Source organism: Musca autumnalis, unplaced genomic scaffold (assembly GCF_047663935.1).
Source record: "Musca autumnalis isolate F117 unplaced genomic scaffold, ASM4766393v1 scaffold_4, whole genome shotgun sequence".
Classification (NCBI taxonomy): Eukaryota; Metazoa; Arthropoda; class Insecta; order Diptera; family Muscidae; genus Musca; species Musca autumnalis.
This window is the reverse complement of record NW_027411977.1, coordinates 38,419,778-38,491,866: the sequence shown is the minus strand read 5'-3', so window position 1 is coordinate 38,491,866 and position 72,089 is coordinate 38,419,778. Positions and strand designations below refer to the sequence as shown.

General features: G+C 36.0%; 7 protein-coding genes across 7 annotated transcripts in view; 4 read left to right on the top strand and 3 right to left on the bottom strand.

The window, feature by feature from the left end:
* The window catches only part of LOC141401597 (lipase 3-like), a 1,468-nt gene extending 733 nt beyond the window's left edge, over positions 1–735 (bottom strand). Inside the window, exons 1-2 of the mRNA XM_073981914.1 lie at positions 577–735; positions 1–500 (exon numbers count right to left, since the gene is read on the bottom strand). The exon at positions 1–500 is cut by the window's left edge and continues 229 nt beyond it. Of these exons, the coding sequence (XP_073838015.1) occupies positions 1–500; positions 577–654 (578 nt within the window). The 5' untranslated portion in view covers positions 655–735. The remainder of the gene's footprint in view (positions 501–576) is intronic.
* Positions 736–38,385: 37,650 nt separating this feature from the next.
* LOC141402383 (uncharacterized) lies at positions 38,386–38,986 on the bottom strand. The gene is made up of 2 exons (XM_073983452.1): positions 38,921–38,986; positions 38,386–38,841 (listed from the first exon to the last, which is right to left on the bottom strand). Exons 1-2 carry the CDS (start codon positions 38,930–38,932, stop codon positions 38,458–38,460), a joined length of 396 nt encoding a protein of 131 aa, XP_073839553.1. The 5' UTR covers positions 38,933–38,986; the 3' UTR covers positions 38,386–38,457.
* A 730-nt stretch (positions 38,987–39,716) lies between these two features.
* Positions 39,717–40,233, top strand: LOC141402904 (uncharacterized). The gene is made up of 2 exons (XM_073985030.1): positions 39,717–39,822; positions 39,892–40,233. The coding sequence occupies exons 1-2, from the start codon at positions 39,811–39,813 to the stop codon at positions 40,231–40,233; spliced, it is 354 nt and encodes a 117-aa protein (XP_073841131.1). The 5' UTR covers positions 39,717–39,810.
* Positions 40,234–46,844: 6,611 nt separating this feature from the next.
* On the top strand, positions 46,845–54,027 carry LOC141402903 (uncharacterized). Its single transcript, XM_073985029.1, has 3 exons — positions 46,845–46,856; positions 46,929–47,243; positions 53,656–54,027. Exons 1-3 carry the CDS (start codon positions 46,845–46,847, stop codon positions 54,025–54,027), a joined length of 699 nt encoding a protein of 232 aa, XP_073841130.1.
* Positions 54,028–54,758: 731 nt separating this feature from the next.
* On the top strand, positions 54,759–58,591 carry LOC141402902 (uncharacterized). The gene is made up of 2 exons (XM_073985028.1): positions 54,759–54,764; positions 58,232–58,591. Exons 1-2 carry the CDS (start codon positions 54,759–54,761, stop codon positions 58,589–58,591), a joined length of 366 nt encoding a protein of 121 aa, XP_073841129.1.
* Positions 58,592–63,664: 5,073 nt separating this feature from the next.
* On the top strand, positions 63,665–64,190 carry LOC141402901 (uncharacterized). The gene is made up of 2 exons (XM_073985027.1): positions 63,665–63,676; positions 63,737–64,190. The coding sequence occupies exons 1-2, from the start codon at positions 63,665–63,667 to the stop codon at positions 64,106–64,108; spliced, it is 384 nt and encodes a 127-aa protein (XP_073841128.1). The 3' UTR covers positions 64,109–64,190.
* Positions 64,191–66,749: 2,559 nt separating this feature from the next.
* Positions 66,750–67,193, bottom strand: LOC141402900 (uncharacterized). Its single transcript, XM_073985025.1, has 2 exons — positions 67,182–67,193; positions 66,750–67,121 (listed from the first exon to the last, which is right to left on the bottom strand). The coding sequence occupies exons 1-2, from the start codon at positions 67,191–67,193 to the stop codon at positions 66,750–66,752; spliced, it is 384 nt and encodes a 127-aa protein (XP_073841126.1).
* Between the last annotated feature and the right edge of the window lie 4,896 nt (positions 67,194–72,089).

The window sequence follows — 72,089 nt, the reverse complement described above, 5'->3', positions numbered from 1 at the left end:
GCCAATAAATGGACAGATTTGGCTATTTCAGCATACGAAGGATTTGTGGAGAGTAAAATCATTATCACAGCAGCTCCTTGCGAATAGCCAATGTAATGGATTTTCGTACGATTTGTTGTCTTCAGTATATAATCCGTATTGGCTGGTACATCTATACGCCCGATTTCATCAAGCGAGAAATCCCAATATTCCACAGAAAATGGTGATAAAAACGTGTGCTCTTGCGAATAAATATTTCCACGTGCATTGGCCAGCCAAACATCAAAACCGGCGTTGGACAACAGAAATGGTAGGCCATCATTGGGTCCACTGACAACAAAAATATCCGATGTACATGCCAAACAATGTGTCACCAAAACGGGGAATTGCATTGTCGCATTCTGAGTGTCGTTACGATTTGGCGAAGACTTTGGTATACGAAATAGTGTCAAAACGTAACCATCACTAGTGGTCACTTTGTGCGTTTCACACGGATAACCATGTTGGAGAATTCTATCACACTAGAATGTATTTGAAATTAAACAATTTTCATTGTTTTTCATTTTGTTATTATTTTTCGTTTAATATAATACTTACGGTATCAATTGCTATTTTACCCTTTGCTTTTGCGAAAGTTCCTACAAATACCGCGATGAAAGCCAGTTGCACTTTCATTGCTAATCGTAACCCTTAATAACTAAATTGCAAACTGCAATCTGCCGGTCTGTGTTGTTAAGGAAGAAAACTTGACAGTCATGCTTCTTATGCGAGTAATTATTAGTCGCTTATAATTCTTCGATCAGTGGCTATTATTATTATTATTAACTTATCGTCTTTGTCAATGCATTTCGTGGAGGTGATAATCATTTTAAACACATATCAGAATATTAGTGTGTATCAACACAATGTACAGGGGAAAAGAAAAAAAAATTAAAGGGATAACTGCAGGGGGTACAAGTTGGCGTGGAGGAGGTAAAATTCGTATAAAAAAATATAAAACATGCAATAAAAAACATAAAATGTTAACTATAAAATATAAATTATACAATATAAAATATAGAAAATATTATATTTCATATATTCTACAATAAAATATAAAATACAAATATAAAATAAAAAATATAAAACAAAATACAAAATATATAATATGAAATGTGAAATATAAAATATAAACAAAATATAGAATATTAAATATGAAATGTAAAATATAAATTATAAAATATAAAATGTAAAATATAAAGTATAAAATATTAAATATAAAAAAACAAAATATGAAATGTGAAAAATAAATATAAATATAAAAATATATATAACACAATATATAAATATATAAAAGAGCTTAGTGATAAGTGAGTGATTGAGTGAGTGACTGACAGATCATCGCCCAGACGAAACGGCTTAAGCTAGAAACTCGAAATTTTGAGTGCGGGTTGTTCTTGGTATGTAGGCATGAGATAAGGCTTTGTTTTTGGAAATCCGAACTAGAAGGGTACGAAAAGTACTAAAAGGTACTAAATATGGTACCCTCTATTTTAGGCAAACGGGAAGAGCTAGAACTCTGAACTTTATTAGAGCTGTGTCGTACATGAATGAAGCGGCTCAAAGGAACGACTCAGTGAAAAGAACGAATGGATCCGTATCCAGCTCATTCGTTTATATCGTTCAGCAGAATCAAAACCACCACCATTAGTTTTGACACACACAAACAAGCAACACAAATGCATGGGAACCCAGCAAACCAATCGTACCGATATCGTAACGAAATCGGAACAAAATTCGGACGTTACGTCCGATATCTGATCCGAAATCGTAACGATATCCTAACGAAAATTGTATGAAGTGGTTGACATAATTTCGGAACGAAATGTCGGAGCGAAATCGGATCGATTTCGGTCAGAATTCGGAACGAAATCGGAAGAAAATCCTTGGGAAATTCGGAATGCGAATTTTTGTACAGATTTCTGAACGATTTCGGAATAATGTCGTATGAAAATCTGAGGTACTTTCCGAACTTTCGTAAAGATTTTGAACGATTTTGGAATAATTTCGTATGAGTATCGAATGAAAAAATTTTTCTCTGATGCCTCTTTTTTATTGATAAATTTTCTATGTGTTTTTTATTGGAAGATTATAATTTCAAAGCTATCAAATGATTTTCACTGTTTTTATCATTTTGTAGTTATGGTAGAACAATGTAAACTTTGTGTACGAATATGTTGAGCCTACCAGCACTAGCTTGAATTATTATATGTTGCATTTATATTTAAAATATTTAAAAAATGTATATGCGAATTTTATAACCAATTATTTTGTTTTTCGACAACAAACCAAAATGTTGCTTGTTAGATATATACAAAAGGTGGTTGTTGTGCGATGGGAAATTTGTTTCCGACATATCGATCCGAATTCGTAACGAAATCGGAAGAAAAACATTAACATATTCGAAGGTAAATTTACTTCCGACATTTTCTCCGAAATCGGAACGAAATCTGAACGAATTCATCTACGAAAAATCGTATAGAAATCGATACGAAATCTGAACGATTTTGCTTCCGAAATTGTTCCGATATGTCGGACATCCGACATTTGGTTTGCTGGGAATGCACACATAGGAACTTATGCTGTAGTGTTGGGTCGTTCATGAACGAATATTTTCAAAAGAACGATTTGGTGAAGAGTGAACGGAGCAATATGCACCACATTCGTTTATATCGTTCGTTTGAATTATTTTATTAAATGAAAAGAGGATATATAAAACATTTATTTTGTTTGTTTATTTTGATACAGAGAACGAACGATATTCACAAGAAAATGATAAACTGAAATTGTTTATTGAACGAAAAAGAGCCAACGAACGAAGTGAACCACCTGGATTTTTTTGTTGAATGACATTGCCCAACCCTAAAATTTATTGCTAGAATTTTTAAATTTGGTATGGGAATCAAGGTTGGAAGGTAGTGTTAATATGTGGAAATGGGTTTGGAGATTCATACTTATGTGTACGAGATGTACTAAATGGTACAAACTTTGGTACAATTTGGATTTGGGTGAATGGATATAGCTGGAAAACTGAAATTTTGAATTAACATTACTGTTGAAGTGGAATCATTCAATTTGGAACTAAGATTGCAGTGGTCTATAGGATTGAGGTAGTTTTGGAAATTGGTACTTATGGGTACGAAGAGTACTAAGTGGTACTAAATTTGGTACAAAAAGCATATGGGTGAACGGATACAACTGAAATTTGGAATTAAGTTTACTTTGCAGTGTAGGATTGAGGTAGTTTTGGGAATTCGTAATTATGGGTATGGAAAGTACTAAATGGTACTAAATTTGGTACACGTTGGATTTATGTGAACGGATAGAGCTGGAAACCAGAAATTGGAATTAAGATTACTGTTGGAGTGTTGGATTCGGGATGTCTTGGAAATTCGTACTTATGGGTACGAAAAGTACTAAATTTGGTACAATTTAGAGTTGGGTGAACAGATAGAGCCGGAATCCTGAAATTTGGAATTAAGATTATTTGGAGTGTAGGATTGATGTAGTTTAGGAAATTCGTACTTATGTGTAGATTTGGTGAACGCATCGAGCTAAAATCCTGATTCATACTTTCGTACGAAAAGCATTAAATGGTACTAAATTTGGTATATGAATAGAGGTAGAATTCTGAAAATTGGTATTTTGGTCGCTGTTAGTATGTATGGTTGAGATATGGATGGGATTGTGAATATAACGAAAATTACTAAATACCACAGAATTTGGTTCAAAATTTGTTTGTGTAAAGGGGTAGTGCAGAAATTGTGAAATTCATTATTAGGATAGCAGTTGGCGTTTAGAGTGGAAATTTGGAATATCGTACTTATGTATACGAAAAGTATTAAATGCTGCTATAACTGTTTTCGGGAGAACAGATAGAGCTGTAAATGAGTATCGCCGTTGGGATATAGGGATGAAACTTTTGAAATTTATACCTATCATAAGTACTAAATTTGGAATCTTTTCGATGTTGCATAAAGGGATATAGCTGAATTTTTGTATTAGAATCTATGTTGGAGTTTTTGAAATGCATACAAATTCTGAAATTAGGTATGGAGGTCATCCCTAGCGAATTTGAATTTTTGAGTTGGTGTTTTAAATACGAAAATTACAAAATGGTACTAAATTTGGTGTTGGGCGAAGCTGGGATTATATAATTAGTGCGCGAAAAGTACGAAAGTGCAATAATTGTGGTATTGGGCTAAGGAATAGAATTAGAATTCTGATTTATTATTTATTTGTTAGATTCACTGTTAGATGTGGTAGTACAATAAGTGCACTAGAATTACTAAATAATACAAAATATTGAAGCACTGGTACTGAGTGAATCGATTGTTGTTATGATGATCACTGTTGACATTGAATCAGAATGTTTATGGAAATCCGCCATTAAAATGTATGAAATGTTTCTACATGTAATACCGTAGATTTTAAACATTCTACTGAATAGTGTACAATTGCTTTCATGTTAACGCGAAGGCGGTTTCTATATAATGCACTGAAATCAAAAATTCAAAGGTATTTGTTTAAGAAAATGTTTTTTTTTTTTATTCTGCACTTTTTAGAAAGTACATTTGAAAACGTAGATCTGTGTGACTATTGTTTTACAAGAAGGTTTCTACCCCTGAGAACAAAAAGGTCTAAATTAAAATGTCTCCAAAAATTTAACTGTTAAATGGGGGCCATGTCAAAGCGTGACATTTTTTGAATAAAGGTTTTCTACATTTTGATATCACAAACTTCGAAATTGCAGTTACCCGTGTTGTTCTAATAAAACGTGGACTGAAATTTAAAATATGGGTCGCTGTTCATGTTTAGGGTGCGATGATTTTTTTTGTTAGAAATTCGAACTAAAGGTGTGCGAGCAGTACTTAAATTAAATAAATAGGTATTAGTACATCAAAATTGTCAGTGTCCACCATTTTCATATTACATATCGTTTATTTGTATATTATTCCATTTCCGCATACGAAGTAGCTGGCATTTTGCTAGTTAAATATAAACTATAATATACAGTTATTTAAAATTAATTTATTAAACTATTATTCGTAACACTTATTTTCCTTTATATTTGATGGCTGTTAACTTAAAGTGTATTTTTTCTCCTGAGTCAAATCCCCCCTAATATTATGAATGACTCTACTTGCAATTTCACAAACCTTTGAATTTAGAATACAGGAAAGTATGGAAGTAATTTACGTCATTTAAATTACTTATAAATCTTACAAGAATGACAATGAGTTATATCTAATTAACCATGTCGCATGGTATGTTATACAATGTACACACTGAAGGTTTCGATTATTTGGGCTCATAAAATTTTTTGTATTTTTTCAGCTCATGTTACTCCCAGTTTTTCAAAGAGCATTCAAACACACAGTTCAGCCCACATGAAAGTTTACACTGACGATAAAAAACCTTCAACATCCCAAAAAGTAAAATCATGGTAATAATTTCTTGAACAGCAACCAATAAGACAACAAGAGCTAAAGGGCTACGAAGTGAATAGTTTAATACCAGTTGACAGATTGTGACAAGGATTATACATCAGCTGATTAGGTCAATTTTGTAAGAGGAACGCCAACTTAATGAATGGAATCTTAGAATTATGACCTTGTACATGAGATATATGACTTTATGTTTAGCATTTGTCTATTCCTGATTGCAAAGAAAACATTATCCCCCACATTGTGTGAACCTATAAAGCCTTAGTTGATCGAAATACAAAGTTTCAGACAAGGCAACAATCTACTACATGAATTTACAATTTTTTCAGTCTCAAACGGATTTTTCTGCCTTCAAAAATGTTATCTCTTCTGCATTAACCTGTATAAATTTCCTTTTTTGCTATCAATCCTCTACACGAAAGCTTAGAAAAGCCTCAGCAAATATGCAAATAATATATACACACTTTAATTATAATTAAGCTTTACTTATTCTATTAAAAGTTTAAAAAGCTAAGACAATAATAATTACAGCCATCATTCAGGTGTTCAGTACAAAAGTGCTAGCCATACAAACTGGAGGCTGTTGACAGCTGCTGCATTAAGTAAACAACACGGTTTTTCAGTGTAAAACAAATAATAAAATAAACTCTATATTTCCACCACTTAACACAAAACAACAACAATGCCTCTGGCTAAATTACAATTAGCTAATAAGGGGCTTGTCAGTAGGCGCTTATTATCTGGCCGGAACATAGCATTGACAGCTTAACGATTTACCAGTAGCAAAATATCATTTTCGAACATTTTGCAAATATAACTGAATTTTGAATAATTATTGAAATATATTTATAATGACCGTTTGGCGAACAACAAAAACAAACAGATCGTGATGTTAATTGTTAATTGAAAGCCATTCACCACAAAATTGCCTCTAACACTTCACGATGATAATTGCATGCAAAATAAGCCTCATAATAACATGTGTGCATGAAGTTGAACAAAATAAGCGGTTTCAGTTTTTATTCAGTTACCACCGATTTGGAAGATATTATAGTTATTATTAATGTGTCACGAAATATTTTCAATAAAATTATTAAATAAAGCATTATAATGAACATTTATTTATTGATTTCTGATTATCGAAAAATGTTTGGTTTATAATTTCAATCCTTTTGTTAGCCTCGTAGAGTACGTTTACATATATAAAATCCAGTGGATTTCAACTGTCAATTCCATTGCGTATATGTGATATAAAATCCACTGGATTTGATATATACATCACAGATTCGACAGTGAAATCCACTAGATTTCGTAAGGGTAAACATGATTTTAGAGACCCAATGATTACATATTCTTGATTCAGTTTTGAGTTTTTTGGGTTTAGTGGAGAGAAACATGTACTGTTTTTAATATTATTTATATGTGTTTTTATTACAGGTAAAGCTCACAAATTGTTGCTTCAAATATTTGCACATATAAAAAACATGTTTAACAACGTTGGCTGGTGAGCCCAATAAGTTCGAAGATGGGCAAAATCGGTCCACTCCTTGGGTACCTCCCCCCCACCAACATTCAAAATTTCTCTTTAAAATAGTGTGAACAATAACTATCGAATGGAGCGATTTGTTCAAACTTTGTGCAACGTATGATTCTATCCAGATATAGATCGGGCTCTAATATGAATATTTTAATAGCTTCTTTCAGATCGTTTGGAATTTTTTCAGCAGGTTGTCCTTGCCGTCCCCGTTACGACGTAACAATGGGGGGCTAGTGTATTCTTCATGACTTAATGACCTAAAAGCTCCAAGAAACCATGACGACACCAACTAAAATGCCAAATCCGCAAGATAACTCTTCTGATTGGTCGAAACTTTGCTCATCGTATTATTTCATGCAGTCATGTATCAGGTTGGAAATTTTTATCATGTCGGTCCCGTCCTTTGGGTATCTCTCACACACAATTTGAGAAAACTGCAGTTTGAGGACTCGTCTCTGGTCTATTTGAAATTATAACAAGTAAAAAAGCGTTAAGTTCGCCCGGGGCGAAATTTTTATACCCTCCACCATAAAATATTCTGAAATAAAACGGAATAATTATTTTCTATCCTGTCTAGAATTTGAGGCGAAGATATTCTGTGACCACTGATGACTAAATAAGGTAAAAAATGCATATAGAAATGTCTTCAATCGGTTGACAACCATATATGGGGATAAATAAAAGTGTGGACCAATGTCGATAATTGTTGGTACAGAGGTTTTGTGACCACTGGGAACCTCAAATGTTGAATTGCAGATACTTCGGTCAAAAATTGTGGCTAAATCCTTAAAATACCGAAATCGCGAAGTACTGTTATATGGGGGCTATACCAAACCATGGACCTATGTTGACAATTTTTGGTGGAGAAGTTTTGTGACCAATGGGAACTTCAAACGTCAATTCACAGGTAGTTAGGTTAAAACTTGCACCTAAAATCCTCAAAATACTGAATATCCGGAGGTACCCTTATATAGGGGCTATACCAAAACATGGACCTATGTTGACAATTTTTTGTGGAAATATTTTGTACCCACTGGGAACCTCAACCGTCAAATTACAAGAAGTTCGGTTGAAAATTCTAGCTAAAATCTTCAAAATACCGAAAATCGAGATGTACCGTTATTTGGGTGGGTATACCAAAACATGGACCTATGCTGACAGTTTTCGGTGGAGATATTTTGTGACCACTGGGAACCTCAACCGTCAAATTACAGGTAGTTCGGTTATAAATCGGAAATTACCGTTATATGGGGGCTATACCAAAACATGGATCTATGTTGACGGTTTTTGGTGGAGATGTTTTGTGGCCACTTTGAACCCCAAACGTCAAATTAAAAATAGTTTGGACAATAAATGTAGCTAAAATTCCCAAAATACCGAAAATCGGTAGGTACCGTTATATGGGGGCTTATCATAAACGGTACCTCTATATTTAAATGGAATAAAAGTTATTATAGTCAATAATTTATTCGTGCAACAGGAAATTAAAATAAAACAAGTAAAAAAGTATCAGTCGGCTCTGCCGACAGAGATATACCCTCAGCCTGTGTATATTGAAAAAAATTGTTCCCAAAAAACGTATGTATTTACGGAGTTTTAAAAATGTTGGGCGTTTGAACCGACAAAAATGTTGATTAGGATTAAAGATCAAAAGTTTTGAGGAGGAGATACTAAAAGGAATGGATCGACATTGACCATTATGGAAGTGGATCTCCAGCCACTACATATGGTGACATAGGGGGTTTTTACACCCTTCGAGCGGTTTGCTCGAAAAGTATTGACTTGCCACTGAAAAAAACTTTTACCATCGTAATTGAGGAAGCGAATGTAAGTTGCTTCCACCAAAATCAAAGTGATTCGATATCAGGTCTTAAAGTGAAATTATCCGAAATTTTGTGTGAGAGGTACCGGATGGAGTGGACAAATATAGTCCATATTTGAACCTGATCTAAATCTGGTAGATACATTAGGATGTGTAAAGTATGGACCAATTAGGCCACTCCTTTCAATAGTTACCGTACGAAAAAATTTTCCGAACATTTTTGAACTTTTGTGGGGGAGGTTCCTGAAGGAGTGGACCGATATGGCTTATCTTCGAACTTAAACTATGTTTGGACAAAATATTTCTAAGGCCAAATTTTGGACCGAATCGGCAGATCCGTTCAAGAGTTGTCTTACGCTCCAAGCACCTCACACGGTGTTGTAGGGGTTTTTTGCAACTTTCATGCTTTTTTTAGGAAGTATGGACTTGCCCCTGATGAAACTTGTACCGTCGTATGTAGGGCATTGAATACAATTTGCTAAAACAAAAATCAAAGCGATTCGAGAGATGACCCTAAACTGAACTTTTCCGAAATTTTGTGTGGGAGGTACCCGAAGGAGTGGACCGATTGAGTCCATATTGAAACCTTATCTAAGTCTGGTACAAATTTCACGATGTGCAAAGTATGGACCAAATCGAATACTCCCTTCAAGAGTTATCGTGCGTACAAATTTTCCGAACATTTTCGAACTTTTGTGTGGGCGGTATATGATATATGTCTCGCAGAAATATTATGATTTGCAAAGTATGGACCTAATCCGTTACAGCCTTTAGGAATTATCGTGGGTAAAAATTTTCCGAATATTTTAGAACTTTTGTGGGAGAAGTACCTAAAAGAATGGACCAAAATGGCACACCTTTGGACTTAAACTAAGTTAAGACAAAATGTTACGTTGGCCAAATTTAGACCGAATTGGCAGATCCGTTCGAGAGTTACCGTGCGCTCCAACCACTACACATTGTGTCCTAGGTATATTTTTACAACTTTCTGGCTATTTTCTCAGGAAGTATGGATATGCCCCTGATGAAACTTGTACCTTCGTAGTGGTGGCAGCGAATACAAGTTCCTACAACAAAAATCAAAACGATCCGAGAGCAGGTCCTAAACTGAACTATTCCGAAATTTTGTGTAGGAGGTACCCGAAGGAGTGGACCAATTGAGTCCATATTGGAACCTCATCTATGTCTGGTAGAAATTTAATGATGTGCAAAGCATGGACCAAATCGCCTTCCCCCTTCAAGAGTTATCGTGCGCACAAATTTTCCGAACTTTTGTGGGGGAGGTACCGGAAGGAGTGGACCGATATAACCCATCTTCGAACTTAAATTAAGTTTGGACAAAATATTACGAAAGCCAAAATATGAACCGAATCGGTTCATCCGTTCGAGAGTTATCGTGCGCCCAAGCCAGCCAGACTGACGGACATTGCTCAATCGACTCCAAATTGTCTGAAACACATTTCGTCTAAACAAACTTGGGGTCTAAAACCATTATTTCGATGAGGCACATTTTGCCCGTATGAAAGTGTATATACCCTCGTTAGCATAAATGCTGAGGGTATAAAAATAGGACGCAGGGTATAACCAGCACCTCCGAAATTTAACAAAATTTATATCATTTTTCCACCAAGGACCATCCCTGTACATCATCTGAAAATTACATGGAAATTGGTTTAGAAGTTTTGAAGATATAACACATTTAAAAAAGTGGGCCTGGCCTAGTCCTAAAGCCACAAATAAGTCCTTCGGGTCACAGACACAACCACCATTGTCTATCGAATTAATTTTTAAACCACGCTCCAGGGTACATATGTATATGCAGCCTATTTTCACCAGGATTATCCCGGTACATTCCCAGAAATTTGTAGGAAAATCGGCTCAGAAGTTTCAGAGATAGAAATTGGGTGTGGTCGGGTCTTAAGGTTCCAAAATGAGTACCTAGGGTCGGAGAATCGAAGGGTGGAAGTTCGGAGGAGGGTGGTTCGTTGCAGAGTGGTTCGATATGTAGAAGTTCGGAGCGGGGTGGATGGGAGGGTGTGGTTCGGAGTGTGGAAATTCCGAGCGGGGTGGATCGGAGGGTGGAAGTTCAATGCGGGTTGGTTCCGAGGGTGGAAGTTCAAAACATGGTGAATCGGAGGGTGGAAGTCCGCAGCAGGGTGGTGGTTGAAGCAGGGTGGATCGGAAGGTGGAAGTTCGGAGCGGGGTTGTTCGAAGAGTGCAAGTCCGCAGCAGGGTGGTTCGGCACTCGTTTCATTTTTGCTAAAATATCGGTTTTATTAAATCAGACATAGTGGAGGTACCAAACCCCTCCTAAATTCAAAACAATGTATAGCCTATTTTAACCAAGGGTCCCTGTACATACACCGCCCTCTACGAAATTAAAAAAATATATATAGCCTATTTTCACCATAGATATAGCATTTTTAAAGATATAGGGTACAGGGGAAGTACCCCGCCCCTTCTGAAATTCAACAAAACTTTGACAATTTTAAAAGGGGGCATCCCTGTACACTCCCCGGCAATTTCAGGAATATCGGTTCAGTAGTTTTTGTAGAAATGAGTAAAATTGAAAAAAGTGGGCGTAAAAGTGGGCTTGGCCAAATTTGCATAAAAACCCAAGTCGGGTTATGGCGCACATTTTACAGAAAGAGTTATCGAAATCTGTCCAGCCGTTCTCAACTGATGCCATTTCCAACGAAAGACATTTGATTTTTATTTATATAGATTATATCATTTTTAAAGAAATAGGATATAGGGGAAGTACCCCGCCCTTTCTGAAATTCAACAAAATTTGTAGCCTATTTTAACCGAGGGCCATCCCTGTGCATTCCCTGGCAATTTCAGGAAAATCGGTACAGTAGTTTTTGTAGAAATGACAACAATTAAAAAAGTGGGCATAAAATTGGGTGTGGTCAAAATTTCTTTGCACAAAAACACAAGTCGGGTTATGGCTCACATTTTACAGAAAGAGTTATCGAAATCGGTTCAGCCGTTCTCAACTGATGCCATTACCAACGAACGAAATTTGATTTTTATTTATATAGATATAGCATTTTTAAAGAAATAGGGCATAGGGGAAGTACCCCACCCCTTCCGAAATACAACGAAATTTGTAGCATATTTTAACCGGGAACCATCCCTCTACATTCCCTGGCAATTTCAGAAATTGGTTCTGTAGTTTTTGTAGAAATGACAAAAATTTTAAATCGAAAAAAGGATGCGTAAAAGTGGGCGTGGTTAAAATTTCGTTGCATAAAACCCCAAGTCGGGTTATAGCGCACATTTTACAGAAAGAATTATCGAAATAGGTCCAGCCGTTCTCAACTGATGCCATTACCAACGAACGACATTTAATTTTTATTTATATAGATATCTAAATCATTATTGGAGTAAAAATTATCAATATAAGTGGGAGTTATCCTAAGAGTAATTTAATTGTATATGACTTGGAAAAAATAAGTCCCATATATAAAATAAATTACAACTATCCTCAAACTTGAGGTCCTCAAAACTGTTTCTATTCTTAATTTAATTCACTCAGGTAGATCTAAATCCATCTGTCGATATAAAGAGAAAATAATAGTGTAAGAGTATATAACCTACGTAGGAATACTTATAGTCGAAAAGGCTTTAGGTGTAGTGTTACCTCCTGAAACATACAAATATACTATAGTAGCTCCATAACAGTCCTGAATGGGTAGAGAACGCCTACATATTTTCTATATTTATACGTTAAAATATTAAAAAGTTGATACTAATTATATCATTCCATTATAACTATTTGATTTTAGTCGAGTAGCGAAGCGCAACGGGTTCAGTTAGTATTTTATAATTTATGCATAAAAGTGTGGTTTTTCGATATAAATGATTTATGGCCTATCGACATTCTGTTTTGATCATAAGCGATTAATTCCAATTAATTATATGTTAATTATAATAATTGCATGCATATACCAGTCAGATTGATAGATAAGAATAGCCAGACGTTGAAAGGTTGACAATAAACAATTAATTACAAGAAAATATGGATTTGTTTGTATATGAAAGGAACATTCAAATATCAATTTACTAAATATGTATAAACAAAGCACTCACAGTGGTTCTGCCCATTGACCGAATCGAAAACATGAGAAAGAAATTTTATTGTGAATAAAACAAATGACTCCTCCCTAAGCACATTTGCGTTTCCAGTGCGATTTTTCAAAACTAATCTGAAGAATTTATGGTCGGTGTATGGTGTATTTAACAGGTCAAATACATCAGTACAGCAAATACATACATACATGTTTTAAGTGGACTTTTTAAGATTTAAAAAGGAAAATGTACTTTTTAAATAGTAAATATAGCTGATTGTGCTGACAGTGATTTAAAGTCAAAAACATATTCAATGTTCCGTTTCTCACTTCTGTAAACAAAGTTTTTTTCAATGCTTTTTTGGTATGTTTCATATTGGACTATGGAAGTGTTTGGCGGATCCGATATTTATTTTACAATACAAGAAAAGGTCTCTTGTGTACGACAAAGACAACTCAACCTACACCCATCCGCTATCCGATAAGTTATTTCCATCATACCAAATGTCTAAAATGTAATATTAGTTAGGATAATTCCAAATACATATATGTATGTAAAAGGTTTCTAAAATCATAGCGATTCTTATGAAGTAACAAAATATTATTATTCAAAAACGTCTCCAGTCCTGAATTTAACAAATTATTATTGTTCTTCAATGTAAATATGATGTAAATATGAATAGAGACGTTAAAGTAAACATTTTATCAAAGTCAATTACACATTAATAATGTGACTCAATCAAAGTTAATTGAATAAACGTTAAATTAGCATAATATATTATGATACTCCAATGAAGCACTTCTATTGTACATATGAGTTGGTAGTAGATCCCTTGAACAACCTTTGTGGGATGCTGATGATAAGAGATACTAAGTAATTTTCAACACAGCAGGCAAAATACAAACAAAACTGTAATCATACAATCTTAGAAATAACAAGACAAATAGTGAAAGGTTTCCTTGGCAGCAGGTTAAACTTTGTCACCATAAAGACCACAACAAACAAACAGAAGCAGTAATCAACCTCTACACTGAAATAAAAACTGTTTTCAATTTAAACGAAACATACCAAGAAATGCTTCTATTTTCAGTTTTTACAAGGAAGGTATATCATTTACATTTGTTTCTCTTTTATCTTAAGTTGGAAGCTAAGTTTTAAAACCACCACACAAAACCTTTGCCCAAAAAAATTGGCTTTAACATAAATAAGTGTAGGCACAAAAAAACGTCGTGTCAATATTTACACAATAATGTTAATAATCGAACAATTTTATTTCCAAAACCTACATGAATCTACAAACTTTTACTACGATAACAATATTTCCTTTATGTTGTCGAAAAGAAATAGTAAAAAATAGTAAATTCTTGCAGTTCTGGAACAGACCAATAACAAACATTTTTTTGCTGTGTACCTTGTACTATTTATATTTGAATTTTCTTTCGTGATATTAAATTATGTTTACAGTATCTTGATATAATTATAGCAAGCTTTAAACGTCAGAATAAATTAAACATTACTCTTGCTCCAATATTTATGTATGTGTGTATGTAGTTTACGGCATAAGAATTTATTAGTTAATTTTATGCATTTTATCGTCGCCATCGTCTAGTTCTTTATTTGTTTTATAGTAGCGAGTTTTAATACATCATTTTGCCTTTAAAACATGTAGCCACAAATCGTTGACAGGATTTCATTTAAAAACAAATTTAATAAATCAATACAAATTCTTGGAAAAGCCTTGAGGCGACAAAGTAATTTTTGCTGGGCAAATTCGATGTTCATTCATACAAACAAATCATTGGTCATTTAGGTCGTTTTAAGGCAAGGAGGTTTGGGGTTTGTCCAGAATTTATCAGTTCGTTGGCCAATGTCCAGAATTTATATTGGATAACTGTGAATAACATAAATAATCAGCGGATCTGGCGAAAGTTTCGTAGAAATACCTTAGTGCCTGGAGTACCTAACCCGGACGTAAATAATACTTTTGAATACGAGGCCAGATCAAAAATCCAAAATAACCCGTATTACTTTACGTACAGTGTTGCTCAAAACATTTGCAACTCAGATGACTACATCAATATTACTATATTTCTCAGGACATTTCTGGATGGAAACGCCTATATTTTGGTATTCTGGATTGTTTTTTGGCCCCGTTTTCTAGATTTGAAAAATAAGTTCTAATTATAATATATCAACAATGTATTGAAATCTTACTCGTAAATATGAGAATAAACAGCCTATGCACAGTGCGAAATATGATCACTTTAGCGGAACTTTGCTAATAACTTTTAAAGCAAAGGGCGTAGATTCCTAAAATTTTTCAAACATGTCTCTTATATTAGTGGATAGTGTTTGGCTCAAATTGGGCCACATAGGCCCGCGGTTTCCCATAGCGTCCTGCTGCCGTTTTTACGTTTTACATTAATTTTTCAACCGATTTTGCTGCAAATTGGTATATTCAGTTTTCAGCGGATAGAAAGCTTATGTACAAAATATTATCAATATAGGTTCGCGTTTAGGTGTGGCCCCCATTGAACGGTACCGGTAGATGGGACCTATTTTAAATGTTACACATTTTCCAATGTATTTGGTTGTATTTTAGCATTTTATGTTCTTCGTAGATAGAAAACCACTGTGCGAAATATTAGCATCGTAGATACGCGTTTTTGGTATAGCCCCCATATGACGGGTTCCTTCATGTTAGGTATTTTAAATGTTGAAGACAAAAATTGCAATCGATTTTGATGCAAATGTGCATTTTAATATATTAGCGAATAAACATCCTCCTCACATAAAATCTGCACAACCCTACACATCTATTAAGGAGTAAAATGTCAATTTTTTGGTTTTCATTTGTATCTATAATGTTTATTGGTCCATTCAGCAGGTCTGTACCATTAATTTAGTTAATAATGTCTTTCAGATCAAGTTCAGGTCTGCACTGCATTACAATTTTAACGTATTTTGGTATTTGTACCGCAGCATCTAAAAATGTTGCACTATATGTAAATCACCAACATTTAGAGGTCAAAACTATCAAAAATTGCGAGAGGTTTCTTAATTTTACAGAAATTATCACTGTTAGAATTAGTGAGTCCATTTCTTCAAAACACAGTCAACAATGGCGTTCATTGTCGCGTTTACCTTCCACTTTTGGAAAATGCAACAGAATAAAATTCCCGAAGTCTTTTTAGAAAATCTTGAATATCTCCAAAGACCGCGCGATACCGCACCAGTTTTATAGCTTTGCGAACAGAGGAGAATCCAATCTTTAAGATTATATATATCTTAACACGTGAATGTACGTAATTCACTTTTGAAATCACTACGGAAAATAAAAAAATACAATTTTGAAAACTTCAAAAAATCATTTCTTTCCTAATAAAATTGCACGAAAACAATAAGGGTTTTTTGCATTTTTTTAAGTGTAAAATATCATAATTGTTTTCTAAAATATTAAGAAAAATTAATCATGGCATACTGAGTTACCATATGTCCGCGCCACGCTATTTTTTTAATGAATCCAAATTACATATATTTCTTAGAAAAACAATTATGAAACAAAAGTGCAACTTTAAGTGCATTTTTAAGTCGTTTCGCGGAGTAAATCGCAAAACTGAGTATGGATCATTTGCAGTGGAGTACTTAGCTTACGAATTCAATTAAAATTTAATTAATTTTATGTACTTCAAAATTCCTTAAAGTTCCACTAAACTTCCCATATTTCGCACTGTGCTATGTGGACGTTGTTTGAAATATGTTTTGTAGAAAGTATGATATGAAATTCCGCCTAAACAACCTGAAATAAGTTTTTTACAGTTTCAGAATGTTCTGAAGAATTTGATATGCACATAAATTTGGAATTTTTTTGGGAAAAGCTACTTGGCTCAACTCTCAATAGGTTGTCTGTTACTGACCATAATTCCAGAAATGATGTAAATTTCCTAAATTTTGTCAATTTTGATTCTTCCTAGTTCGTCTATTTGACACTTAAGTTCTACTACTTTAGGACTAAAATATTACTGAAGATCGCAAACCAGAATTCTTATTAGTTTCGCTAAAATCCCATAAAATAATTAATGTGTACTGCTAAAACTTCATCAAGAAATATGGTTGACCATCGTGAAAGCTTATTTGCTTACTGTGATAACTTATAAGGATAGGAAATTAAGGGTAATATTGAAATTACAATCATTCAAAAAATTTGGAAATTAAAAAGCGTATTATTCGCGAGATAGTTAAAATCAGTTGCTGCGCACCCGTTTATGACCTGCTCTCGAATTGGTTTGATTTTTGTTGTAGCAACTTGTATTCACTGCCCCCCTTACGACGGTACAAGTTGCATCAGGGGCAAGTCCATACTTCCTGAGAAAATAGCCTTAAAGGTGCAAAAAACCCCTATGACACCGTGTGTAATGTTTGGAGCGCAAGATGACTCTCGAACGGATCTACCGATTATGTCCAAAATGTGGCCTTCGTAATATTTGGTGCAAACATAGTATAATTTCGAAGATAAGCCATATCGGTCCACTCCTTCAGGTACCTCCCAAAAAAGGTCAAAAATGTTCGGAAAAATTGTGCGCACGATAACTCTGGATGGGAGTGGCCGATTTAGTCCTTCTATTACATATCCTAATATATTTACTAGGTATGGATCAGTTTCGAATATGGACTATATTTGTTTTGTTCACTCCTTCGGGTACCTCCCACACAAAATTTTGGATAAATTCACTTTAAGACCTGCTCTCGAATCACTTTGATTTTTGTTGAAGCATCTTTCATTCTCTGCCTCAATTACGACAGTAAATGTTTTTACAGAGGCAAGTCCATACTTATTAAGAAAACAGCCCGAAAGGCGTAAAAAAGCCCTGTGGCACCATATGTAGAGACTGTAGAGCTCGAACCGAATACTGCGTTCGTCCACACTTTGGATATCGTAATATTTCTTCGAATATTAGATGAAATTCGAAGGTAGTGCTTATAGGTCCACTGCTTCCTGTACCTCTCCTGCAAAAGTTCGAAAATATTCGCTAAAATGATAAACGCAATATCTCACGAACGTAGCAACCGATTTGGTCAAAATTTTCGATCACGAAATATTTTGTCCAAGCTTAGTTTATATTCAAAATTGGGCCCTATCGGTCCAATCCTTGGGTAGCATCCATACAAATTTTCAACATATTTGTGTTAGTTAGTGGCCCGATGTTATGCTTTTATGGTAGAAAAGCCCTATATATAACTACCCCCGCAAATTTTTGAGCTTTAGTCCAATCCATATTTCTGTCGCTTCATACGCACAACTTGACCAAAAATCATGAAAATTGAAAATGGTGTGTAGGGTTACGTAAAGCTTTTTTAAGGTTTAGCTGTTGATTTTATATGAAATATGGACACAAAGTATAAAAATTCAGTAGAGAAAGATCACAATATTTAGGATACAATTTTAACTTTTTACAGAGTATTAAATATAAGTTAAATATAAGATATTTAGAATTGAAATTGAAACCACGTTTGGTATAGTCGCCATATAAAAGTTGCGCCCCGTTTTCAGTATTTTGGACCTATATGATTAAAAATATAGGTCAACGTTATGGTATATCCCAGAGAATTGAATTATTTCTGCTATCGCAAGATTTTCCTTTTTGTGAAAGAGCCTCCATGCAGAAAGTGGTTAAAATATATCCACGTTTTAATCCAATCCCTACTTAACTATATTCGCGAGTAGGACGAATTGAGTTATACAGGAGTTATAGGGTATAGGGGTATAGTTCGACCCGAACATAACGCCTCATTTTTTTAATTACATATCGGAATACCCATACGACTTCTATAAAGAAGAATAACACGTATCTTCGAGCACAGATTGGACTTCTATACCTAGCTATTGTGTCGATAACCTAAAAATAAACTATTCTTTAATGCCATAAAAACGCCAAATTTGATTAATTAAAAACTTTAGAAATTTAAAAACGGACGATACAGATACGATTCATAGACTCCAAATCCTTTTCAGAGTACTGTTTGAGACTACAAAACTCATGTTTGGACTAAGCCACAGCATGGTCGATCAAATATCTCAGAAACCAATTGGCAAACTCTAGCTAAGTCGTGACAAAATAATATAAGTCGAAAATGTTCATGATTGTTGTTCCGGCTGCATTCTTTACTTTTGGTATAATGTTAAAGAACGACTTAACTAACTTTAATTGAAAGGTGCTTACACTTGGGAAGTTTTTGCAGTTTCGGAAACTACAATGTTCATAGATGAGAAAAATCCAAAAACAAGAAAAAAATCGCTGGATGGATTTTTAAATAAATCGCGGTCAAAGTTCACAAATTGCAAGTCCTATCGTAATGGGACTAAAAATGTTGTAGCTGTAAAAATTCTCTACACGATTGGCCTTTACTACGTTTTCCTAAGTTTTAAGATATAGAAGTTCAAATTGGGACAATGCACTGACTGTATCGCCTCCTTATACAACAATGTCATGTATGGAGTCCTTAACTAACTTTAGTTGAAAACGGCTTACACCTGGGAAAATAGATGGAGGGATTTTTAAATAAATCGCGGTCAAAGTTCACATTTTTAGGTTCATTTTAGATTTTCAGGATTTTGCTGGATGCGGGAAGTCCTATCGAAAGGCAACTAAGGAAAATGTTGTAGCAGTGAAAATCCTCTTTAACATTTTCTTTAGTCCCATTTCGATAGGACTTGTCGTTCCCACGCAAAATCGTGAAAACCTAAAATAACCCAAAAAATGTGAACTTTGATCGCGATTTATTTGAAAATTCCTCCGGCGATATTTTTTTTGTTTTTTTTTTTCATCTATGAATAGTTACTGCTCCCACAAGCCATTTTAGTTGGTCTCCTTAGAATTTACAGCTTTGAAGCATGGACTTTCCCCCTCAAAATTTGATATCGCAGTAAACAAGACTACAAATGTCAAAAAAGTCCAAAGGATCAGTCTTAAGCTGCACTTATGTTGAAATTTGAGAGGGACGTACCTAAAGATGTTGGCCACACATATTCTCTTGGAACTTGTTGTACATTTGGAAAAAAAATTTATTTGAAGAACTGGACCGATATAATCAATTTTGGGTTCGATATATTTCTGGAAGAAATACTGCGATGTGCAAAGTTCTGATCGAATCGATTACTACCATTTTAGCGAAATTTTTTTCTTTACGAGATCCAAAACTTTGACCAAATCGGTTGATCCGTTCGAAAGTTATCATGCGCTCCAGCCTTCCAGACAACTGAGATACAGACGGACGGTCTGTCCGTCCAAACATATCGCTCATTTACTCAAAGAGTGGCATAAATAAAAAAACGGGTTTTTTGATTTAGCAATTTCTATTTTTTCTACGACATTTATTTTATCTTGTGTCAAATTTTCATGTTGATATCTCTAAAAATCAACGAGTTACAGCTTGTTTTCTAGGAGTTTGGCATAAATCAACAAAAAGGTTTTTTTGAGGTTATAAAGAACTAAAACAATTCGAATCATGCTTGATCTTGCACAGAAATTTAGCACGAATATCTGGCAAAATCTCTACAAAAGATGATCCCAATAGTTATTTTATTTTTTGTGTATTAACCTTTTTAAGTTGGGAAGTCAAATTTCATTCCGCAACTTAAAACGCGTTGTTCTCGAAACTTGATTTTTTAAAATATAAATGAGCGATATGTGCAATTATAGGGAAAAATGCAAGTGAGTATGCTACATTTAGCAGATTTTAGCAGTTTTTGACGAACACAAATTCATTTTTCTTCATAATTTTCACCTCTTGTTTAGCAACAAGTAAAAATAATGTTGGTGAAGGCAGCGAAACAAATTTCTAATTGGCTTTCAATATATAGTCCAGGAAGAACGCTTCATACATTTTGTCCAATAGACATTTTTCATGCACTTCCATTCCCACAATACTGAATTATTTTGGATTCAGGATGAGTGTAAAGCCTCGAGACCTCAACATAGCTTGAATAAGACATAACAAATATGGAGCATATTCATTACGGAATTCGTATTTAATAGTGGAATGATGTGGCATGAAAACGTTATTCAGATTTCATTGGAAGTTTCTCCCAAAAGGAGTATACAAACAAAAAATTTGAAAAAAAATCTTACATAACTTGACTTGATGTACATTTTCTGTACAGAAACTTCATATATATAAGATAGATATATAAGTTTTCATTTGAAATCTCCTAACATAAAAAATGTTTATGACAAAGAAAAAATTTAATAATTGGTTACAGTTGCTTAATAAATTTTGTTCGACCAAACCATTTCGGGGGGGGGGGGGGGCCGGGCCCCCCGTGCCCCCCCCTGCGTACATCCCTGAGGCTGAGGGTATATCTCCGTCGGCAAAGCCGACTGATACTATTTTACTTGCTACACCTACAAAATAGACACCATAGACAAATAAAAGACACTTTATAAGGAAAATAATATACAATGTGTAATGAACATTTCTAAGTAGCAAAAATTGTGAGGTAACATGACAAAAAGGGTAATGTGGAAAAGAGGATTTGTGGCGCCAATTTTTGTATGAAAAGGTATTTTTCCTCAAAATATCAAATACCGTGAAAAAAGCGAAGGATATAGAAATGAATTTTAAACATCGTACGACCGCGTTGGGGTATCTCAAACTTCATGCAAAAAGTGATGCATTGTTTATCTCCTGGAATACAAATCGATCCTCGTAATATGTTCATTTCCCACCATTTTCATTGCAGAGAAAATTATTACAGGATAATTCGGACAGATTATGAAAGAGGACCGAAAAAAGAAGACACGTGTATCGGCGTTTTGAAAGTTTACGTCGGGAAGTAACCTAAATAGGCGTGGCAAGTTCCGCCCATTTCTACAGGCTTTGAAATATTCGACATCCTTGCATCCTTGCATTTTAGGTATAAAGTGTTTTTAGCAATATTACTGACAACAATGCGGGGTATCTTTTTATGGAAAAACGTAACCCTCATGCGAGTCACTAAACGGGTATTTTTGGTCCCTTTTTTCAAAAACTCCTTTAAAATATGATCGTATCAGATCAAAATGTTCCACAAAATTATTTGTCATAAAATTTTACTATAGGTCCCCGAATACACCAAAACTCTAAATCGTACCTAAACGCCAGGAATCTGCCAAAAGTAAAATCATGTTTTAGGGTTAATGTTGTACTTTATCTGAGTTTATTAAGTTTTGTCCCACAAAACTTCATTCTCGATAGAAGACGTCAAAGACAAAAATATTCTGCATCAAATTTCAATAAAAGTCGCCGAATAAATGAAATATGCATTTGCAATATACATATATCAAGAAAATATATACATCAATTTGCGAACAAAACACCCAAATATTTCTTGTACTTTTTTCGAATTGGTGCATGAAAGTAACATGCAATTTAGTTTTAGTCGAAAGGTGTTAAAAGAAGAAATATTGTACACAAAATTTCACTGTAAGCTTTAGAACAAACTAGATATCTAAGTAAAATACTTTGTTAAAAAAATTACGTTACAAAGTTAGATATCATAGGTAGAAATAATATGTTTAACTTTTAGATTCTTAATTAAAATTTATTCCATACTGAGTCAAAATCTTCTAAAATACTTCACATTTTGGGGATTTTTTTTAACACCTTTCGTGCATGTTACTTTCATGCATCAATTCGAAAAAAGTACAACACAAATTTATTCAAGAAATATTTGGGTGTTTTGTTCGCAAAACTGATGTACATATATATTTTCTTGATATATGTATATTGAAAATACTTATTTTTTATTCGGTGACTTATATTGAAATTTGATGGAGAATATTTTTGTCTTTGACGTCTTCTATCGATAATGAAGTTTTGTGGGACAAAACTTAATAAACTCAGATAAAGTACAACATTAACCCTAAAACGTGATTTTACTTTTGGCAGATTCCTGGCGTTTAGGTACGATTTAGAGTTTTAGTGTATTCGGGGACCTATAGTAAAATTTGATGACAAATAATTTTGTAGAATATTTTGATCTGATACGATCACATTTTAAAAGAGTTTTTAAACGTTCTTGAAAAAAGGACCAAAAAGACCCGTTTAGTGACTCGCATGAAGGTTAAAAAGATACCCCGCATTGTTGTCAGTAATATTGCTAAAGACACTTTATACCTAAAATGCAAGGATTCCAAGAAATCTGATGTCGAATATTTCAAAACCTGTAGAAATGGGCGGAACTTGCCACGCCTATTTATGTTACTTCCCGACGTAAACTTTCAACTTGCACCTCAATGAAAACGTTAAGAAAAGGTGTTACACTTTAATAATAGTCTGTTAAGATTTTCTTTATCTTTTTCCATTAAAATGTTGTTTCCCGAACCCTGCTAATCAAACTCTGTTGTCATTTATATAATGTCAATGAAACCAATAACTAAGGTATGGTACTTGTTTAATACACTTTGTTTGTGCATAAAATTTACATCTAATTAAAATAATTTCTTACGCAAAGGTGTCTTTTGTATTTATAATTGCAAATTAATATTTGTCTTTAATCGTTAACGGTGTAGCAAGGAAACCTGACAGTCTGTTCTACGGGCAAAAAATGAGGTCATGCTGCAATTTATTGACTTCAAATAAATGAAATATTAAGACAATAATTTATTATAGATAATAATTTCTGGAAACTAATAAACAACTTCATTATCATGACGAAGACTTTAAATTAATATTTTATTTTTAATATGTATACGAGTCAGATATCATCGCTACAAATTAGATGTCAAGTGATTTGCATTATTTAATAACTACCACATTTTTTAAGTATATGAAGTAACTAATTCAAGTTTCCTTAACAAATAACCACACCCATTTTAAGGGCAATAGAAACACTAACGTGTATTGACAACTTTTAACGCTTTACATGGCTCAAACGTCTGATGTAATAATCAATTCAGTTGTAACAAATTTTACACTGTCTTACAAAAAGTTCTGTTGATGGAAATCTTTTAATTCTATTATACAGATGGAAGATCTTTTAATTAATAATACTTTTGAAGGGTGTTGTGAGAGCAGAAGGCCCATAAAATACACATAGACGGCCCTTCATTGTTCACCTACAGTAAGAAGACCATTAAATGGTTTTCTGCAGATAGAGTATATTTTAAGAGTCTTCTACAGAAAGAAGACTTTTCATTGTTCTTCTGCTGTCAGAAAACCTATCAAGGGTCTGCTATGGACAGAATAACTTTCAGCAGTTTTATGTATATAGAAGACATTTCAAACAGAAGACCTTTCCATGGTGAAATCTCAATCGCATGTCAGTCAGGAATCCATAAAGAAGCACGCTTTATCTAAGTGGAGAATGCACTTTGACGACAAACACCAAGAGAGCTTTGACCGTAATCGTTCCCTGCAAAAAAAAAAATCCTTACTAAATAATGAGTTTTTATAGTACCAAAAGTTAAATACTTACAAAACCCCCTACTAACCCATTACTTTAACAATGGCATGTCGCACTGAGTTGCTAGTTATTCTATGAACACTAGAATAATATTTATTCTGTGGCCACTAGAAGCTGAAAAATAAACTAAAAAATGTTGTGGAATTTGTTTTCAATTTCAACACACTTCATGTTTTATACCACTATAGTATGGAGGGTATATTAAGTTTGTTTTCCGTTTGTAACGCATTGAAATAATCATTTGCGACCCTAAAAAGTATATATATATTCTTAATTAGGGTAAAATTCTGAGTCGATCTATACAATTCCGTCAGTCCCTCTGTCTCTGGTAATCACACTGGCATGTACAGAAATTGGGATATGAAGTTTTGGGAAGATGCGTCTTTTGTTTGCAGGCACGTCAAGTTCGATGATGGACTATATATTTCCACGTTTGGGTATAGCCCCCATTTAACGGTACGGCCCGTTCTCAGGTGTTTTGACATTTTATGTCACATTTTCATTTAACGGTACTTCCCGTTTTCAAATATTTTGACATTTGTAGTCACATTTTATAACCGACTTTGCTATAATTTGACATAAAGGGTCGATCAAAAAGTTATATTCTAAAAATTATGGGCATAGATCCATGTTTTGGTATAGCCCCCATGTAACGGTACCTCCCGATTTTCGGTATTCCGCGTTAACTCCCCTTTGCGATATTTAAAACCAGTAAGAAAAGGATCAAATTCGGGCGGGGCAGACTATCTGATACCCTACACAACTGTGAATATGTAAAATATAAATCGGAGATATATCCAGATCTTAACCGATTTCAATATAATTTGGCACATTTATTTCCAGACCGAAATTTTTGCTAGAGACCCAGGATTTATGATGATGACATGTCTTCAGTCAAATCGAATGAGGATTATTTTCGTAGAGCACTTCGACCTTCTAACTCGCTTCCTTCAAAGTCCTTTTCGTCCTTTATTTTAAGAGCCGCTCTAAAAGTACCACAAGATGACGTTTTTCAGTTTCTAAATGTTCTGCAAAAATGTCGCTCAGAAAATTTTAGCTACGGCTCTCATTGACAACCAATCGATTTTGTAGCGTTTCTGTGGTCGTTCGGGTTCATATAGTCGGGTCCGCCCGACTTTGATCTTTTACTTAGAGGTTTTTAAAAAAGGTATCAGTCGACGTTGATGACAGAGGTATAACCTCAGTATATGTGAATTGTAACTTTGGTATACAGATCGAATGTAGTTAGGCTCTTTTCTGAATTTTGTAGCCCTTTTAGGACACTTGAACTTCCCGACAAAAATGTGGATTAGGATCTAAGATCAAATTGTTACGGAGCAGGTACTTAAAGGAATGGACCGACATATTCAGTTATGGAAGTAGATCTTATTTCGGGAGTGATATCTTAGATATCGCGCCCACTAGACATTTCAGTGGGTCATATTTTGGACCAGTCTGCCAGGAAGCAACGAACAGTATCAGTACACATTTCCAAAGAATCATTGAGCAGATCCTAAACTGCACTTAGACACAAATGTTGAGCTTTTGTGGGGGAGGTACCCTAAGGAACGGACCGATATGGGCTATTTTAAAAGTTAAACTAAATTTGGAAAAAATACTAGGAGATACAAAGTTTGGACCAAACTGGTTGCCCCGTTCAAGCGTTATCGTGCATTTTAGGGTATTTTTTTAAATATTGGGAGGAAGTACCGGAATTGCCCATCTTCGAACTGAAACTAAGTTTGGACAAAATAGGACGAAGGTAAAATTTTGGAGCAAATCAGTTGATCAATTAGAGAGTTCCCGTGCTCTCCAGCCACGACATATGGTGTCGCAGGGGTTTTTTTACAACTTTCGGGCTGTTTTCTCAAGAAGACTTGCCCCTGGAAAAAGCTTTACCGTCGTAATTGAGGCAGCGGATGCCAGTTGCTTCAACAAAAATCAAAGTAATTCGAGAATATGCCTTAAAGTGAACTTATCCGGAAATTTGTGTGCGAGGTAACCGAGGAGTGGACAAATATAGTCCATATTCGAACCTGATCTATATCTGGTAGATATATTAGGATATGTAAAGTATGGACTAACTCGGTCACTCCCTTCAAGAATTATTGTTCCGAATATTTTTGAACTTTTTTGTGGGAGGTACCTGAAGTAGTGGACCGATATGGCTTATTTTCGAACATAAACTATGTTTGGACAAAATATTACGAAGACCAAATTTTGGACCGAATCGGCAAACCTGTTTGAGAGTTATCTTGAGCTCCAACCACTACAAACAGTGTCATTTTCTTTCTTCTTATACTGTTTTATGGGAGCAGTGAATACATGTTATTACAACAAAAATCAAAGCGATTAAGGAGCAGGTCCTAAAACAAATTTTCCACATTTTCGAAGCTTTTGGACAAAATTGCGAAGTTTTTGGACAAAATACTACGAAAGCCAAATTTTGGACCGGATCGATTGATCCATTCGGGAGTGCGCTCCTGCTAACCAGACCGGCAGAATCAATCCCAAGACAGGCTAAATCAACTCCAAATTTCGTCTTAGCATACTTAGGGTCTTACTTACTTACTTAGCTTGCCCATTACAGAACATTTGTTCCATAGACCGAACTAAGAAAAGATCTCCAATTCTCTCTGTTTAGTGCTTCGCTTTCTGGAATACCGCTCCTTGTAATATCTTCATCCAATTGTTTGCGCCATGTATTCTTTGGCCTGCCAATTCTCCATGCGGGTTCATCATCGCTTATTCTTATTATATGGCCTAGCCAACGCAATCGCTGCATCTCGATCATTTTAACTATATTGATGTCGTTGTATAGCAGATACAGTTCGTGGTTCATACGACGTCGATATTCACACTCAACGCAGATTGGTCCGTAGATCTCTCGAAGAATTTTTCTCTCAAACACGCCAAGCATTATCTGCTTGCCAAGTACCCATGCTTCGGACCCATACACCAGCACGGGTAGTATCAGTGCTTTGTAAAGTGTTATTTTTGTTTGACGAGTTGTGACTTTGTTTTTGAAGTGCCTGCATAAGCAAAGTAGCATCTGTTGGCCAATACAATTCTCCTTCTTATTTCACAAATGATATCGTTTGTTGTGTTCACGGCGGTGCCGTAGTATACAAAGCCTTTTAGTACCTCAAAATTATAGGAACCAACTTCAACAGTTAGTCCGATCTCAATGGACGCATTGCGCGTCGGCACCATCAGCTTGGTCTTCTCGCCGTTTACCTCCAGACCCACTTTAGCAGATTCTCCTTCGACCTTCATAAAGGTATCGGTTACTTCTTTTACCGACCGACCCATGATGCCAATGTCGTCGGCATAAGCCAGTAACATGTGGCTATTGGTGTAGATTGTGCCACTCCTTTTGACGGTTGCCTCTCGTATAACCTTTTCTCCTTGAATGAAACCTCTTTTGGTACAAAACTCTTTGGAGAGGTTCTTTCCTATTTTAACTGAAGATGTTGTCTCAGTTAGAGTCATTTTACAAAGCCGATTGAGCTTTGCGGGGATACCAAATTCAGACATGGCTTGGAATACCTCTGAACGTAGCGGGCTGTTGAAGGCTGCTTTATAACCGACAAAAAGCTGGTAGTTGTCGATCTGCATCTCTTGGGTCTTCTCCAGGATTTGCCGCAGGGTAAATATCTGGTTAATGGTGGACTTGCCAGGTCTAAAGCCGCATTGGTATGGCCCAATTATATCGTTGACCATGGATTTTAGTCGTTCGCACAATACCCCTGACACTATCTTGTAGGCGATAGGGAGAAGACGTATGCCCCTATAGTTGGAGCATAAAGTCTTATCTTCTTTCTTATGGACGGGACACAGGATGTTCAGGTTCCAATCGTCGGGTACGCGTTTTTCCTGCCAGATGGAGCTAACTAGCTGAGGCATACACCATATCAGCGTGTGGCCTCCGATTTTAAACAGCTCGACCATCAGCTCCTGCTGCCTTATTATACCCTACACCACTATGTGGGGAGGGTATTATAAGTTGGTTTTGGCCAAAAAGTTTGTAACGCATCGAAATAATGGTCGTAGATCCATACTTATATATACCAAAATGAATGTCTCGACGAGCTGAGTCGATCTGGCTATGTGTGTCCGTCCGTCAGTCCGTCCGTCCGTCCGTCTGTCCATCTAAACCTTGTAATCACGCTACAGGTCGCAATTTTGATCGGATCGTCACCAAACTTTGGATGTTGATGAGGGTGCCGGAGGGGAAGAAGCCTATTGATTTTGGTGATGGTCGGATAATATTTAGGGGTCGGAATGGGCAAAAAACTTATTTGCGGAAAAAGTCAACGTTTTATTTCAAAGCGAATATCTCCGTATCTATAAGGGGTAGGTTGTCGTAGGTGGTCAAACAACGAAGATATCGCAATTGTCGCTTATAGAACCCAACTTTTCATTTATTCGATTTTAATTCTAATGACGAATAACACAGCTTTTGTTGGATACTTTCCAAAAACAAAACCTGACTATGAAAATAGAAAATCCTGTCTTTACAATGACGCAAAGTAGGTTAGCGTAGGTGGCCAAATAACGGAGATATCACAATAGTCCATTTTTCCATTTCTTTTTAATCAAGCTGCAGGTCGCAATTTTGATCGGATCGTCACGAAATTTTGGGGGTTAATAGGAGTCCTATATAGGAAGAAGTCTATTGATTTTGGTGATGGTCGGATAATATTCAGGGGTCGGAATGGGCAAACAACTTATTTGGAGAAAAAGTCAACGTTTTATTTCAAAGCGAATATCTCCGCTTCTATAAGGGGTATATCAAAAGCAAAACCTGCTGATGAAAGAAGAAAATATTGCCTTTGCAACAATGTAACGTAGGTTGTCGTAGGTGGTAAAACAATGAAGATATCGCAATAGCCGCTATTAAAACACAACTTCTCATTTTTGCGATTTTAATAATAATGACGAATAGCACAGCATAGGTTGGGGACCTTCCAAAAGCAAAGTCCGACTATGAAAGTAGAAAATCCCATCTTTACAATGATGTAAAGCATGTTGACGTATGTGGCCAAATAACGGAGATATAGCAATAGTCGGTAAAACGTCCTATTTTTTAATTTTTTGTAATCACGCTACACGTCGTAATTTTGATTGGATCGTCACGAAATTTTGGGTGTTAATGGGGGTCCCACAGAGGAATAAACCTATTGATTTTGGTAATGGTCGGATATTATTCAGGGGTCGGAATGTGATGGTTGATAGTTGGCATACATCCCACTTTTCTATTTTTTATTTGAGTTATTCTGACGATGCACTTAAACGCGTTTCAATAAAATTGACCTTTATAAATGAAGACATTCAGAGCAAAGGCGCTAAGCTATCCCAATTTTAATATTTTGAATTTTAATAGTCAAAAGCTTATGCACAGGGGAAGTGGTGTAGGGTATCACATAGTCGGCCCCGACCCGACTATAGCCTTGGCTCACTTGTTATTCTTCAGTCGGTTTATTGCTGTCTTTACCTCATCTTGGCCGGGTGGTATACATTCAATACCATCTTCTGGGATTGGATCTGTGGTATCTTCGTCGACTTCGCTACTATCGGATACAAACAGTTTGGAAAAATTCTCTTTCCTTTATCTTATCAAACTACCTGTATCAGTTCCCAGATTACCTTGGTGGTCTCTATAGGAGGATGTGCAAGTTCCAAAGCCGACAATTCGATTTTTCACTCTTTGGTAGAATTTTCGGACTTCATTCTGTCTCCTGTACATCTCGATTTGTTCACACTACCGCTTTTCAATCTCTCTCTTTTTTTGCGGAAAAAACGTTTCTCCTCTCTCCTTTTCTCCCGATACCTCTCTCGTGCGCTACGCGTTGCTACTGATTGTAAAGTAGCCCTATATGCCGCATTTTTCTCTTCGGTAGCAGCACGACACACCTGGTCATACCATGGATTCCTTGGTGGAGGTCTCTGGTATCCAAGTACTGATTTTGCGGCTGTTTGCATGGAGTGGGCAATAATTTGCCATTGTGCTGATGTTGTGCTCATCGGGACGAGGAGTGCATTGATTAAACAATTGGGACAGTTGGGTGGAATATGCTGTGGCTATCTGTTGTGATTGCAGCTTACCTATGTCCAATTTCCGAGTTGTGTCTGTTCTTAACTTATTTGCTACGTTTAATCTGGTACGCACCTTTGCTGCAACAAGGTGGTGGTCTGAGTCTATGTTGGCTCCTCGGAACGATCACACATCCAACACGCTCCATGAATGTCTTCTATCTATAATAACGTGATCAACAATTTGATTTCTTGTTCTTTGATCTGGAGACAGCCATATTTTTTGCCGCTGCGAGGTCTATCAGCCTCATACTTTTGTTCGATGTTTTAATATAGAGACTGAATTTCCCGACTGTTGGGCCAAATATATTCACCTTTCAAATTTTGGCATTGAAATCGCCTAGAATAATTTTAACGTCATGGGCAGGACAACGGACATATGTTTCTTTTAAGCGCTCGTATAATATATCTTTGCTCTGTTCGTCCTTTTCTACAATGTTGAAGAATTTAGCTTTTATTCGAATTGCAGCAAGTCTTTCATTCACGGGTGTGAAGCTGGAGGCCAGATGTGTCATGGCAGCTATACAGTGTGTCACCTTTAGATGTTGTTGTGACGCCTTTCCCGTTCCATCGCATTTCCTGTATGGCAGTAATGTCGGCCTTGTACTTTTCAAGTACATCTGCCAATGCGTAAACTGCATCTTCTCTATAAAGATTGCGAACATTGCAGGTGCGGATTAGCAGATCATGGCCCTAAAAACGTTTTTTTTTTCTTTCGTTTTTTCATAGTAGGCTGTTTTTTTAGGGGTGGGTCACTAAACCGACGCCCAAACACAAGTTTTAAAGGTTCTTATGGGTGAACGCGCTGAACATGTTAGCTTCCTACCTTAAACGTGTGTTAAAGGCAATTCCCCAGGTGACACCACGGGGAGGTCAGTGTCCACTTGAGATGAAAGAGGGACCAAGATAAATCCTGGGCTTTGCCATGTTAAAGCCGGTCAGGACCGTTCCTTGGTATCTTCCACCCACTACGTCACTTTGGGTCTACAACCATTATTTCGATGAGGCACATTTTTCCCGGATGAAAGTGCATATACCCTCGTTAGCATAAATACTGAGGGTATAAAAACGACTATGGGTTTTTTTTTTGTTTGTGTGCTGTAGAGTGTGTTGATTTGATCTGTCGGTGGAATGATTGGTCCCACTACCTAAAAATGGACGCTGGAAATTTCCACACAATTTCCTGTTAATAAATATTGGTACTGCAATATACTGGAGGTATTTTGATATCGGCAAAGCCGCATGATACCTTTTTACCTTGCTTATCTATAAAATATGGTTCCTGGTAGATCTCGGATTTGTAAATGTCTCATAAATCTTAAATATTTTAAATTTTAATAAAGTTAAAACAAACTTTCTGTACTAAAACCTACACCAAACCACACTTCCCTTTTAAATTACAAATTTCTTTAAATTACATTAAAAATGCAATATTTGAAGTAATAAATTATCTACTGCAGTGCAGATATTCCGCTGGTTTTCGTTTCAATTAAACAAATCGCTCATAGTAACACAGATTATAAATATTTACTAGCTCGAGTGGTGGTAATTCGATACCACAATCAAGTGGTAGCGTTACAAAAATACACCAAGCAGAACAGAACATCGAACAGAACAAACAAATAGCTTGTCAAGTGCAACAGCGTATTATAATTTGTGAGGGGTGGGAGAGGGGCTGGGCGAATTACAGGCCATATTAGATTTATAAACAAAAGTTGCCGCTGAAGAATAGAAAAAAATAACTTATATTAGGTGCTGATGGTTGGGGCGTACAGAAAATGACAAAAGGGGAAAATATATTGGCACCAACAAGATTTCAGGTTCAAGTGCAACAACTGGAAATGATTGGGGCAAACCATATTAAATGACCACAAATCAAATTGTAACGCCAACAATTGTCACACAACAACGACGACGATTAGAGACACCCGACAAGTGAACACTGGTTTTGGCAGCGTCTTGGTAAGACTATAGCCCCGGAACATGTTATTGTCGATAATTAAAATGGAGATGTGACAGAGTTCCAAGGGGGTTTAAGTTAGCTAAAATGCAGCAATGGCTGATGCAACATGCAGTCATTGCTATGCTTATGGTAATGCAATGCATTGTAGGGTGCCCCCGCCACACACATATGGGTGTTTGCCGCGCTCTCTATGGTGTTCTGTATGTTAGCCATCAATATATAAACCGTGGCATAATTTCGAAATGGCATCAAACAGTTCTCAGCCCTTCTAGTGCAAACATAAGATTAGCAAACGCTTACTTAACAATTAAATAAAAACAAAATGTTCAAATACGTAAGTGTATGGGGGACATTAAAGTAAAAGTAATAAATAAATGTTCAATATTTTCCTTAGATCGCTGCTGTCTTCGCTCTATTGTTGGCCTTTGCCGCTGCCGTACCAGCTCCTGTGCCCGCTCCTGCCCCAGCACCAGCTCCAGCACCATCACCCAGCCTCTTGCCATTGGTACCTGGTCCAGTTGTTAGCTATGTTGGTCATCCTCTTGTTGGCCCTGTTGTCAGAGTTGTTGGTCCCTATGGCCCTGTATATCCTGGCCACGTCGTAGTCGGTTAAATTGTGACTATTGAAAACTGAACACAGCCATACTTGCCAATTGCTTACATTACAAACAAAAAACATAGAACGCCTGCTGCCGCCCTTTCTTCTCATTGTCCAACGTCATTTCTTGGAGATTTCTGTGAATGTCCATTGTCGTGTACCCTGTATTGTGGAATTAAATCTTAAATCATTCTTTTTCTTATAATTTCTTTTTATGATTTCCATTTTATGTCCTTTTTCATTAACATTCATCTTTTATTGCTAAATATAAAAATGTAAAAAATACTCTTTAAAAAATAAACACAACTTTTTGTATGCAACTTCAAATGGAATCTAATTTACTGGCTGCTGTTGGGTGTGCGAGTGTGTTTGTGTGAAAGAAGTGTAGTAGAAAATGTAACAAGCCTAAAAGTATACTAAGATACTATTAAAACTAAGGTTTATTTACTAAATTTACTAGCCATTAAAGTGATTAGAAAAAAAACAAAATTATTGCACGGATTAACCAAACAAAATATATAAGACCGATAGTTCCTGTACCAAATCCTTAATTAACAACATACTGATATTTTTATACCCTCAGCCTTTAGGCTAAGGAGGGTATATACACTTTGATACGATGAAAATGTGCCTCATCGAAATAATGGTTTTAGACCCCAAGTATGTTTGGGCGAAATGTGTTTCAGACAATTTGGAGTCGATCTAGCCATGTCCGTCCGTTTGTCTGTCCTGCTGGCTGGAGCGCACGATAACTCTCGAACGGATGAACCGATTCCGTTCAAATTTTTACATTCGTAATATTTTGCCCAAACTCCTCCTCCTCCTCCCACACAAAAGTTCGAAAATGTTCGGAAAGTTTGTGCGCACGATAACTCTTTAAGGGAGTGACCGATTTGGTCCATACTTTGTATATCGTAAACTTTCTACCAGAGTAATATGAGGTTCCAATATGGTCTCAATTGGTCCACTCCTTCGGGTACCTCCCACACAAAATTTCGGAAAAGTTCAGTTTAAGGCCATCTCTCGAATCGCTTTGATTTTTGTTTTAGCAACTTGTATTCACTGCCCTCCATATGACGGTACAAGTTTCATCAGGGGCATGTCCATACTTCCTGAGAAAATAGCATGAAAGTTGTAAAAAACCCCTTTGACACCGTGTGAGGTGGTTGGAGAGCAAGATAACTCTCGAACGAATCTGCCGATTCGGTCAAACATATGGCCTTAGTAATATTTTGTCCAAACATAATTTAAGTTTGAAGACAAGCCATATCGGTCCACTCCTTCAGCTACCTCCCCCACAAATGTTCGGAAAAATTTTTCGTACGGTAACTCTTGAAGGGAGTGGCCGAATTGGTCTATACTTTACAAATCCTAATATATCTACCAGATATAGATCAGGTTCAAATATGGACTATATTGGTCCACTCCATCCGGTACCTCCCACACAAAATTTCGGATAATTTCACTTTAAGACCTAATATCGAATCACTTTGATTTTTGTTGAAGCAACTTGCATTCGCTGCTTCAATTACGATGGTAAAAGGTTTTATAGGGGCAAGTCCATACTTCTTGAGCAAACAGCCCGAAGAATGTAAAAACCCCCTATGGCACCATATGTTGTGGCTGGAGATCCACTTCCATAACGGTCAATGTCGATCCATTCCTTTTAGTATCTCCCCCGCAAAACTTTTGATCTTTAATCGTAATCAAAATTGTTGTCGGTTCAAATGCCCAAAATTTTTAAAAACCCCTAAATAGATACGTATTTTGGGAAAAAATTGTTTCAATATACACAGGCTGAGGGTATATCTCTGTCGGCAAAGCCGACTGATACCTTTTTACTTGTTTTTTTGGTAAAATAACATATTTTGCTTTATTGACAAATTTTACAAAATTTAAAAAAATGGTAATTGTTCGAATTCCACTACCAAATAGGACTAACAATTTTTCTAATTAATGGTAGCTTAACAAGTAAGAAAGTATCAGTCAGCTGAGCTGACGGAGATAAACCCTCAGCCACTGACCAAATAAACAAAAAAAAAAAACAAAACCAAACACAATAATTATGCTGTATATAAAATATATTGATTTTGTATCAAGAGTTTGATTTAAAATCTGTAGGTACATACCTTAATGTGGGGCTATACTAAATCATTGACATATACCAAACATTTTGAGTAACCAAACTTCTTTATAAACTATTCGAAATATCAAATTACGTTATACTAAGTTTGGAAGAAATTTGTGAAAAGGTCTTAAAGTTAGTTTGCACAATAGCCATTTTGTTATGGGCCGCAGGGTTTTGGAGCTTTTGGGTCATTATCTCAGGAAGTTTTGACATACTCCGGAAAAAAGTGTACCGTTGTAAATGAGACTGATAGAACAACCTACTGAAAAAAGAATCACAACGATGCGGGAGGATCTCTTAAACTTCACTTTTTTTCCGAATTTGACGTAATGGACCGATATAATCCATATTCCAACCTGATACATGACTGGATGAAATAGTACAATGTGCAAAGTTTGGACCAATCAGAAACTCCCTGCGAGAATTCATGGAGCTTTTAGGCTAATATCTCAAGAAGTATGGACTTGCGCAAGAAAAAAATTGTACCGTCGTAAAGGGAGAAGCAAGGACAACCTACTTAAATAAAATTTCAAAACGATCCGAGAGGAGCTTTAAAATTCACTTTATCCGCTTTTTGTGGGGGAGGTACTCGAAGGAGTGGTCCGATATAGTCCCTATTCCGAGCGCGATATATATCTGGAAGGAAGAATACGATGTGCAAAGGTTGGACCAAATCAATTGCTCCTTTCGAGAGTTATCGTTCACACCATTTTACAGAAAAATTTTGCACTTTTGTGGGTAGGTTCTTGAAGGAGTGTACCGACATGGCCCGCCAGACAGACAGACGAACGAACATGGCTAAATCGGCTCCAAATTTTCTGAAACAGTTTCGTCCAAACATACTTGGGGTCTAAAACCGTAATTTCGATGAGGCACACTATTGGTCGTATAACAGCTTATATACCTTCTCTAGCCTAAAGGCTGAGGGTACAATAAAATTTTAAGTTTGCCTTTATAATCACCGCTATTAAAATTTAAACACAATCCTAGAACTGGGGTCTAAAACCGTAATTTCGATGAGGCACACTATTGGTCGTATAACAGCTTATATACCTTCTCTAGCCTAAAGGCTGAGGGTACAATAAAATTTTAAGTTTGCCTTTATAATCACCGCTATTAAAATTTAAACACAATCCTAGAACTGGCCTTAAAGCGCAAAAGTAATGAACCTCAATGAAAGGTTTGTCAAAGTCCAATTTTGGAACTGGATCTCTAGAGTTATTTCACTCAATACTTAACCATTTTATTTGGCCACCGTAGCACAGTGGTTCAGAATCGTTTTTTCCTGGTCGAAATTCTGTAACTTTTGAACGGATAGAGATATATTCATAATTCTTTTTTTATTAGACAGATAACACAATCAGCTTTCAGACGAACTATAAGCGGTAAAGTTCGGTCCGGTAGTTGCAGAGAAATTCAAGGTCAAAGTTAAACTTTTGAGTTTTTTAACTATTTTTCATCAAAATATGATTGTTTTTGTGGTTTTTATATCTTCCTATGTATTAAAGATGGTCAAGCACAAGCAAACAAACAAAATAATTACCAAAAAAAAAAAACTAAAAAAAATTCGAAAAAATGTCAAAAAATTTTTTTTCAAAAATTTTACAAAAAAAAAGTAAATTTTTTCAAAAATTAAAAAAATTCTCCTTGTGTTTTAATAAAACTTATATAATTCGTATAAAAACTCATATGCTCAAAAAAGTTGTAATTTTTTTCAAAACAACTGTAATTCATATGGAAACAGTATAGAAAAACACACATTTTTACCCATGTAATTTCAATAAATTGAAAAAAGTGTTAAACGGACGGAACGGGACGGGTACAAAAGTATATATGGGCTGGAAGAGGAGACTTTCGGGCATCTTTCTGTGGAAACAGAACTTTGTTCCATGTTGTTCCACAAAAGTTCTAGTCCACTAAATTTGGAATTTCATAAAATTTAGTACCCGAGGAAAAATAAAATAGATCATGTTGTGTAAACGCTACGCTAATTTACTAAAACGACTTTTAAAGGCCACAATCCTACCTACCTTACAAAAAAAAAAAAAAACAATGAACACAATAACTGTTACAGTTTCAGAGAAATAGCTTCGTCTTTCTCAAGAAATTTGCAAAAATTACGTATTTCCCAAAAATGGGGAAAATGCTCGTCTTTAGGGTCACGCCACGCCCACACCTTCAAATATTTGGGCCTAACTTTTTGATTTCCTTAGTTTCAATATGTTTACTATCGAATCCCATATAGCAATTATATATCGTTGACAAAACAAAATTATGATTTTTGGCCAGGAAAATCGATTCCTGAACCATTGTGCGTAGGATATTTTATAGCTTTTGTGTAATTATGTCAGGAAGCATGGGCTTGTTACGAAAATATTATGTCTTTGTAATCAGGGCCAAAATGCTAAAAATTTTTCGACTTTTCTGAGAGAGGTAGCAGAAGAAGTTCTTCGATATAGGCCATCGTTCGCTCGATTAAGGCCTTTGCACATCTGGTTGGACCAATAAAAGACGAAAAATGTGCATCGCCGTTACCAGAACCACAAGGTGTAACATCGGTAAAAATTTCAAAAGGATCTTCAAACAGCCGTTTTTTGGAACTTGATATACGTTCGGAAGTCATATTACTTGGTGCCGGCAGTGTTTTTTGGAGCTTTTGGGTCATTATTTACTTTTCACTTGACTCCGAAAAAATTTGCCGCAGTATTAGAGGCGCGAGGGCAACAACGATCGAAGACATGTCGTTAAACTGCACTTTTGCGAACTTTTTTTTTTAAATTTTGTTTGGGAGGTACCCGAAAGTGTGGACCAGTATATCCATATTAAAAACTAATCGATGCATGGAATATGTTTTAGCATGTGGAAAGTTTGTACCAAATCTGTAACACCCTTCTATAATTATCGTGAGCACAATTTCCGCGAAAAATTGTTAGCATTTGTAAGAGAAGTGGTCGAACAACTGGCAAATTTTTGAAGTTGATATAATTTTGGACAAAATATAATGAGGACTAAATTTTGGGCGAAATCGGTTGATCCGTTGAATTTGATGGAAGTTCCCCAACTCCACTTTCGGTTTCACTTAAATGAAAAGATAAAGACGAACGTTTTCACACTGACACAACTACGGTAATTGATGGAAAATTTAAGTAATATCCTAGCAACAAGATTTACAGGATGTCCCGCCAATGTGGAAATTGGTAAAGAATTTCAGATCCCTGAAACTGGTCAGTATTTTTAAAATAATAAAAATGTAAAATAATTTTTCTTTTTTATCATTTATTTAACAAACTAAAAATATTCAAAATCTGCTAACAACATTTTCTCTCCCTCTCTAATGGTGGTGGTAAGTAACAACAGGAGCAGAGTGGACAACTGGGACAGAGTGTACAACGGGAGCTACATGGTGGACAACTGGAGTGTGAACAGTCTTAACGACAGGGGCAACATGATGGACAGTCTTGACAACTGGGGCAACATGGTGGACAGTCTTAACAACGGGAGCAGCATGAACGGTGGTCTTTACAACGGGAGTGAAGACAGGTTCGACGACAGCTTTGTTGTGGACTTGAGTGATGCTTTGATGGGACACAGCTGAGGGAGCCGAATGGACAACATGTCCCACTTTGGCTACAACGGGTTCATGCACCACATGATGGGTTTCCAAGAGACCAGCTGAGACAGCAGAAGCCAAGCAGAGAGTGGCAAAAATGGCAGCCTATTTAGAAAAAAATAAATAAAATATGAAATTAAAAACAAAACAAGAGATTATTTATTACAAGTTTTAAAACACTTACGAATTTGAACATTTTGAAGTGTTTGGGAGTGGTTTGTTAAATTGTTGTTGAAACAAAAGTTGAGCTACAACTGATACCTTAGAACTTCAATGGCAGAGTTTTTATACTAGCGATCACAACACTTTGCAGCAATGTTGGCTTAACAAATAAAACTCATTTAGTTAAGCATCGACGGGCGTTTAATGCAAACCTTCACCATCATCCAGCCGTCAATGTGAGAAGTTGTAAAGAGCGAAACAAAAATAATTTATCAAAAATTATAAAACAAAAAACACTCACATCACATGAGGAAGAATTACCATAAGGCAAAGTATAAGTGTCTTAAGGCATATAGCCAGCTTGGACAAAGCCGCAATAATCAGTCATACAGTAGCTGCCAAAACAAAAAAAAAAAAACATAACAGCGGCGGCCTTCATTACGATCAGCTTGATTACTGCTACAAGTACATGTTTGATCGAACAAATAACTCAATCAAAGTGTTGCTTGATTTCGGCAAAACGCAGACGCACTACTGACACATATTGGTGAGGAGTGGAGTTATAGGCTGCTGCTGATATGTATTTTGATCTGCAGTATCATTAACATCAACATTCAATTAAGCAGTGTTTTATTATTACTTCTTTTGGTTATGATAATGGTTTGCAGCATTTAATGTTTTGACAATAGATAATGGCGGTTTTTTCTGTAAAGGGCCCACATAATGTGCGGGATTAACTATGCATTGCATTCAAGGTGGACCACAATAATGGCTAAACTGCTTAAAAACCTAATTTTTCAAGATTTCATACAGATAATTTGGTATAAAAGTTGGAACTTTATGTTCTTAAGGCATCAGTAACAATTCGTTTGTATTCCATACAAGTTCCCAAACTCAACTCATCTCAACAAAATGTTCAAATTCGTAAGTGTTTATTTTATCAATTAATTAGGATACAAAAGAAAATTATAATTTTAAAATTATTTATTTTAGGCTGCCATTTTCGCCACTCTCTGCTTGGCTTCTGCCGTCTCAGCTGGTCTCTTGGAAACCCATCATGTCGTGCATGAACCCGTTGTTGCCAAGGTTGGTCATGTTGTCCACTCAGCCCCATCAGCTGTGTCCCACCAGAGCATCACTCAAGTCCACAACAAAGCCGTTGTACAACCTGTCTTCACTCCTGTTGTAAAGACCACCGTTCATGCTGCTCCCGTTGTTAAGACTGTCCACCATGTCGCCCCTGTAGTGAAGACTGTCCACACTCCAGTTGTCCACCATGTACACTCTGTTCCCGTAGTCCACTCTGCTCCAGTGGTCACTTACCACCATCATTAGAGAGGCATAGAAAATGTTGTTAGCCGATATTGAATATGTTTTGTTTGTTAAATACATTTTGAAAAAAAAGAAAAAAAAAATCTTTGTTAGTTTTTTATAACATTAATGCCATATAATGCATCACTGCTCCAAACGAGAAGCCGAATGCAAAAATTATACGGAATCCTTGCTCAGTTCTTCTGGACGATTGCAAATGATATGCAATACAAGCAATAGTTAACTTTGCAGGTGGAAGAAACATCTTTCTTACGCTTTGAAATATTTTTATAGCGATTGATAATATTTCTCTCGTTCATTAGCTCTAATTTAATATCTCAAATATCATGATGCGGATAACTTCATATGGACTTACGATTTGCAGGTCAAGTTCGTAGAGGGGCTAGATCGGTCCACGATTTAGTATAGCCCCCTAATAGCTGGTTAGTTAAAAATTTACCACATTATTCTTAAGGGTATACGAGGGCTGAACGATAACTATCTGGCCAAACAATGGAAACGCGAATATTTACCATCAAAACGCTAAAACCAATTGTTGATTCACCTTTTCCACTCCGATGTAGACACCTTCAAAACATGGTTTTTGAACGCTTTTACAGAATCTTTTGGCTACGAAAATCGTTGACCACGCTTTTTTTCTTGATATGCTGGAATCAAATGAAGACATTGGATCCCCAGTCAGGGCTCTACGGCAGATAACCCATCAATTCCACGTTTTGTCCGGTCAAACAGGCGCTGGTTTGAATCGATGCGTTAGAGCTCGCATTGTCATGATGCAGAATGATACGTCTTCTGTTGTTCGTTTTTTTTAATTTCTCTGAAGACTTCAGGCAAATAAATTGTATTGTACCACTCAGATTTAACCGTCCTACATTTCTCAAGCCGTATAGTCGCCACACGGTCAGTTTTGCCGAAGAAACAGGTGACCTTTTGCTTTGAAGTGCTTCCCACATGAGCAACTTGCGTTGGATTCGGCTCGCTTCCGAAGACCTAAACGGTCGATTTCTGTTTTGTTTCGGCTTCCTAAGTATAAATCCAAGATTCGTCGTCTGTGACGATTTTATAAACGTCGTTTGAAGCACAGCGATCGTTTTTATTTACAATGTCTTTGCACCAAACGACAAGAGCCTCCTTTTTGAGCGATTGTCCAATTTTGATGGATCTAAGGAGAAAAATCCATTTGATCCATCCATTTGATGATTCAATTTGATCCATGCACTCTTGCCGTGATTATCCACGTCGAAAGTGACGATGATGTTCACAAGAATTTTTTTTGCAAAGTGATTTTTTTCTATCCACTGTATACAACATGACACATGGTGGGTCATACGACTGAATACGTTTAGGCAAAAAACTGCCAAACTTTCCAAAAAAAAATTCAAATGACACCAGGTAATTTTCGTGCAGTCCTCGTACTAAGTTAGGCCTACCTGAACTTAACGCCTTTTTATACTACAATGTAGCGTATAATTAAATTTGTCAACCCCTTTGTAACACATCGAAATATTCGTCGGAGAACCTATAAAGTATATTTATTCAAAGATGTAAATTCATTAAGATTGGAAAACTCAATTCTTAACATTTAACAAAAGATGGAGTTAAGCTCTGTTGTTACGATATCATAACATTCTGTTAAGTAGTTGACCGTTTCAGGCGATTTTAACCGCTAAATTCATACTCAATGAACTGGACACTGCTACGGAATGCAATCCTGAGCCCAAATCTTTGCTTTCCTACAATTTGTATAAGCCGAATTGAGCTTTAATTGGGTTTTTAATATTAACATACCCCTGTTGTTGATGAAATGTTTATATATGTATGTACATTGTTTCATAAACATCTTTTCCAGTCTTTATGTTCTATGTCTTTGATTTACTCTTGATCAGCATACAATTCTTAGTCGAAATAGCCATGTCCATCTGTCCGTCTGTTAAAATTAAGATACAGTTCGCAGTATTTAAGATACAGCTTTATAATTTTTATTGAAGTTTCTATTACTCCTAGGATGTTTGTTATTGAAAATAAGCTAAATAGGTCCACGTTTTGAATAGTCCCCCCCCCCCCCACAGATAGATCTACGTCTTCATAAAGCCCCCATAGAACCGTACCTCCGGATTTTCGGTATTTTGAAGGTTGTAACCTCAATATCAAACCGAAATGGCTGAAATTTGGCATTTTGTCTTCGTTGGAGGTATACAACTTTCCACCAGAAATTTGTCGTTATAAGTCCACGTTTTCAAATAGCCATGGAAGGATGCCTTCGGATTTTGTGTATTTTGAAGATTGTGACCTCAATATCCAACCGAAATTTGGGAGACATTTGGTATTTTGCAGAGAAATGCGTAAGTAGCTGATTTTGATACTAATGAGCCACATGCTTGTATTTGTATGAGAAAAGTTATAGTCTTCTTTAATATGATCTTCCTGCAATTTGTTTAAAGACGACCTATTCGTATGCTATGAGGAAATGTTGGCCTTTTGAAGGGCTTTTGAAGGAAGTCGACATTTTTATACTCTCAGCATTTATGCTAACGAGGGTATATACACTTTCATACGGGCACAATGTGCCTCATCGAAATAATGGTTTTCGACCCCAAGTATGCTTGGACGAAATGTGTTTCAGACTATTTTGGAGTCGATTAAGCAATGTTCATCCGTCTGTCTGTCTGGCTGGAGCCCACGATAACTCTCGAACGGATGAACCAATTCGGTTGAAATTTTGGCTTTCGTAATATTTTGCCCAAACTTAGTTTAAGTTCGAAGATATATGTATCGGTCCACTCCTTCCGGTACCTCCCACACAAAAGTTCGAAAATGTTCGGAAAATTTGTGCGCACGATAACACTTGAAGGGAGTTACCGATTTGGTCCTTACTTTGTACATCCTGAAATGTGTACCAGACTTAGATAAGGTTTCAATATGGACTCAATCGGTCCACTCCTTCGGGTACTTCCCACACAAAATTTCGGAAAAGTTCAGTTTAGGGCCATCTTTCGAATCGCTTTGATTTTTGTTTTAGCAACTTGTATTCACTGCCCCCCCCCCCCCCCATACTTCCTGAGAAAATATAATGAAAGTTGCAAAAAAACCCCCTATGACACCGTGTGAGGTAGTTGGAGCGCAAGATAACTCTAGAACGGATATGCCGATTCTGTCCAACATTTGGCCTTAGTAATATTTAGTCCAAGCATAGTTTAAGTTCGAAGATAAGCCATATTGGTCCACTCCTTCAGGTAGCACCCCCACAAAATTTCAAGAATGTTCGGAAAATTGTTCGTACGGTAATTTTCCTTCACATCCTAATGTATCTACCAGATATAGATCAGATTCAAATATGGACTATATTTGTACACTTCATCCAGTACCACCCAAAACAAAATTTCGGATTAGTTCACCTTAAGACCTGATATCGAATCACTGTGACTTTTGTTGAAGCAACTTTCATTCGCTGCCTCAATTGCGATGGTAAAAGTTTTTTCAGGGGCAAATCCACACTTCTTGAGCAAACAGCCCGAAGGGTGTAAAAACCCCCTATGGCACCATATACACTGGCTGGAGATCCACTTCCATAATGGTCCATGCCGATACATTCCTTTAAGTATTTTGTCGTTTCATAATCCCAACATTTTTAAAACCCTCTAACTACATAAACTTTTTGGAAAAAAATTGTTTCAATATACACAGGCTGAGGGTATATCTCTGTCGGCCAAGTAGACTGATACTTTTTTACTTGTTATACACTACCCCACTTTGTGTTTGTATAGCATCGAAATAATGGTCGTAGACCCATACTTATATATACCAAAATGAATGCCTCGACGAGCTGAGTCAATATGGCTATGTGTGTCCGTCCGTCTGTCCATCTAAACCTTGTAATCACGCTACAGGTCGCAATTTTGATCGGATCGTCACCAAATTTTGGGTGTTGATGAGGGGAGGGGAAGAAGACTATTGATTTTGATGATGGTCGGATAATATTCAGGGGTCGGAATGGGCAAAAAACTTATTTGGAGAAAAGTCAACGTTTTATATCAAAGCGCATATCTCCGCATCTATAAGTAGTATATAGTAGGTTGTCGTAGGTGGTCAAACAACGAAGATATCACAATAATCGCTAATACAAAACAACTTTTCATTTTTGCGATTTTAAATATAATGACGAATATCACAGCTTTAGATGGGTAGCTTCCAAAAGCAAAGTCTGACTATGAAAGTAGAAATTCCCCCCTTTACAATTATGCAAAGTAGGTTTGCGTAGGTGGCCAAATAACGGAGAAATAGTCACTAATACATCCCATTTTTAAATTTTTTTCGAAATCGCGCTACAGGTCGCAATTTTGATCGGATTGTCACGAAAATTTGGGGTTAATGGGGGTCCTAGAGAGGAAGAAGCCTATTGATTTAATGACGGTCGGATAATATTCAGGGGTCGGAATGAGCAACAACTTATTTGGAGAAAGGTAATCGTTTTATTTCTTTAAGAGGTATGTTGGAAGCAACCGTCCGTCTGTCCATCTAAACCTTGTAATCACGCTACAGGTCGCAATTTTGATCGGATCGTCACCAAATTTTGGGTGTTGATGAGGGGAGGGGAAGAAGACTATTGATTTTGGTGATAGTCGGATAATATTTAGGGGTCGGAATGGGGAAAAACTCATGTGGAGATAAATTCAAAGTTTTATTCTTTGTGAATATATCGGCTTCTAGAAGGGGTATTCCAACGGCAAAGCCTGTCCATAGAAGAAGAAAATATTACTTTCACATTGGTGTAAAGCAGGTTGGCGAAGGTGGTCAAACAAGGGAGATACTCCAATAGTCGGTAATGCATCCAATTCTTCAATTTTTTGCAATCACGCTGCAGGTCGTAATTTTGATCGGATGGTCACGAAATTTTGGTTGCTTATGGGATCCCAGAGAGAAAGAGGCATATTATGTTTGGTGGTATTCGGATGATATTCCCTAAAAGAAATGTTTACCAGTGAAAAGCTTACGCACAGGAGTAGTGGTGTAGGGTATCACATGGTCGGCCCCGTCCCGACTATAGCCTTTGCTCACTTGTTTAAAGTCGTTTTACTATTTTGATCTTTAAGAACCGTTCTTAGAAAGTTCATATATTCTAGAATGTTACTTACTGATACCTCAGGTAAATTTTTATAGTTGGTTGTTTTCTTGAATTTTGAACGTTTTAGTATAAATGGAAGAAACAATACCCGAGAAAAAAATGACAAAAAATAGAATTTGTTAATGTTGTTTTGCTATTTTGACCTTTTAGAACACTTTCTATAAATTTTAAAATTAATTTAACCTCGGCGATTTGGAATTAAAAGACGAAGAGCTACAACTTTGCCTTCAACGGTAAATCAAAAGGCTTCAAGTCTTTTGAGGCCATAACCGTGAATGTGCGTGTAATGTGGAAATACGCCGGGACACGTGTCTTCTTCTTTGTCTTTATAATATGGTTAATTTCCCATGACTCAAGTTATAAACAGTTTTATCGGACAGAAATTGCGGTAATTTGGTATTTCGGTTTTTATTCGGTAACTATGTCAAATTAGAAAAATTGAGGACAATTATTATTATATACTCGTCCGCTTTAAGTTATTTCAAGGGTTTCGCTACATATGCGTACTGAAGTCAGCTTTATTTTGCATTCCGGATTCCCAACGGATAGAAAACCCCCTCGAATAAAACGAACAATATAGGTCCATGTTTTGGTATACCTCCTGATGTATCTGACGTATCTTGAAGGTTTCACACTGGAATTTTTTGGATGTTGTATTATCACTGCGTAGATAACAGCGTGGTAAACTTGATTAGTAAATAGTTAATACATTTTATTGGTGCAATTTATTTCGGATTCGTCGTGAAAAAAATTGGACTGGATTCGAAGCCTGGCCAACTCCGAAGCCTTAGTTCTAAACCCCAAATGTATTCGTTCAGAACCTTGTGAATGGCAGTTTTGTTTTTTTATTTTTCTCACTTATGAAAATAATAGTTTCAGAATCTGCAAACACTTCCCACATGTAAGCTCCATTTATTTAAAGTTGGTACAAGAGTAACACGTGCTGCACATATTTCTTAATTTTCTTGTATCTTAGCTTCGGCAGTATAAAATAACATAATTTGTATTTTATAAACTTGACTTCTACTACATGATTGTATGTACCTGTTGGTTTGAATGATTAACTCAATCGACATGCTCTTGGTTAGCTGGAACAAGCCACTACTGAGACATATTGTAATGGATTGTTGTTATAAGCCGCTGAAAATTTTTTAATCTGTATCATTAACATTAAATTTCAATTATGTAGTGTTTTATTATTTCTTCTTCAGCTTAGTAATGATAATGGTGTGTAGCGTTTATTGTAATGATAATGAAATATGAAGTCTGTAAAGAGCAAATTGGTTAAAGGTAAAGTGAAAGAGAACTTGTGCGTTTAACCATCAACTGTATTCAAGGTGGGCCAGCATTATGGCCAAATTATAACCATGCTTCTTTATGGAGATTATCTACAGACAATCGTGTATAAAAGTCGGAACAATATGTTCTTAGGGCATCAGTAACAGTTCATTTGTATTACATACAAGTTCCTAAACAAAATCCACCAAACAAAATGTTCAAATTTGTAAGTTCATTTTTGTACTTTAAGAACTACGTTTTTGAAATATAATTAATCATTGTATCGTGTTTCTTTCAGGCTGTCATTTTCGCCACCCTTTGCTTGGCTTCTGCTGTCTCAGCTGGTCACTTGGAAACCCATCATGTGGTGCATGAACCCGTTCTAGCCAAAGTTGGCCATGTTGTGCATTCAGCTCCCTCAGCTGTGTCCCATCAAAGCATCACTCAAGTCCATAGCAAATCTGTTGTAGAACCCGTCTATACTCCTGTTGTAAAGACCACCGTTCATGCTGCTCCCGTTGTTAAGACTGTCCACCATGTTGCCCCAGTTGTCAAGACGGTCCATCATGTTGAACCTGTCGTTAAGACTGTTCACACCCCCGTTGTCCACCATGTACACTCTGTTCCAGTTGTCCATTCCGCTCCTGTGGTTTCTTACCATCATCATCATTAGAGAGTGCAAGGGAGAGAAAATGTTGTTAGTCGATATTGAATGTTATTTGTTTGCTAAATAAATAAGTTAAAAAAGAACATGAATATATTTTTTTATACCCTCCACCATAGGATGGGGGTATATTAAGTTTGTCACTACGTTTGTAACTACTCGAAATAATCATTGTAGACCCCACAAAGTATATATATTCTTGACCAGCGTGCAATTCTACATCGATATAGCCATGTCCGTCCGTCTGTCCGTCTGTGGAAATCACTCTAGCGTCCGAACGGATTGACGTAGGTTGATGAAATTTTGGGAAAATATGTTATATTTACGTAGGACTTTTGGTATTGAAAGCGGGCTATGTAGGTCCACGCTTTCGTATAGCCCCCATACAAAATGACGCGTGACGCGTCGTCGTTTTAAGGAATTTTTAAGATTTTAGGCCCATTTTACCACCGAATTGGTTGTAATTTGGTACTTTGTGTCTCCAGAGGCCAAAAAATATTCCTACCAAAGTTGGGTTATATAGGTCCACGTTTTGGTATAGCCCCCATATAAGGCCCCATATAAAGTACGCGTCATTTTAATAAATTTTGAATGTATTAGACCCATTTGACCACAGAATTGGTTGTAATTTGGTATTTTGTGTCTCCAGAGGTCAGAAAACATTCCTACCATAGTTGGGTTATATAGGTCCACGTTTTGGTATAGCCCCCATATAAGGCCCCATATAAAGTACGCGTCATTTTAATATATTTTGAATGTATTAGACCCATTTGACCACAGAATTGGTTGTAATTTGGTATTTTGTGTCTCCAGAGGTCAGAAAACATTCCTACCATAGTTGGGTTATATAGGTCTACGTTTTGGTATAGCCCCCACATGAGGCCCCTTATAAAGTACGCGTCATTTTAATATATTTTGAATGTATTAGGCCCATTTGACCAACGAATCGGTTGTAACTTTGTATTTTGTGTTTCCAGAGGCTAAGAAACATTTCTACCATAAAATTTTTATATAGGTCCACGTGTTGATATAGCCCCCATAAAACAATATCTCCCGATTTTCGATATTTTGAACGTTTTAGCCTCATTATCACACCGAGATGGCTGAAATTTGGTATTTAGTCTTCTTTAGGCGTATAAAACTTTCCCCCAGAAATTTGTAGGTATAGGTCCACGCCATCATATAGCCCCCATAGAACGGTACCTTCCGAATTTCGGTATTTTGAAGGTTGTGGCCTCATTAATCCACCGAAATGGCTGAAATTTTTGGTGGAGGGTATAAAAAGTTCGGCCCGGCCGAACTTAACGCTTTTCTTACTTGTTTTTATTATGTTTGTCACACATTTAAAAATTCTTCTGAGACCCCGTAATGTATCTAAACACATCTTTAAACAATTGTTATATTTCCTCGTTGCGTTCTAACTGATGTAAATTGGATATATGTATGTGATGTTGAAGCACTGTTTATATCCTCAGCATTTGTGCTAATTACCTGTACATACACTTCCATACGGCCAAAATGTGTTAGACCGCAGTATGTTTATACCAAATTCGTTTCAGACAATTTGGAGTCGATTTAGGTATATCTGTCTGTCTGGTTGGAGCACATAATAACTCTCGAACAAATCAACCGATTTGGTTCAAAATTCGGCATTCGCAATACTGTGTTAATTTAAGTGCAAAGGTTAACCATATCGGTCCACTTCTATAGGTACCTTCCCCACAAAAGTTCCAAACTTCTCGATAAAATTGTGCGCACGATAACCCTCGAACGCAGCAAGCGACTTCGCCCATATTCCAACGAGACAAAAATGTTGTACTAATATGAACATTATCGGTATACTCCTTCAGGTACCTCCCACACACATTTTCGGAAAAGGTTACTTTAACGCCAGCTCTCGAACACCTTTGATTTATTTTGCAGCAAATTGTATTCGCTACCCCGACTACGAACGTACAAGGGCAAGTTCATATTTATGGAGAAAAATTGCCCGAAAACTGTAAAAAGCCCTACGGTACTATGTGTAGTGGCTGGTGCGTTCGATAACTTTCGAACTGGATACAGCGTTGGTCCAAATTTTGCATATATGTAGTCATATTTTTGCGAATATTAGATGAAGTTCGAAGAGGCACTACGGTCGACTCCTTCGGTTACCGCTCCCTCTGAGTTTCAAGCCTTCGCGCCAATGCAGTTAATGCTTTCTTATACCCTTCTTAAAACCTAACGAGGGTATTTATATACGCTACGATAAAAATCTGCCTCATAGAAATAATGGTTTTTGACCTCAGATATGTTTCAACGAAACCCGTTTCAGGGAATATGGTGTCTATTTAGCCATGTCCGACCGTCTGTCTGTCGGCCTGGAGCGCATAATAACTGTCAAACCGATTTGGTCAACATGTGGTTCTCCTAATATTATGTTCAAACGTAGATCAAGTACAAAGATGAGAGTTATATCAGTGCGCCCCCCCCCCCCTCCTTCCGATACCTCCACCACAAAAGTTCAAGCTTTTTCGGTAAAATAGAATGCACGATAACTGTCGATAGAGGAACACGATTTCGCCTTAACTTTTCACCCACCCCATAATGTTTCTTTCAAGCCTTGATCAGCTTCGAATGTGGACTTTGGGTACCTCCCACACAAATTTTCGGAAAAGTCCAGTTTAAGGTCCGCTCTCTAATCGCTATAATTTTTTGTGCAACAAATTGTATTCGATGTCCCCATTACGATGGTACACGTTTTTTCTGGGGCAAGTCCATTCTTCCTAAAAATGATCCAAAATCTATAAAAAGCTATACGACACCATGTGTACTGACTGGAGAGCATGATAACTCTCCAACGGATCAGCCGATTAGGTCCAAAATTTGGCCTTCGTAATAGTTCGTTCAAATGTAAGTTCGAATAATGGCTATATCGGTCTACCCCTGCGGGTACCTCCACCGCTAAAGTTCAAAAATATTCACTAGCATGGTAAGGGCCATATCTTATAAATGGAGCATCCGATGTGGTCCAAACTTTGGTTACCTTCCTCACAAAAGTTTAACATTTTTGTTTAATACTCTAGACCAGAGACGGGCTTCTTTGAAAAGACAGTATAGTGAGGGCGCCCACTTGCTTCTCTCTCTCACTTCTTCAATCATACATACACACATACTAAAACATTGATGGAAATTCTTGGGCGACGCTGTTCTAGACAGACGGCAGCCTTAATTTGCATTAAGATCTGCATTTAATTTTACTCAGACAGACGACAGTTTTGGTGTTGTTTGCAAGCCAAATTGTGTCTCGGAGCATGAATATGCTCTCTATCTCTCTTTTACATGAATATGGACTCTCTTTACGGCATTGCCATAATGGAATACCTAAATTCAGTTTAAATTCAGTTTGATTTTGTGCATTAAGAATATGGATACAAAACGGATTAATTTGAATTAAGGCAGTTAATGTAAATTAACGCTGCTGCCTGAACCTCTAAATATTTTCCCAAAGCTACTCCTTGTGGCCCTGCTTACAGCGTAAGTATGGTTTTCGTGGACAAGTCCATGCTTCCTGATATAATGACCCCAAAAGCACTAAACTATAAGGTGACCAACTTAAATGACCGCTGGGCGCGATATCTATCGAAAAGAAATGACTCCTACTTTTAAAAAATTAGGTCATAGTCTATGTTCAAATTTAGATTTAACTCTTTATGGCCTCAGCCTTTAGGCTACGTCGAAAAATGTACATATGTTTGGACGAAATCCGTTTCAGGCAATCTTGACTCGATTAAGTCTGCACCTCGTAATATTTAGTCCACTCCTTCAGGAACCTCCCTCTCAAAAGTTGAAAATATTTTTAGCTCGAATGGTGACCACGATACATGGTCTTAACTTTGTAATATTTCTTCGAGACATAGATCAAGTTCGAATATGGAATATATCTGTCCACTTCTACAAATTAAGAAGTAATTGCAACCTGTTCGGGCATACATTTGTCAATGTTTGTTTCGGATAGCGTTTGCTTTTCTTATTACAACAGTATAACGTTTTTCTTGAGACCCCTACCAATAATTGCTGATTATAGTTCCCATATAACCATAGATGCATACTTCACGTACACATTTTTATGGTTTCAGGCAACCTCTGCATCGTTTGCAACTTTTCTTTATGTCACAGGATGAGAGTACATCGCTGTGCCAAAATTGAATGATACTTTTTTTAATCGTTTTTGATATGAGTTGAACAAATATCTTAATCGAAACGCTCTTGCATAGCTGGCAAAGTGCAAGCACACTTCTGAAACATATTACAATACACTGGTGGTATAGTCAGCTAATACACTGCCGCTCACTTGAATAGAACCCCCCTGCAAAATTTTATTCAACCTCCATTTTTTCCGAATTATACAAGATATGAAGTTTTTAACTTTTATTATATTTTGCTTCATGTGTTTGGGGTAAACTTAGTCATTAATTTGCATTCAAATCCAATTTGTATTAGAATTATACAAGGAAAACAAAATAAAGTCAAAAATTGAAGTAAAAAATTTGGCTCATTTGAATAGAACCCCCCTTTAAAACTTGCGAATACAGAAAGATTGTATTAGAATATCGATGCATATTCACTCTATATTGAAAACGAAGTACTTGCAGTACTATTCAGTAAAAGTATATCCCTCCTGATTAAGGATACACCCGTATATCCTGCCTTGGCAGGAATTCTTTAAATAATCAGGTGTAATGTCTAACAAAGCTTGCATTTTGCTGTCGTAAAGTTTATTTTTGGAAGGGTACTGTCTCCTAGAGTCGTATATTTTACGCATAAGTCATTCCCATACAGTTTAGAGAATATTTACCACTGTAGAATATGGTGGCCCCTCCAGGATATCCGCATTTCTATCCAAATCTTTAAGTTTTGATGACTCGAAGTGTACAAAAGTTTATAAAATCGTGATGAAATTTCCACTCGGTATATCCGAAAATGTTTCTCAATACTGGAAATGCCTGTTTTAGAACTCCTTTGTAAATTGTCGTGTGCATTTAGCGTGAAAGAAATTAACACCCAAGTCCTCCATAATTATTAAGGACTCTCCTCATTAAGTAAACAATTGCATAACTATATAACTATTATTTTCGCGTCTATTGAATGAAAGACCATCTTCTAAATTGTTTCTGTAGGGATGACTGTGTTTTTATCGTGCAGGAACGCATTACTAATTATGAAGGACTTGGGCGTCAATTCATTTCACCCTAAATATGAACGACAACTTATAAAGGAGTACTAAAACAGGCATTTCCGGTATTGAGAAACATTTTCGGATATCCCGAGTGGAAATTTTATCACGATTTTATAAACTTTTGTACACTTCGAGTCATCAAAACTTAAAGATTTGGATAGAAATGCGGATATCCTGGAGGGGCCACCATATTCTACAGTGGTAAATATTCACTAAACTGTATGGGAATGACTTATGCGTAAAATATACGACTCTAGGAGACAGTACGTTTCCAAAAATAAACTTGTTGACAGAAAAAACAAGCTTTGTTAGGCATTACACCTGATTATTTAAAGAATCCTTGGCAAAGCAGGATATACGGGTGTATCCTTAATCAGGAGGGATGTACTTTTACTGAATAGTACCGAAAGTACTTCGTTTTTAATATAGAGTGAATATGTATCGACATTCTATTACAATCTTTCTATATTCGCAAGTTTTAAAGGGGGGTTCTATTCAAATGAGCCAAATTTTTTACTTCAATTTTTGACTTTATTTTGTTTTTCTTGTGTAATTCTTATACAAATTGGATTTGAATGCAAATTAATGACTAAGTTTACTCCAAACACATGAAGCAAAATATAATAAAAGTTAAAAACTTCATATCTTGTATCATTCGGAAAAAAATGGAGGTTGAATAAAATTTTGCAGGGGGGTTCTATTCAAGTGAGCGGCAGTGTATATTTGGATTAACATTAAATTTCAATTAAGTAGTTTTATTGTCTCTTCTTCATCATCTGAGTAATGATAATGGTGTGCAGTGTCTATTATTATGTCCATAGCCTATGAAGTATTGTTGATTTTTGTAAAGGGCACACCGGTTAAGGCAGAGCAACAATGTGAGTGCGATTAACAACCAACTGTATTCAAGGTGGGCCAGCATATTAACAAATTTGTTTAAAAACTTTATTACAGAGATCATCTACGGATATTTGTGTATAAAAGTTGGAACAATAAGTTCTTAGGGCATCAGTACCAATTCATTTGTATTACATACAAGTTCCCAACATCAACACTTCCAAACAAAATGTTCAAATTCGTAAGTGTTTTGTAAATAATAATGGTAAAGAGAAAAATAAACTAAGTTTTTAAAAATATTTGTAGGCTGCCATTTTCGCCACCCTTTGCTTGGCTTCTGCTGTCTCAGCTGGTCACTTGGAAACCCATCATGTGGTGCATGAACCCGTTCTAGCCAAAGTTGGCCATGTTGTACATTCAGCTCCCTCAGCTGTGTCCCATCAAAGCATCACTCAAGTCCATAGTAAATCTGTTGTAGAACCCGTCTACACTCCTGTTGTTAAGACCACCGTTCATGCTGCTCCCGTTGTTAAGACTGTCCACCATGTTGCCCCAGTTGTCAAGACGGTCCATCATGTTGAACCTGTCGTTAAGACTGTTCACACTCCAGTTGTCCACCATGTAGCTCCCGTTGTACACTCTGTTCCTGTTGTCCATTCTTACCATCATCATCACTAAATGGAGGGAGTGAAAATATCGTTAGTGAATATCGAATATATTTTGTTTGTTAAATAAATTGTTAAAAAAAGGATTTCTTATTTATTTTCTCGCGATTAGCAAATTGAGTACATTTTTTATGTGGTAGGGTATTAATGGAATCAGATTTTTTTAAATAAGATATAAATTTGGGAGCCATATGAGCCGAATAGCACATTAACGAACAAATAAACATAACAAAAACACTGTTACAACAACAACAACAACAATAGCACATTAAAACATAGTATCTGCACTACAGGTGAACTGAAAAATCATTGGGATTTCGATTCAAAATTATATAAGGCAAACAGGGAGTGTGTGTTTCATTTTACAAAACCATTCATTCCATACATATTTAGCTGTTCAAGAATTGACTTTTTTGAAATTTGGACACCTGTCTTTATTAGGACATATCTCAGATATGTATGTAGATAAATCAATCCGTTTGATATCTGTGTAAGGGTGGACTAATGATATTCCTCATAGAGTACATATTTCCCGAATTCCATACGAACATTTTTAGTCTCTTTGACCCCTAAATATTATTCAATCTTAACCAAATTCAATACCAACCGTTGTTAGTGAGAGGCCTAACTGCATCTAATCTTGAATTGATATCACATTATGGTGCAGGATATAAAAACGCCTATCCGCGTTTTATACCCTACTCCACAAAGTGGGGAGGGTATTATAAGTTTGTTTTGCTAAAAATGCATGTAACGCCAGGAATTATTTGTCGTAGACGCCCACGTGGTATACCAAAATGCATATATCGACGACATAAAGCTATTTAGTGTTGTGTCAAATTCCAGATGTGATCAAATTCCAGACTGCAATTATGGATCGATCGTCACGAAATTTTGAATGGAGGTCAGCTTCAGACCTCCTGGCGCTGATCGTGAAATATTTAGGCTGTGAAATGGACCAAAAACAAGGCTTATCCGATTTTGTAGCTGCTCTGTTGGTGGCAATAATAATCCAATCAGTGCTAAATTTTTATACCCTCAGCATTTATGCTGACGATACGGGCAAGATGTGTTCATCGAAATAATGGTTTTAGACCCAAAGTATCTTTGGACGAGATCCGTTTCAGACAATTTGGAGTTGATTCAGCCATGTCCGTCCGTCTGTCTGGCTGGCTGGAGTGCACGATAACACACGAACGGATGAACCAATTCGGCCCAAAATTTGGCTTTCGTAATATTTTGTCCAAACTTAGTTTAAGTTCGAAGATAGCTAATATCGGTCCACATCTTCCGGTACATCCCCCACAAAAGTTCAAAAATGTTCGGAAAATTGTGCGCACGATAACTATTGAAGGGAATAACCGATTTGGTCCATACTTTGTACATCGTGAAATTTCTACCAGACTTAGATGAGGTTCCAATATGGACTCAATCGGTCCACTACTTCGGGTACCACCCACACGAATGTTCGGAAAAGTTCACTTTAGGACCTGCTTTCGAACCCTTTGATTTTTGTTGTAACAACTTGTAAACACTGCACAGTGGACCCACTTGTATGGAAAGGAGTGCCAAAAATAGCTCGAACCGAGCTACCACCTCCAAATTTTAAACGTAGTTTTATAACAAGCCAAAAAGATAGAAAACCATTTTTAGTGGATGTAGGTCCATATTTGGGTATAGCTCCCATAGAAAGGTACCGCCCGATTTTTGGTATTTTTACGATTTTGGCCAAATTTACAAACCGATTTGGATGTTATTTTGGATTTTGAGTTCTGGGTGAATAAAAATATGCAAAAAATATTAAATATAGGTCCACGTTTAGGTATAGCCCCAATATAAATGTACCCTCAGATTTTCGGTATTTTGACAATTTTAGCGAAATTTTCCAACTGATTTGGCTGTAATTTGACATTTTGAGTTCTGAGTGAACTATACCTCCATGCAAAAAATGGTCAATCTCGGTCTACGTTTAAATATAGCCCCCATATAAACGTACCTCCCGACGATTTTACCCATATTTTCCAACAGATTTGGCTGTAATTTTGCATTTTGAGCTCTGAGTGGGCCAAAAACCTCTTTGAAAAAATTTGCAGTATAGGTCCATGTTTAGGTACCTTCCGATTTTCGGAATTCTGACGATATTACAGGCGTGGTATAAGAGGAATAACTTAGCGGGTGACAGATGGGGGCAGTTGGACTTTTGTTAATCGTAAACAAGAGATTATCCCCTTCGTTTTAAAAAAAAATTTCGAGACTCACAAATGGTCCCAACATTAGTAAAACTCAACATAAATTAATATTAATTATATTAAAAACAGCAGAAAAAGTCATTTATAAAGAAATTATTTTTAATGAAGTTAGAAAACAAATTATGAATTTGTTTTTTTCGTTAAAACATTGTCAACGCCATCACCTATATGTTTCATTTTGAAAATTGCACATTTACCTCTCCTATCTTTTATAATTTTACTCATAACCTACGAATGCTTTGCGGATGTATTTTTCGTTTTTAAGGCCTCACATACAAATCACAACTTCTTCGACTTAACTTGGCATATAACCGCCAAAAATAATGCTGGTTGTTAAAAATTTGATATGTTTAGAGAATATTTATTTCAATCGCAACCAAATTTGTCACTATCAATTTTTCGATTTTTGTCCACTCCTTCATATTTTGCATATGCAAAATTTATACATTTTACATATTTTTTATGCAACAAATATTTCAATATTAGGTACAAAAATGTTTGTATGTCTGTTTAAAATTCTTTTCAGACAAGTCAATAAAATCTAGAAATGTATAACCACAGCCTCAACCTTCAAAATACCGAAAATCGGGAGGTATACTTCTATGGGTGCTATATGAAGGCCTGAAACTAAACCGACAAATTTTAGGTGGAAAGTTGTTTACCTCCAAGGAAGACTTAATTCCAAATGTCAGCCATTTTGGCGGGATAGTGAGGCCACAACCTTCAAAATACCATAAATCTGGAGGTACCGTTCTATGGGGGCTATATGAAGACGTGGACCTATACTGACAAATTTCAGGTAGAATGTTTTATACTCCCAACGAAGACTTGATACAAAATGTCAGTCATTTAAGTGTGATGTTGAGTCCAAAACCTTCAAAATATCGGAAATCGGGAGGTACCATTCTATGGGGCCTATATGAAGACGTGGACCCATGCGGACAAATTTCAGGTGTAAAGTTTCATACCCCTAACGAAGGCGTAATACCACATTTCAGTCATTTCGGTGGAATTTTTAGACCACAAATCCTTGCATATTTTTTGCATATGTTCATTTTATGCAAATATGTAAAAATATGTCAAAATATGCATATGCAAAATATGCAAAAATTTCTTTTGTGATGAAACTAGTTTCTGTCTAATCAGATTTTATCTACGACCATCCTAACTATATATGCATTTGCATAACTCTCGAACTGATTAACCGATTTGATCCAAATTTTGGCCTTCTTCATATTTTGTCCAAACTTAGTTTCAGTTTGGAGATTGGCAATACCGGTCCACAACTTCCTGTAGTTCCCCCCAATATTAAAAAAAAATCACTAAAATGCTATGGACGATATCTCTTGAACGGGCTGAGGGTATATCTCTGTTAGCAAAGCCGACTGATACTTTTTACTTGTTTTAATTGATTTTGATAAAAGTATGTACCTGTTTGATTGAACAAATATCTTAATCGAAACGCTCTTGCATAGCTGGCATAATGCAAACACTCTGCTGAAGCATATTACCATACACTGTCGGTATAGGCAGCTAATATATTTGGATTAATATCAATAACATTAAATTTCAATTAATTGGTGTTTTATTGTTTCTTCTTCATCTCAGTAATTATAATGGTGTGCAGTGACCATTGTTATGACCAAAGAATATGAAGTATTGTTGGTTTTTGTAAAGGGCACATGGATTAAGCCAGAGAGACAATGTGTGTGTGTGCTATCAACAATCAACTCTATTCAAGGTGGGCCAGCATAACAACAAATTTGTTTAAAAACTATATTACAGAGATTACAGAGATAATTGTGTATAAAAGTTGGAACAATAAGTTCTAAGGGCATCAGTATCAATTCATTTGTATTACATACAAGTTCCCAACATCAACACTTCCAAACAAAATGTTCAAATTCGTAAGTGTTTTGTAAATAAAATGACAAAGAGAAAAAAATTTAAATTGAAAATTATTTTTAGGCTGCCATTTTCGCCACCCTTTGCTTGGCTTCTGCTGTCTCAGCTGGTCACTTGGAAACCCATCATGTGGTGCATGAACCCGTTCTAGCCAAAGTTGGCCATGTTGTGCATTCAGCTCCCTCAGCTGTGTCCTATCAAAGCATCACTCAAGTCCATAGCAAATCTGTTGTAGAACCCGTCTACACTCCAGTTGTTAAGACCACCGTTCATGCTGCTCCCGTTGTTAAGACTGTCCACCATGTTGCCCCAGTTGTCAAGACGGTCCATCATGTTGAACCTGTCGTTAAGACTGTTCACACTCCAGTTGTCCACCATGTACACTCTGTTCCCGTTGTCCACTCTTACCATCATCATCACTAAATGGAGGGAGTGAAAATATCGTTAGTGAATATTGAATATATTTTGTGTGTTAAATAAATTGTTGAAAAAAGACTTCGTAATTATTTTCTCTCGATTATTTGGTGCAGAAACTTTTTTCGCGATAGAGAAAAAATTTCTCAGTAGTTTTTCATGCTCTACGCAGCTATGTGGTGGTATTTTTGATATATGCAAAAATTGCAAAAAATTTATAACCCTAATCTGCACTACAAGTGAACTGAAAAATCATTGGGATTTCGATCCAAATTATATAAGGCAAACAAAATTATATATTTTACGAAACCATTAATTTACCAAACATTCATCCGCTATATTTAGCTGTTGACGAATTGACTTTTTCTTTAAGTTTGGACACCTGTCTTCATTAGACCACATCTCAGATATATATAGATAAATCAATCCCTTTGATGTCTGTGTAAGGGTGGACTAATGATATTCCTCGTAGAGTAAATATTTCCCGAATTCTATACGAACATTTTTAGTCTATTTGACCTCTAAATATTATTCAATTTTAACCAAATTCAATACCAACAGTTATTAGTGAGAGGCTTAACTGTATCTAATCTTGAATTGATATCGCAAATATCATGTTTTATACCCTACTCCACAATGCACGGTGGCCAAATTTCCGAAAAACCTGGCCAAAAATCGAAAAAAATATATCAATTTACACTAAATAGTGCCAAATATTGTTTATAGGATCCCACTTCGTGTAGCTATGAAAAAATATATAAGTTTGTTCTTTAGTAAGTGGGTGTAAAAGCAGGTCAAAGTGACCATATTTGGAAAATTTTTTCTCAATATTTTAGTTGTTTATTAAAATATTATAATATCCAAAATAAACAACGGCTTATAAATATAATTTTTTTTTAATTAATTTCTCGTTAGAGACGAGCTTACTGACCTAGATGCTTTTTGAAAAAGGAAAGCCGACGATACGAACCCACACAATAACCACTGTGTGACATGCATGTTTCGCCTTTGGTTTAGGAAGGCTCCTCAGACACATCGACTGTGGGGCGGCTTCGCTATCCTCTAACTTATTTCCTCTTTCAATTGCAAGTTGTTTTTTTTTTTACAAAGTTGAATTTTTTGTTCAAATCTTTGTATGGCTTTCATGACAAACGCTTAGCGTAGCCTTTGAAAGTTATGAGTTTGGTTCTGAACACTAACACGCCGTGACAACACTTTTTTCCATGTGTTTTTCAAGGACGTGGGTTCGAACCCCAGCCTGGCTCAAGCTGATTTTTATTTTTATTTGAAAATTTTGCCTATTAGGCGAAGGTCATTTTTTATTAATTTTTTAATTAATTTCTCGTTAGAGACGAGCTTACTGACCTAGATGCTTTTTGAAAAAGGAAAGCCGACGATACGAACCCACACAATCACCACTGTGTGACATGCATGTTTCGCCTTTGGTTTAGGAAGGCTCCTCAGACACATCGACTGTGGGGCGGCTTCGCTATCCTCTAACTTATTTCCTCTTTCAAATGCAAGTTGTTTTTTTTTTTTTTTACAAAGTTGAATTTTTTGTTCAAATCTTTGTATGGCTTTCATTCAACTTTGTAAAAAAAAAACAACTTGCATTTGAAAGAGGAAATAAGTTAGAGGATAGCGAAGCCGCCCCACAGTCGATGTGTCTGAGGAGCCTTCCTAAACCAAAGGCGAAACATGCATGTCACACAGTGGTGATTGTGTGGGTTCGTATCGTCGGCTTTCCTTTTTCAAAAAGCATCTAGGTCAGTAAGCTCGTCTCTAACGAGAAATTAATTAAAAAATTAATAAAAAATGACCTTCGCCTAATAGGCAAAATTTTCAAATAAAAATAAAAATCAGCTTGAGCCAGGCTGGGGTTCGAACCCACGTCCTTGAAAAACACATGGAAAAAAGTGTTGTCACGGCGTGTTAGTGTTCAGAACCAAACTCATAACTTTCAAAGGCTACGCTAAGCGTTTGTCATGAAAGCCATACAAAGATTTGAACAAAAAATTCAACTTTGTAAAAAAAAAAAAACAACTTGCATTTGAAAGAGGAAATAAGTTAGAGGATAGCGAAGCCGCCCCACAGTCGATGTGTCTGAGGAGCCTTCCTAAACCAAAGGCGAAACATGCATGTCACACAGTGGTGATTGTGTGGGTTCGTATCGTCGGCTTTCCTTTTTCAAAAAGCATCTAGGTCAGTAAGCTCGTCTCTAACGAGAAATTAATTAAAAAATTAATAAAAAATGACCTTCGCCTAATAGGCAAAATTTTCAAATAAAAATAATTTTTTTTTGTTATTGTAAGGAGAGTTATGTGAAATGAATATAAAATTATCAGCGTCGCCAATGAAGTGCACGTTTTTTAAAAATTGATGTCCGTATTTGTTGATTATTTTCAAGATCAATTTTCACAATAAATGATGAAAACTGTTGTGAGTAAGATCGAGTTGTGCTGTGTACCTTATCATTTCATAAAAATGGAAGAGTTTTAGAATATAGTATAGGGTCACTTCCTGGCGTTTGGGTATAATTTAGAGTTTTGATGTATTCTAGGACTTATAGTAAAATTGTATGGCGAACAAATTTCTAGAATATTTTGATCTGATACGATCACATTTTATAGGAGAAGGGACAAAAAACCCCCTTTAATGATCGTTTGAAGATTAAAATATATGAAAAGGGAAACCAGCAACCCGAAAAACATTAGAACCCAATCCATTCATTTTTATATTTTTGGCCAGGTTTTTCGTAAAATTGGCCACTGCGCAATGTAGGAAGTGTATTATAAGTTTGTTTTCCAAAAAATGCATGTAACACCGGGAATTATTTGTCGTAGCCCCCCCACGTGGCATACCAAAATTCATATATCGACGATATAAAACGATTTAGCCATGTGTGGTCGTCCGTCCATTATAAATTATAATTAAATTTCAGGCCGCAATTATGGACGAACGTCACGAAATTTTGTATGGAGGTCGGCTGCAGATCGGAATAGACACCTATTGTTATTGGTGATGATCGTAAAATATTTAGGGGAACCAAAAACAAAAATTTTATCCGATTTTGTAGCTGCTCTGTAGGTCGCAATAATAGTCCAATCAGTGCTAAATTTTTAAATAAGGTTTGAGTTTATGACAGAGAAGAATCTTACAATTTACTATGATACAATGGACCGAAACTGTAGTGTGAAAATTGGTAAAATTGGTATTGGTATATCTTATATCTTTATTCCTGCTACACATTCCGCCCACGTGAGGTTATATTTGGAAGACGATATCTCGACTTTCCATTGCTGCCAATTATGTTGATGTATGTACGGGGTCAGATAACAGAGTTACACCCTAGTATATACTGGGATCCAACAGTTTTATTTGTGTGTAGTCTGACCATAACAACGCTAGAGTTCGCAGTTATATGTAGTTTAATATTGACAGTAAATTTTATGGGAAAAGTATCCAAATTTAATTTTTGGTCCATATTTTAATATTCCGGCAAATTAGGAAAGCTAAACTTGAAAACCAGCTCTTGACCTCTCCCTTGAGGTCATCAGTGCAGCGGTTAGATAACTGAAATACTCTCCAACATATGAACGGGTTCCTTTATTTACCTTCCATGCTACAAAATGTTGCACGAATGATAGAGAAATTGGTAAATCAAGTTTTTAAATCGATGTAAATTACAATGATGTACGGGGTTTTGAAGGTTTTGTGCTACCATTTGCTCAACAGTAATGTAATAACTCCATATTGATTATTTTTTCATTAGTCGATCCCTTAAAAATCAGCGAAAGCTATTTCTAAAAGTCTTTTAACATTGTTTTATTAGTAATATATCGTCAAACATGTCTGATTGTCCATTATAAAATAAAACAAATGACACTTTATCATAGACAAATAAAAGAATAGACAGAGAAATTGTAGTGTGCTTGTTTTTTGTAGGGGTCGCTCGTGCAACCAATATACTGTGTGTTCATTCAATTGCATTTTGTTTTTGAGTAAATTGCAAGATTTTTTGATTTTTTGTATAAGGGTGTAGATCCGGCCAAATACTACCCACATATTGTCTATTACCACCAAAAATAGTTTAAAAATATATAGTTCTTGCCATTTTAAAAATTGAGTATCTCATTGAGTGAGAGAATTTATGTGAGAGGATTTCTTTGTCTATTCTTTTATTTGTCTATGGACCTTACGTTTACAGTAATGACGTCGTGCTACCTCTCTGGTATGTTATCGTGTATATAAACTTATGTACATATGTATGTATGACCGGACAAATATGTCGCAATCATACAAAAGAAATTCCGTGAAAAACTAGTGGTCAGGGGTAGTGAAGTAGGGCATCATATGGTCGGCCCTGTCCGACTATAACCCTCTCTTATTTGTTAGCTCTGCTTTCATAATTTGCTGAGTATTCATTGTCATTTGTTTTTTTTTCTTTGTGTCTCAAAGTAGAATTTGACCAAACTGCATATTTGAGGTAAAGAGTTGCAACCTACATAGTTGGATTTTTTTTTTTTTTTGATTTTAAACTTTTCATTCTTCAATATTGTCGAGAAAAATAAACTCTTTTTTATAAACTTGATTTCCGTTATACGTTATACATGTACCAGAGTGATTGAAGAAATAATTCAAATGAAATGGTCTGTAACAGCACGCACAGCACACTGCAGACACAGATTACCATTGACTATTTGTATAGGCTGCTAATATATTTAGATTACTATCATTAACATTCAATAAAGCAGTATTTAATTATTTCTTCTTCTTAATCTCAGTAATAACAATGGTGTGAAGCGTTTAATTTTAGGGCAATATAATGTGGTTTTTTTGTTTGTTGGTGTAAAGGGCACACACATACATATTTATGTTATATGTTCACAGAGAGAGCATAACTGATCAACTATGAAGTGTAATCAAGGTGGGCAACGTATTAACCAAATTGTATACCAGTTTTATTATGGAAATTATCTGCAGCTCATTATGTATAAAAATTGGAACAATATGTTCTTAGGCCATCAGTAACAATTCATTTGTATTACATACAAGATCCAAAACACAACTAACCAAACCAAAATGTTCAAATTTGTAAGTTTTTATTAAGAAGAAAAAATTTCATGAAAATCTAAATTTAAAAATTACTTCTAGGTCGCCATTTTCGCAACCCTCTGCTTGGCTTCTGCTACCTCAGCTGGTCACTTGGAAACCCACCATGTCGTGCATGAACCCGTTCTAGCCAAAGTTGGTCATGTTGTGCATTCGGCTCCCTCTGCTGTGTCCCATCAAAGCATTACCCAAGTCCATAGCAAATCTGTTGTAGAACCCGTCTACACTCCTGTTGTTAAGACCACCGTTCATACTGCTCCCGTTGTGAAGACTGTCCACCATGTTGCCCCAGTTGTCAAGACTGTCCATCATGTTGAACCTGTCGTCAAGACTGTCCACCATGTTGCTCCTGTTGTACACTCTGTTCCAGTTGTGCATTCCGCCCCTGTGGTCTCTTACCATCATCATCATTAAATAGAGAGGGAGAGAAAATGTTGTTAGTTGTTATTGAATAGTAATTGTTTGTTAAATAAACTGTTAAAAATATATTTTAAAATTATGATTTTTAATCTGTATGAAGATTTGAAATGAGGGGTGGTTCGAAATACCTTAAGGGAGTTTTAAAGTATATTTCGTTCGCGTAGCACAGTGTGTGTTCCGCTAAAAATTAGAAGTTAGCATGATCAAATCAAGCAGAGAGCAAGCAAAATAAAATAATAATAAAACAAAATAAAACCAGTAAGGAAATATACAAAATCGGGCGGGACCGACTATTTGATACCATACACCACTGGGTATATGTAAAATATGTATGGGAGCTATATCTAAAAATTTCGACATAAAATAACACACTTAGGAGGATATCTACACCGAACTCCGTCACACATTCAAAACTTCATCAAAAATGGACAGATATGAGTTGTTTGGTGAATTAAATATGTGAAATCGGCCGAAAGTATATATGATAGCTATATCCAAATCTGAACCGATTTCGATCAAATTTGGCACATCTATTTTTAGACCGCATTCAGTCACACTTTCCAAGTTTCATCGAAATTGGATTTCGATCAAATTTGGCACACCTATTTCCAGGCTAAATTCAGTCACCAAATCCAATTTTCATCGAAGTCGGATGTATATGCGTGTTTGGTTCAGAAAATCGGGGCTATATCAGAATCTGAACTGATTTTCACCAAAAGCTATAGCGTTCTTCCTATTGCTAAAAAATTATATTCCCGAGTTTTCAGATGAATCGGACAAAAAATGCGACCTGTACGTTGCGAACGGACGGACATGCATACATTGACTCAGAAAGTGATTCTATACATATCCCTAGAAGGAACTATAGGTCTATCTCTTTTCCTTCTGCATGTCACATACATATACAATGACACATACTACCCCTTACCACAGTCCCAGATAGCATTTAGAAGACTGTTTTTTCAAAAATCACATTGAGGAGTCTTTTTAGAGTCCTTTTGGTGATCAAAAATTGATTAAGTCGCTTGTGTGACCAGAAAGGGACTCGAAAGTGACTCCCTGTAATGATTAAAAAGAGTTCAATTTAAAATACAAGAACAAATGTGTAGCAATCACAAATAAATCATTGAGGTGTTTAAAATGTGACAATTTTTTGTTATTTATTGTCACATTTTGATCATCTGGAAGATCGAAAAATGCTTAATCAAAAAAGGGTCATACAGGTGTTTGAAAAGTGACTATAATTATGTATACTCTGATCATATTTTGAACAGTTAGGTGATTAAAAACTGATTGCTTTGTTTTATTTTTATTTGGTTGTAAAAAAAAAATAAGATTCTCATATACACTTTCTACAAAATTTTGATATAAATGTAACGTATAATATTAAAGGTACAGACAAACACAACACAACAGGTTTTGCCAAGTGAAATGAAGAAGCAGTATACTAACCACCAAGCAACATAAAGGATAATTAAAAGACATAACAAAGCTGAAAAGACTATAAAAAAAGGAAAGAATAAAAAGAAATTTTTTTTAATTTATTTCGTCTAACAAAAAGACTCATAAATGATTATAAACATGACTCTAAAAAGACTCGAAAAAGGGTCCGAAATTAATCAACAAAACACCAATAAATGATTGAAATACGACTCGAAAAAGACTCATTTGTGATTTGTTTAGAAGAGTCGCCTGAGGTTATGTTTTCCTACCGACAAAGGAGTCATTTATGATCAGAAAATGAGCTCATATTCTAGCTTTTTAATCGTGCAGTCGGATCAAAAAAGACTCGAATTTGATTAAAATTTTCAAAAAATGCTGACTGGGCGTGAGGTAGGTGTAGATTATACATATGAAGGGTGTTCAAATTGAAAACAAAATGTTCTAAAAATAGAATTTTTTAAGTTAATTTTTTAACTTTTAATGGGCATAAAATAACTAGTTATTATATTTGATAATGATTTTCTTTTTTGCTGGGTGTGAATAAAATATTACTCTGCATATTCTGGACTGTTGCTTTATTTCATTGTTGATATCCGCAAGAGGATGAGCCTTCAAAGAGCATCGGAAAGCATTCTAATGACAATCGTCCTTGTAAAAAATTTGATCGAAATCGGTTCAGATTTGGATATAGCTATCATATATACTTTCGGCCCATTTCACATATTTAATTCACCAAACAACTCATATCTGTCCATTTTTGATGAAGTTTTGAATGTGTGACGGAGTTCGGTGTAGATATACTCCTAAGTGTGTTATTTTATATCGAAATAGGGTCTGATTTAGATATAGCTCCCATACATATTTTACATATTCCCAGTGGTGTATGGTATCAAATAGTCGGCCCGCCCGATTTTGTATATTTCCTTACTGGTTTTATTTTGTTTTATTATTATTTTATTTTGCTTGCTCTCTGCTTGATTTGATCATGCTAACTTCTAATTTGTAGCGGAACACACACTGTGCTACGCGAACGAAATATACGTTAAAACTCCCTTAAGTTATTCCGAACCACCCCTCATTTCAAATCTTCATACAGATTAAAAATCATAATTTTAAAATATATTTTTAACAGTTTATTTAACAAACAATTACTATTCAATAACAACTAACAACATTTTCTCTCCCTCTCTATTTAATGATGATGATGGTAAGAGACCACAGGGGCGGAATGCACAACTGGAACAGAGTGTACAACAGGAGCAACATGGTGGACAGTCTTGACGACAGGTTCAACATGATGGACAGTCTTGACAACTGGGGCAACATGGTGGACAGTCTTAACAACGGGAGCAGTATGAACGGTGGTCTTAACAAGAGGAGTGTAGACGGGTTCTACAACAGATTTGCTATGGACTTGGGTAATGCTTTGATGGGACACAGCAGAGGGAGCCGAATGCACAACATGGCCAACTTTGGCTAGAACGGGTTCATGCTCGACATGGTGGGTTTCCAAGTGACCAGATGAGACAGCAGAAGCCAAGCAGAGGATTGCGAAAATGGCGACCTAAAAGTAATTTTTAAATATAGATTTCCATAAAAAATTTTCTACTTAATAAAAACTTACGAATTTGAACATTTTGTTTTGGTGAGTTGTGTTTTGGATCTTGTATGTAATACAAATGAATTGCTACTGATACCCTAAGAACATATTGTTCCAATTTTTATACACATTGAGCCGCAGATAATTTCCATAATAAAACTGGTATATAATTTGGTTAATACGTTGCCCCACCTTGATTACACTTCATAGTTAATCAGTTATGCTCTCTCTGTGAACATACCTATAACATAATATGCGTATGCCCTTTACACCAAACAAAAAAAACAACATTTTATTTCGTCATTAAATTAAATGCTTCACACCATTGTTACTACTGAGATGAAGAAGAAATAACTAAATACCGCTTCATTGAATGTTAATGATAGTAATCTACAGTTATTAGCAGCCTATATCCACAGTCAATGGTAATATGTATGTGTCGTGCGTGCTGTTGCAGAGGATTTCGTTTGAATTATTTATTCAATTTATCTGGTACATATTTATAACGGAAATCAAGTTTAAAAAAGTTATTTTTCTCCAACCCATTGGAGAATGAAAATTGTAATATCAAAAAATTCCAGCTATGTTGCAACTCCTTACCTCAACAGCAGTAAACTACAGTTTTGGTCAAATTCTACTGTGCGACACAAAAAATAAATTACAATGAAAAGGCAGGACCAGTAGTGCGATTCCGTAACTAGTTTTTCTGTTTGTTAAGTTATTGACATTTAAAAATTTACACATACCGACGATTGTCGGTAAATCTGTCGTTAACTACCCAGCAAACCAATCGTACCGACATCGTAACGAAATCGAAACAAAATTCGGATGATACGTCCGATTTCGAATCCGAAATCGTAACGATATCTTAACGAAAGTTGTATGAATTGGTTGACACAATATCTTTTTAAATGACTTCTATGTTCAAAAGATCTTCGAAAGATTCTCTGTTGATAAAATATTTTCGAAAGGTATTCTACGAACAGAATACCGATGAAAGGTAATTTACCGACAGAAGAACTACGACAGGCATTCATTTTGGACACATCACTTTCGAGAGAGAAGATCTTCGATAGGTGTTCGATGTATACAGACCATCGAAAGATCGTCTATGGACAGAATATCTTCCCCAGGTCTTTCATGGAAACATGGCTTTTGAAAGGTCTCCCGTAGGCAGAAGACCTTTGAAAATACTCATTTGAAAAGTAGTCTCCTATGCGCAGGTTTTTAAAGCGTCTTCTGTCGACGGAAAACCTACGGAAGGTCTTCTATAAAAACAATGTTTTCTATGGACAGGAGAAGAGAAAAAAAAAGACTTTTACAGACCATTTATGGACACATGTACATGTATGTACAGAAGACCTTCAAAAGGTCTTCTATCAACAGAAGAAGACTTCCTTTGAAAGGTATTCCTCTACGCGAAGATTTTCAAAGGCTCTTCTGTGGACAGATAACCTTCAAATGATATTCTATGGACAGCAGACCTTCAAAGGGCCATGTATGGTAACAAGAAACTCGAAAGGTCTTCCGCGGACAGAAGGCTTCTGAGAGGTTTTCTATGGACAAAAGATATTCGAAAGGTATTCTACTAACAAATGTCCTTCGAAAGGTATGCTATATACAGAAAATCTTGGAAGTCTCCTTTGACGGAAGAATTTCGAATGTTATTTCATAAAAAAGGAACAGATTAAAAGGATTTCTGTGATCAGAGGACTTTTAAAGGCAAGCATTTTGAAAGGTCTTCTTTGGAAAGAAGAGCCTTTAACGTGTTCCTTAATACAAAAGACCTTTCAGGGCATTCAAAAAATCTATACACAAGAAATCTTTAAACAGTCTTCTATAGACATATGGTATTTCTTCTTGGTCATTATGAAAACCATGAAACTTCTCAAAAAATAATCAATTCTTCCTTTGACGGAAGAATTTCGAATGTTATTTCATAAAAAAGGAACAGATTAAAAGGATTTCTGTGATCAGAGGACTTTTAAAGGCAAGCATTTTGAAAGGTCTTCTTTGGAAAGAAGATCCTTTAACGTGTTCCTAAAAACAGAAGACCTTTTAGGGCATTCAAAAAATCTATACACAAGAAATCTTTAAAGAGTCTTCTATAGACATATGGTATTTCTTCTTGATCATTATGAAAACCATTAAACTTCCCAAAAAATAATGACTTCTTCCTTTAATTTCAATTAAAGTTTAGACATAAAAACCTAGCTTACCTCCATCGACAAATTTAAACTGGGGCACTCAAAAATTAATGAACTTGTTAAAAACATGTCAGTATGTAAAGTGTGAACATATATTTTTATAAACAAAACTGAAACAAATATGTCAATGTCATGCTCCGATCTAAAAACCTACAAAATTAACCTCTTTTATTTCTTTCAACTGAAACAATATATCACAATAATCGCTTTGTAAATCTCAAGCAAATGTCCTTAAACTAAAGTTTTATGATAATGATGCTTCTGTGGTGACCAAAGCAAAAACACAAAAAAATACAAACCTTCCAAAATAAATTTTGCATAACTTATTTTATTTATCTCCAGAATTGCTCTGTAATCACAGCTCCTTTAATTGAAATCTGAGATCAAAGATTAATTGAGAAGCGTATACGTGAAAAAAGTGAAGACAAGACCATTATTCACTGTTCAGTGGCCAAATTAATGCAGTTCTTTTTTTTATGTGCTACTTAAGTGGCACTTGTCCAAATAATAAAAAAAATATATCAAAACAAAAAACCAAAAAAAACAAATAATAATAATATAAATAAACATAAAAAACTAGTGGCGCTAAAACAAGATTTCATTCGCATATTTTGTTTAAGCTACCACAAAATGTGGAGCTACAACAGATATCTGCTTCGCACTGCCAAAAAAAATTATGCCCAGTTAATGTAGAGTCATTGAGACAGACATTTGTTTTATTTAATGGTGACGATTGCTCGCTGCTGATCTCCATCTGACTTGTTGATTGTCTGAAAATTGTCGATAATTGATTTGTTTACCATGAAGGGAAAATAATAAACCAATGCGCATAAGGTTGATTCGGTGGGGAATGAATGGTACAAGGTCTGGTAGTGAATTGAAATATTATGATGTACAAAGATTAAAGAACATAAATTTTATTCTGATTTTGCTACGTGTTACGGATATCTGAAGGTTAATCTTTTGAAAATAAAGTAAATTATTGGGACAAACAATGCTACAAAGAGAAACATGGTAGGAACGAACTAAAGTTCCATCTCTTGTAGGAGGACTTAACCACCTGTGAAACGTAGCATAATGGTTGGTTGTGTGGGACTTCGTCGGCAGCCTCCTAATTTTTCAATGTACCTCTTAGGTCATTACTGCTCAAGTAGAAAGAAATTTATTTGAAGTAGCATTGTTGTTGACATAGGTGATGATAGATACCATGCGAAGGGTTAGGGATTGGAAAATATACTTATTTACAGAAAAAGTCCCATATACCACAATAATATTAAGCTGGATTAGTTAATTCAAATGTAAATAGAACTTTTTGATGGGTAAAATATACTTTTACAACAGTTAAGGGAGAGAATTCTTTGAGGAAAACTATTAGCAAAAGTACATCACAGGGGGAGTTCCCTCACACCTTACTTTGACAAGGTCTTCTATTAGCGAGTGACCTTCGAAAGGACTTCTAGGGACAGTTGACCTTCAAAACGAGATCTATAGGCAGAAGACATACGAAAGCTCTTCTATGGACAAAGCTGTTCTATGGACAGATTACCTTCAAAATATGATCTATGGGCAGAAGACATATGACCATCGAAAGGTGCTTTATGACGACCATCACAAGGTACTCTATGGACGGAAGAACTTCGAAAAGTCTTCCTTTCGATGGGACTTCAAAAGGTGTTATGTATTTTATGGACAGAAGACTTTCGAAAGCTCTTCTATGGACAGATGACATTCAAAACGAGATCTACAGGCAGAATAACTCCGAAAGCTCTTCTATGGACAAAGCTTTTCTATGGACAGATGACCTTCAAAACGAGATCTATAGGCAGAAGACTTCCGAAAGGTCTTCTAGAGACAGATGACCATCGAAAGGTGCTTTATGGGCAAAATATCTCCGACTGGTTTTCTATACAAAGTCTTCTATGTAAAGAAGATTTTTTACAGGACTTCTATGACGGCCTTCACAAGATACTATATGAACAGAAGAACTTCGAAAAGTCTGGACAGATGACCATCAAAAGGTATTCTACATACAGTTGACCTTCAAAATGTAATCGATGGACAGAAGACCATCGAAAGGTTTTTTATGACCAGAAGATCTTCGAAAGCTTTTCTATAGACAGATGACCTACAAAACGTACTCTTTGTACAGATGACCTTAAAAAGGTACCCTAGGACAGAAAAACTTCAAAATGCGCTATATGGCCAGAAGATCTTCGAAAGATCTTCTATGTACGGTTCTATGGCCGAAGATCTTCGAAACTCTTCTATGTAGAGATAACCTTTAAAAGGTGCAGAAGAATTTCTACTAGGGACAGATGATCTTCAAACGGTACTCTATTGACAGAAGACCTTCGAAAAGTCCTCAAAAGGTATTTCGAAAGCTATTCGGTGCACCGATGACCTTCCAAACGTACTCTTTGGAAAGATGACTTTAAATAGATACCCTATGGACCGAAGAACTTCAAAATGTATTCTGTGGCCAGAAGATCTGCGAAAGATCTTCTATGGACAGACGACCTTCAAAAGGTGCTATATGGACAGAAGAACTTTAAAGGTCTGTTAGGGACAGATGACCTTCAAAAGGTACTCTATGGGCAGAAGAACTCCGAGAGGTCTTCAATGTACAGAAGACCTTCTAAAGAACATCTATGAAGAGAGGACCTTCGAAAACTTCTCAATGGACCATCGAAAGTTCCTGTAGGGACAGATGATGTTCTAAACGTGT

Bases quoted from the DNA above. Each gene is read 5' to 3' on its own strand.
- LOC141402903 (XM_073985029.1), top strand. The intron at 47,244-53,655 runs GTACACTCTGTT...AAATATTTGTAG, and splicing joins ACACCCCCGTTGTCCACCAT to GCTGCCATTTTCGCCACCCT.